The following is a 72,089-nucleotide window of genomic DNA, read 5'->3' on the forward strand; positions in this document are numbered from 1 at the left end:
CCAGTTCTACTAAAAATTCCGTTGGTACTTGGAACGGTCTATCTCGTTTGTCCAAAAAGATTGTCAATGTCTCTATGGCTTGGTCTTGGGGAATTTGGGTGTACAGTGAGACGACATCTAATGTGACCATAAGTTGATGGTTTTGGTCAAATTGTACAGTCTCAATCTTTCAGAGGAAGGCAGTTGTATCCTTCAGGTGGGCTGGCACTAGTTCGATAAATGGTTTTAAAAAGAAATCTATGTACTTAGCTATTGGTTCAAAGAGGGATTCGCATCCAGATACTATTGGACGTCCGGGTGGGTTGCTTTCATCTTTATGTATTTTAGGTAGTACATAAAATACTGGAATTCTGGGGGTTTTGTTTTGTAAAAATGCCAATTCCTTTGGTCCAACGAAACCTTGGTCGTGTCCTTTTTGTATGATTGGAAAGAGTTGGTTCTGGAATTCAATCGTGGGGTTTTTTGTGATACGCCTGTAGCAAGTGGTATCATTCAGTTGTCGGTGAACTTCCGTTTTGTATTTATTGACATCCCAGATTACCACTACGCCCCCCTTATCTGCTTGCTTTATGACGACTGATCTGTCATTTTTTAATGCAAGTAATGCGTCCTTTTCTATTTTTGCTAAATTGTATTTCACATAGCTTCTTTTTTTCTCTAAGGTGGAAATTCCTGATAGAATTGTGCGCTCGAAAGTAATGACTTCTTTTGGTATTTTTGACCCTGCTGGGCAAAAAGTAGATTTATTCTTTAGACCTGACACTTCTAGTTGGCGGTCCTCGATAGTGTCCAAGAAGAATGTTTTCAATCTGATCTTGCGACAGAATTCTAGAACCTCTAGTTTCATTCTGACATAGTCTGTTGGTCTGGATGGAACAAAGGCCAGACCTTTTGTTAGAATTGATGTTTCCGCTTCTGTTAAACTTTTTCCAGATAAATTGAATATTGGGGGAAGGTTTAACTCTTGTAGAATCGGGACCGTGTCCTCATTTCCCATGGTTGCACTGGTCGTGTGCGACCCCTCCCTTTCTGTGGGCCCTGGCCTAAAAAAGGAGAAACATAAGCACACATTAGTTTAAACGCAAAAAATTGAATGAAACCAATTTCTGGGGCTGCAATGTTGTGATGCATGTTGCAAAAAGGCTTCATATGGAAAAAGTACAGGCCATCTACTACAAAAAAGCTAGGCTTAGGAAACATACAGGACCATGCATGCCAACCCCCCAGATTCAGGTGAAAGACGACTGGTTTCATGGCTTATCTCCTGCCTCCCAATTCCTGCATACAAAAACTGGATTCCTCTGCGAGCTTCAGCGGACAGGGACAGGTCTTGTGTGACTGGGAGAATGCACTGCCAGTAACTTGCTCCTATAGGTCAGGGCACACCATTTTTACCACACTCTCTCTGCTTGCCATAGTCTTTCTCTGTGCTCACGAAAGGTGAGAAAAAAACCTTATATTTGCCTTTCTAATATCCGATCCTGCAGGGGCAGGTTTGCAAGTCACATACATGATAATAACCTGATAAGCAATCGGTAGAAGTCAATGGGGGAAATACATTCTCCTGATTAACCCTGGCCCCCTGATATACCTCCGTAAAAAATTGTTGTCCACAGATTTTCATTTTTGATTCGTGTTTTTAGATCATTAGAGAAGTAATTTAGCTTGGGTAGATATTGCTATTCCGGACCTAATTTTTCTGGACGACATTTTTAAAAATGGCAGATGTGTTGCTGTGCTGATGTCATTTTTCAGGAACTATGCCCTATTTACTTAATTTTGGTGTCAAAAACTAAGTTTTGGGAGTCAAGTAGTCTGATAGAGACAGAAAATAACTCCTCAGAGCAACCGTTCTGCCATTTTCCAAAATGGCGGCTATTATAGAGGAAGAAGAAACATTTATAGAAATTAAACAAATTATAATAATTCTGAATCCTTTTATGTATACACCAAACAATGTTTATGATCTGAATGCGAAAAAAAATTATGTTTATCATTCGTGTTTTAGACACATTTTCATAGTTCACTTTATTTGTTTGTTTCACCAATCGCTTGTGGTAGATTTACAGAATGTTGAACATTTGAGAAAACCATATCGACAGGGACATCTTTTTGTAGCACAAGTTTTGCAAGTACATGTAAATTCTGTGGGTAGAGGCTTTAGAAATTGTGTAGGTTTTAGCACGCCATGCAAAAACCACAGTTGATGGACAGAATGCAGAACAATGTCATAAATTCACCCCAGTACAGAGATCAGGGCCTAAATCCATCGTTTATTTGCACTCCACACCACCCCAGTTCAGACATGGCCATATGCACATCAGCCTTGACCCTGTGCCTCATGGGAACAGTCCAGCCCGAACTGCCAAGCCATGTCTTTTCTGGACCGGAATCAAGCATCCTAGGACCGGTTTCTGGCTATCAGCCGTCTTCATCCATTATAGCTTGTCTCCAGTGGTGTGGAGAGCATGGGATTCACGTCTGAGCATACCCATCCCACTCGGGGTGACAAATGCAAAAACCACAGTTGATGGACAGAATGCAGAACAATGTCATACATTCACCCCAGTACAGAGATCTGGGCCGAAATCCATCGTTTTTTTGCACTCCACACCACCCCAGTTCAGACATGGCCATATGCAAATCAGCCTTGACCCTGTGCCTCATGGGAACAGTCCAGCCCGAACTGCCAAGCCATGTCTTTCCTGGACCGGAATCAATCATCCTAGGAACGGTTTCTGGCTATTAGCTGTCTTCAGCCAGGATAGCTTGACTCCAGTGGTGTGTAGAGCATTGGACTCACGTCTGAGCATACCCATCCCACTTAGGGTGACAAAGCAAAAACCACAGTTGATGGACAGAATGCAGAACAATGTCATACATTCACCCCAGTACAGGGATCTGGGCCTAAATCCATCGTTTTTTTGCACTCCAACCCACCCCAGTTCAGACATGGCCATATGCAAATCAGCCTTGACCCTGTGCCTCATGGGAACAGTCCAGCCCGAACTGCCAACGTTTTAGCACCCCATCAATATCTTCCCAAGCAAATTCACACGGATCTTTCTCTACATATGCATGATCCAAAACATGTACACATCTTCTGATCAAGTATAACGCTCTTTTAATGTGTCCATGCACAGGATATGACATTGGTGCAAGGTAACTTAGCAGGACTGATCTCTTGAACTCACTGTACTGAAGATAGTCAAATGTGTGACAGTCAGAATTCGTTTTCCACACATGCACAAGTTATATTTCTATGACTTTAAAGTCATATTCTTTTTCAGTCTCAGCACATCCTTTTAGAGACTTTACATGTTCAGCAGTTAAAGCTCCAAACTTTGTTCCAGTTTTGCTCATAGTGTCATCACCTGTAAGAATATGAGCCTTGATAAGAACACTGGGTATTTCTCGGTCAAGGTTCTTGTATGCAATATGAAGCAGGATTATGTGTTTTTTCTCTCCTGTTCCATAATGTATCTATAACTCTGACAATCCTTGATTTATAAACATTGCAACAAATCTAAGTAGCCCAATACTAATATCTGAGTCATTTGACAGTACAATGACTCGATTGGATCCATTTCAAACAGCCCATTCAATATGTGGTGCGAAACGTAGGTCAGTTTCCTCCAAATTGCTGTTAAGTTCTTGAACAATATGGCCTGTACTTTTTGAATATGTCTCTGCAGGCACCAACTTCTCATTGACAATCATTCAACTTGCTAAAATTGGAAATTCAGTGTTCACTGAAGCATCAACAATGTTTTTGTGAGTTAACATGTCCAAGTTCATCATGTTTGATGTTGATGACCAGAATTGATCAAGTTGCACAGGTATAGGTGTTGGCTATTTGATGCAGGCAAGGTCAATTGTTCCACTTGTAGACATTTGTCTGATTATCTCACATTCTTTGACAGACAGTCCCAGATAACTTTCAAAGACAATGTGCAATTTTTGCAAGGTGCATAGCGACTTTGATATCTGTAGAACCGTCTGAATACCTCTCTGAAGTTTTGTATGGATGAACTCTTGACCGTTTGCAATTGTGACATATAGTTCACAACATTAATAAATACAACAGAGAGGGGAGTGGAGAGAAAAGTGGATTCGATCTCCCCAGACAGAGTTTATTAAGGAAGAGAAATCCACAGAGGTGTGGTATAGTATGGTCCCTGCAAAGGTGGGGAGCACACAGTGTTCTTTAAATACCCCTCACACACCAAAAGGGCCCTTGGAGTCATGCTTCATCATTGGGGTCTTCGCGCCCCTCTACGGGACGTGGCGTGCTACTGACCAACGATTACGCGGGCGCACTGATTTTAAATCTATGTGTGGTGCGTGAGGGTATTAAATGATAAGTGAGTGGTGGGATCAAAGTGAATTGTGTATGTTAGAAAATACCTGGCATGTGAGATCTAACAAAATTTTAATGGGCCTCCATGCTGGTATTGTTAAAGGGGGTGTGGTGGAGGTATTTTCTAATTAATGTACAATACCTCTCGTGTGCGTCGACATGTTTCGAAGCAGAGGCATCTTCTTCAAGACGGGGTGCACAGATCCCCACCTTACTCATGCCAGGCTGTAAATAAGCGTTACTTTACAAAACTGTATGTTTAATCAAAAGTAAGCAAGAAGACTAAATGTGCCTGCTTGTTTTATTCTTACTCATAAGTACCTAAAATGAGGACCTGCAAAAAGCGGGAAAAAGAACACAGGAAAAAACATACATGTGGCATTTTAGTTGCAATAACCAGCATGACGGTACAGTGACCTAGAAAAAAGTGGTAACGACACTCTCTGGACACAATATGTCATCCTATTCCAGTGTAATACCCTGTAAAAAGAAAGGACAAGTACAAGACAAACACACATATAACATTAAACACACGCTCTAGCAGCTGCCACCTAACAAAAAAGAGAAAACGCCTGAAATTCTGCAATGGAAGTGAATGGGAACAAAGGAAATTCACAAACTGCAACAGTAAAAATTTCCTATATATGATCACATGCCTGTGCAGCCTTAAATACATTGGCATGACGTCAACACCGGCTAATATCAGAATTGGAGAACACAAAAGCAATGTGAGGTGCAAGAAATGTACAACCAAAATGGCCTCCCACTTTCTAACGGCGACACTCACACACAGTGAATGACCTTAATTGCACGATAAAAGAACAGCTCGCTTCAGGAAATGGCCTTTTTGAGAAGGAACAATGCTGGGTGTTCTGCCTAGGGACCAATACTGATGGGCCTAATGATGACATCCCGTAGAGTCAGCTGAAGTAATTGGCCATAAGGGGCTGCTCTCATATTTTTTGGATTGCTGCAAATCCTTCTACAGACATTTACCTTTGCATGATACACCCCCGAGATCAGGTGTACATTTATACCAACAGCCAACTGGTATGGCCTTTTCCCCAATGAAGTTCACGTATGGGAGATCATACATGAGTCTGGAAACGCCTCTGACTTTGGTGATAGCCACCACGCTGTATACAGTATCGTGTGCACCCCCTTTTTTATGAAATGGCCTAAAAACAACTGTTTTCCACCTGTTAATGTGCTTTCTTTGCCATGTACATATTGGCTTATAATTTGTTTTTACCAAATGACATTGCCTATTATAACATACAGAGGCATGCCAACCATGTCAACTTTGGGCCAGGATATATATATATATATATATATATTTGTAGTCCAAAGTGCCCTGAAGCAGTAGAAGGTCACGCGACAGCGCCTCACCATGCGGTTCCTTAATGCAGCCTGCCTTTCCTGCTCATGTTTAAGCTGCCAACGCGTTTCGAGGAACAACCTCTTCTTCTCGGGCTGCCAGAAATGAAAGCACCTGAGCCTCGCACTTTTTTCTTTTTTGCAGCTTTATTTAAATTTACATCACTGCCCCCAGTGGGCGATATATTCTGTTAAAGTCTTTGATGTATGCTGGGACACAGAGTCCTAAGTGCGAGCATACAAATGTTCATTTCAAAATAATGGCACATTTAAGTCCTGTAGTAGGTTCTGAGCATTTTCGGCGGACAATCTTAGCATATAGGCACTGTGCTGGTCAGTCTTGATTAGTGCAAAAACCACAGCCTCACCTTGCTGGTAAACGGACTTCCCCTCCAGCTTTAACGGTGATGGTGCTCCTTCTCACGGCCAGGCTGCCGTGTTAAATGTTTGTAGTCCAAAGTGCCCTGAAGCAGTAGAAGGTCACGCGACAGCGCCTCACCATGCGGTTCCTTAATGCAGCCTGCCTTTCCTGCTCATGTTTAAGCTGCCAACGCGTTTCGAGGAACAACCTCTTCTTCTCGGGCTGCCAGAAATGAAAGCACCTGAGCCTCGCACTTTTTTCTTTTTTGCAGCTTTATTTAAATTTACATCACTGCCCCCAGTGGGCGTTATATTCTGTTAAAGTCTTTGGTGTATGCTGGGACACAGAGTCCTAAGTGCGAGCATACAAATGTTCATTTCAAAATAATGGCACATTTAAGTCCTGTAGTAGGTTCTGAGCATTTTCGGCGGACAATCATATCTGGCTCAATGATACCTGCGCCCCCTCTGTTGAATTGGCCGTTCCACGCGGTTTTAAAATTGTTAGATCTGACCGCCCTCTAGGTCGAGGCGGGGGGATAGCAGTTGTCTTTCGAGAACATTGGTCCTTTTCCTATGACTCCCAACAACAATTGCCTGAAGCCGAGATGCTCCATTTTTCCCTAATCTTTAACGCCCACTCTTCCATAGGCGGCACGCTGGTCTATCGCCCTCCTGGTCACGTTGGTAACTTTGTGCAGGCCCTAGAAGAATTGATAGTCCCTCGGATTTTATGCCATTCCCGGTATCTTCTCCTAGGGGATTTTAACATTCATGTTGATAGCCCGGACCTACCAGAGGTAGCTCGCCTTGTAGAAGCTCTCTCTATGGCCCAACTAAGGCAATGGGTAGCTGACCCTACCCATTTAGGAGGCCATATTCTCGATCTGGTATGCTCTAATTTTGATATTATTATGACTCATCCTGAGCCAGTAACCTGGTCGGACCACAAGCTTATCAGATTCTCTTGGCCTCTGATAACTGCTGCTGTGATCCACCCCCAAACTGCCCATACACAGAAGATTAATCTTAACACCCTTTCTGAGGGTCTTGCTGCTTCCCGCCCTTCGCTACCTTCTGATATTGAGGCCGCAGCCAACGCATTTAACTCAAGGGTGGAATGCGCAACTGCTGCATCAATTAATAGCAGTCGGGTCTGCAGACTCCGTTCTACTCCCTCCAAACCCTGGTTTTCCCCTGCCCTCCGAGACCCTAAATCAGACTGTAAAAAGCTGGAGAGGCTGTGGAGACAAACCTATCTTCCCGAGGCAAAAAAGGATCTGCGGGTTGCACAAAAAAAGTATTATGCAGCCATCAGATCGGCCAAACGCAGCTATTTTGCAGGACGCATTAATAAAGCAAACAACAATAGTAGGGAAATCTTTACGATTGTAAAAAGTTTTGTGTCCCCCTGTGCATCACAACCTTTGTTGCCTGCTTCGAAGGAATGGTGCGAAGAACTATCTGAGTTTTTTATTGAAAAAATCGCTAAAATTCAGGAGGACTTACAAAATGTTTGCAATGGCCCCACACCACCTCTAACCACTCTGCGTCCCTCAATGCCCACACGTACTGAGCAATTGGTTACGTTTACTCCCCAATCAAAATCTGACATCACTTCTATTGTGGCTGCTCTAAAATCAGGATCCCCCTCTGACCCCTGCCCGGCTAGAGTATTTGCGGGATTAGCGGAAACATTGGGAAATGAGGTCACTCAGCTGATCAACCTTTCGCTCCTTACAGCTACTGTCCCTGCATGCTGGAAGCAAGCCAAATTGCTTCCATTGCTAAAAAAAAATGGATTAGATCCGGCCACGCCGTCTAATTACCGGCCTATATCTTTGCTCCCAGCTCTTGCAAAGATTTGTGAAAAGACTGTCTTTAAGCAGCTGGATAAATTCGTTGAGTCAACTGAGGCCCTACATCCAGCTCAATCCGGATTCCGGGCCTCCTATAGCACCGAGACGGCCTTGGTCGAAATCTCAGAAGCTATTCGGGAGTGCCTTGACGGAGGTGGCAGAGCGGCTCTGATTTTATTGGACCTCTCTGCTGCCTTCGATACGGTGCCTCACTCCCTATTACTCGCCAGATTAGCAGATATTGGTGTCACTGGTCCAGCATTTGACTGGCTGACTTCTTATTTGAATAATCGTACTCAACAGATCTGGCTGCCCCCATTTGCCTCCACCCCTAAACAACTTTCCACAGGTGTTCCCCAGGGGTCCATTTTAAGCCCCTTGCTTTTTAATATTTATCTCACTCCGCTGATTTACCTCGCTGAACAACTAGGGGCAAAAATTATGGCATATGCCGACGATACGCAGCTTTTGTTCACCTGGTCTAAAGATAATTTAGATACGTCGGATGCCCAACTCTGTCTGTCCTCTGTTTTTCAATGGCTGGCACACGCACAATTAAAATGCAACGAGAGTAAATCCGAGGTTCTGCTGTACGGCTCTTTTCCTGAGGATTTTAGTGAGCGTCTTTGGCCTGCTGATCTCCCCCCCCCAAAAGCCACATCTGGCCCAGTGAAAAACCTGGGAGTCTGGTTTGGCAAGAACCTTAAGTTCGAGGACCATATAAAGAAACTCACTGGGGTTTGTTTTGCCACCCTAAAAACCCTACGTAGGTTCTTCCCTCTTCTACCACAAGAAGCAAAAGAGACAGTCATCCGTGCCTTAATTCTCTCTAGGCTTGACTACTCAAACGGTCTGTTCTGTGGATTGCCGGCATACCTGATTCACCGCCTTCAGGTCATTCAGAACGCCGCTGCCAGACTCCTGTTTAATGCACCTAGGCGCTCCAGTGCCCGTCCCCTGCTTTGTGCTCTCCACTGGCTTCCGGTCGCCCACAGGATTTTGTTCAAAATTCTAGTGCTGGCCTTCCGAGCCATCTATCAAACTGGCCCTGTCTATCTGAGAAAAAGGTTCTGTTTGTATGTACCTAACCGCCCTCTACGATCGGCCAACATGTGCCAGATGTCTGTCCCCAAATTTAAATATTGCAGACTTGGCGGCCAATCAATCTCGGTAAAAGCAGCAAAATCCTGGAATGCCCTTCCCTTCCACTTAAAAACTGCACCGTCTCTTAATATTTTTAAGAAAGGACTAAAAACTCACCTTTTTAATATTAAAGTCTAATTCTTTCTGCTATGTTTCTTAATATTTGTCCTTTCCCAGTCTGCTCCGCCTTTACCGCGCCAGGATACTACTTTTTAGTAATAGAGCGCGTTATAAAAGCCTTTAATAATAATAATAATAATATAGGCACTGTGCTGGTCAGTCTTGATTAGTGCAAAAACCACAGCCTCACCTTGCTGGTAAACGGACTTCCCCTCCAGCTTTAACGGTGATGGTGCTCCTTCTCACGGCCAGGCTGCCGTGTTAAATGTTTGTAGTCCAAAGTGCCCTGAAGCAGTAGAAGGTCACGCGACAGCGCCTCACCATGCGGTTCCTTAATGCAGCCTGCCTTTCCTGCTCATGTTTAAGCTGCCAACGCGTTTCGAGGAACAACCTCTTCTTCTCGGGCTGCCAGAAATGAAAGCACCTGAGCCTCGCACTTTTTTCTTTTTTGCAGCTTTATTTAAATTTACATCACTGCCCCCAGTGGGCGTTATATTCTGTTAAAGTCTTTGGTGTATGCTGGGACACAGAGTCCTAAGTGCGAGCATACAAATGTTCATTTCAAAATAATGGCACATTTAAGTCCTGTAGTAGGTTCTGAGCATTTTCGGCGGACAATCTTAGCATATAGGCACTGTGCTGGTCAGTCTTGATTAGTACAAAAACCACAGCCTCACCTTGCTGGTAAACGGACTTCCCCTCCAGCTTTAACGGTGATGGTGCTCCTTCTCACGGCCAGGCTGCCGTGTTAAATGTTTGTAGTCCAAAGTGCCCTGAAGCAGTAGAAGGTCACGCGACAGCGCCTCACCATGCGGTTCCTTAATGCAGCCTGCCTTTCCTGCTCATGTTTAAGCTGCCAACGCGTTTCGAGGAACAACCTCTTCTTCTCGGGCTGCCAGAAATGAAAGCACCTGAGCCTCGCACTTTTTTCCTTTTTGCAGCTTTATTTAAATTTACATCACTGCCCCCAGTGGGCGTTATATTCTGTTAAAGTCTTTGGTGTATGCTGGGACACAGAGTCCTAAGTGCGAGCATACAAATGTTCATTTCAAAATAATGGCACATTTAAGTCCTGTAGTAGGTTCTGAGCATTTTTGGCGGACAATCTTAGCATATAGGCACTGTGCTGGTCAGTCTTGATTAGTGCAAAAACCACAGCCTCACCTTGCTGGTAAACGGACTTCCCCTCCAGCTTTAACGGTGATGGTGCTCCTTCTCACGGCCAGGCTGCCGTGTTAAATGTTTGTAGTCCAAAGTGCCCTGAAGCAGTAGAAGGTCACGCGGCAGCGCCTCACCATGCGGTTCCTTAATGCAGCCTGCCTTTCCTGCTCATGTTTAAGCTGCCAACGCGTTTTGAGGAACAACCTCTTCTTCTCGGGCTGCCAGAAATCAAAGCACCTGAGCCTCGCACTTTTTTCTTTTTTGCAGCTTTATTTAAATTTACATCACTGCCCCCAGTGGGCGTTATATTCTGTTAAAGTCTTTGGTGTATGCTGGGACACAGAGTCCTAAGTGCGAGCATACAAATGTTCATTTCAAAATAATGGCACATTTAAGTCCTGTAGTAGGTTCTGAGCATTTTCGGCGGACAATCTTAGCATATAGGCACTGTGCTGGTCAGTCTTGATTAGTGCAAAAACCACAGCCTCACCTTGCTGGTAAACGGACTTCCCCTCCAGCTTTAACGGTGATGGTGCTCCTTCTCACGGCCAGGCTGCCGTGTTAAATGTTTGTAGTCCAAAGTGCCCTGAAGCAGTAGAAGGTCACGCGACAGCGCCTCACCATGCGGTTCCTTAATGCAGCCTGCCTTTCCTGCTCATGTTTAAGCTGCCAACGCGTTTCGAGGAACAACCTCTTCTTCTCGGGCTGCCAGAAATGAAAGCACCTGAGCCTCGCACTTTATATATATATATATATATATATATCACCAAAGTTCCGGTCCAGAACCAGTCGCGTTCACGGGTGGGTCGGCGTAGGGTTACCGGTCACCCAACACATCCACAAAGTACTTTTATCCGTCAGAATAAAACGTCGCCGACACTCTGGAGGTTGCTGTGCACGTAGAATTTTAATAAGGCAGGAAAACAACGCGTTTCGCTTTACAGCTTGATCACGTTTACAAAGTGAATCACCAAACAATTGTCCTTTTACACTTTCTAGTGATCTAGAAAGAGGAGAAACCACCAAGTGTGTATTTGTGATAGGTACCTACATGGCAGACATGTTTTAAGGAGCAGAATGATATATATGTATGTTGCGCTTAACCTTATAAGTTATACATATTTTTAAAGAAAGTTATGGTCACAAAAAGATATATGCGTGTATTGTTTAACAAACACAAAAATCAAGTATACCGATTTAGTGTGACAGTCACGTTTGCATTGCTCCTGAATGTTGTAAAAGGGGCATTATTCTTATTCTTGTTCGTATCGTATGCCAGCACTATACAAAACATATTACATTCATATCCATATCTTTACCCACAGCGAGCGAGTGTTGATACAAAGCCACGCCCAAGTGGGCAGGTGGCACAATCAGATCCAAATTTCCTTGTCTTATTTCATCATTATTTGATTGTATAAAGTCCAAGCCCAAGTGGGCGAAATTTGCTCAATGTTTACACGTGCAGATTATATATGTAGTTAATTCCATACAAAGTCCACGCCCCAGTGGGCAAGCCAATTTTACAGTAAGTTCATGGAAAGCATAGCTGTCAAGATGCTTTTCAAATCCTGCAATTTGTCAATTTTCCAAAACTTTCACAGTACATAATTAGATTTAGCGAGCTCCTTATTCTGTCACATCAGTTCATGAAGTACCTAAACAAAAAATGTTAAGAAAAGGATAGTTAAAAACCGATTTATCTAAATCAGACTGCAGACAGTACAGTAATTTTTTGTTTTTAAAACAATTATTCAGCAAGATGTACCGCTAATTCTTCATGTAAATTCAGACCATTAGGCATCATGCTCTCAAAGTCAATAATGTAACGCGACTCTAGTTGTGGTAAAGCAAGTTTTTTGTTTCCACCACGTGTGCCAAGGGCGATTTTATCTATGACTACCATCCTCACTTGATTTTCGTTCTGAAAGTGATGACTGGCAAAATGACGAGCCACTGGGTATTGCAAATTAAGATTTTTTATTGCCCTTAAGTGTTGCAGCACTCGTTCTTTGGCTTTTAGGATTGTGCTTCCCACGTACCAGAGGTTACAGGGACAAATGAGCACGTAAACACAGTAGGTTGTGTTACATGTCAAAGATTTTTTAATCATGAACACATTGCCTGTTGTGGGAACTGTGAGTTCTTTACAGTTCGTGCTATTACGACAGGCCTTACATGATCTACAGCATCTGAAACCTGGAGTATCTTTTGGCTCAATTCTGTCAACAACAACATTTTTGCTCAGCTCGTCCATCAAGGATCTGCATTTCCTGAAAGTGATCTGAGGGTTGTTGTTGAGATAGGGTTTCAGATGGTAGTCCGTCAAGAGAATGCTCCAGTGTCTATGCAAGATTTTTCTTAGATCCTGTGCCTGACCAGAGTATGTTGTAATGAACCTTACTTTCTCATCTTTTCTTTGATCTTATTAGGATTGAGAAGTTCATTTCTGGTACTGGCATCTACTCTTTTACAGGCCTGTGCAATTGTTTTGTTTTTATAACCTTGTTCGCGGAATCTGTTGCACATAACTTCTTTTTCCAATTGGTATGCTGTTACTGTGCTACAGTTCCTTTTCGCCCGTAGAAGCTCTCCATAAGGAATGCTATCTACTAGGCTCCGTGGATGGGCACTTCTGGCGTTCAACAAACTGTTGCCCGCCGTTGGTTTGCGAAAGAGGCTGGTAGTTATGGTGTCTCCTTGCACCTCAACACAGATATCTAGGAATTCAATGGAATCCCTCTGGATGTTTTCCATGAAAATAAGATTAAAGGTGTTTTTGTTTAGTGTTTTCACGAAATCTCTGGCTGAATCAATGCTTCCGTTCCAAATCATAAAAATATCATCGATGTACCTAAGCCACAGGGCCACTTCGTTGTTAAATTCGGCAAGTTCATTGAACACCTGCTCCTCCCACCAACCCATGAAAAGGTTGGCATAACTGGGGGCGAAGCAGGTGCCCATTGCCGTGCCCTGTGACTGTCGGTACATCTTGTCATCAAACATAAAAAAATTGTTGGTCAAACAAAATTCGATGAGAGTAAGTAACATTAGGGAATGACCTGTGTAAGAGAAGGATCTGGACTTCAAAAAGTGTTTAACAGCTTTGAAACCCAGGTCATGCCTGATACAGGTGTACAGGCTACTTACATCCAAAGTAACCAAAATAAAGGTAGGTTCCCAATGTATACCTTCAATGATTTTTAGGAAGTGTGTGGTGTCTTTCAAATAGGCGGGGAGAGCGACAACAAAAATTCGCAAATAGTGATCAATATATTGGGATGTGTTCTCCAACAGTGAACCCATAGCAGACACAATGGGTCTTCCAGGGGGGTCTGTAGCATTTTTATGGAGTTTGGGGAGCAAGTACAGAATAGGAGTTTTAGGGTGTTCACATCTCAAAAATTTGTACTCCTCCCATTCCAATAGTCCTCTGTCCTTAAAATCCTGTAAAAGGTCATCAAAGCAAATTTTAGCTAGTCTCAAGTCTGAATGGCTGCATAATTGATAGCAAGTTGTATCTCCCAATTGTCTGTGACCTTCAGCAAGATATTTACTTTTATCAAGGACGACAACATTGCCCCCTTTGTCTGCATTACGAATCACTATTGTGTTATCTGACTTGAGGTTGTCAATGGCATGTTTTTGTTCACAGGAAAGATTTTTCATGTTGTTAGGTATACGTTTCAGTCTCAATTTCTTAATGTCATTTAAAACACATTTTTCAAAAACCTCTACTGAATCACAAGCAATATGAGGAAGAAACCTAGATTCGACCTTAAAGTGACTTCCAGGGTTAACATTCGTGTCAGTCTCACCATCATTCAGAAACTGATCTGTAGCAATGTTTCCCGAGGAAATTACTCCCATCAATTCAACATCATTTAAGTTCAACTCATTCAAATTGTTTATGCCATTCTCTGAGGGAGGTCTAGTGGGATGCGTTCCAAACCATTTTTTAAGTTTTAATTTTCTTGAAAAATAAAACAAGTCTATCCTGGTTTGCACATAATTAAAGTTTGTAGAGGGGCAAAAAGATAGTCCTAAAGATAGTACCTCACTTTCATGCATAGTTAACGGTCGTTGGGAAAGATTTATTACCGTCATACTCGTGCTTTGCTGCCCCTTGTCATTACTCCCATGGGCTATTTTTCTGCGCTTTTGTCGAATTTTGGCTTGCTTGTTCCTCTGGGTCTTCCGCGGTTTCCTCTGCCTCTTCCTCGCTGGTTTTCCTGATCCTGTTGGGAATCCGCTCGTCCTTGATTCAGGACTTGGAATTGCAATAAAAAATTGTTCTTTTTCTTTTGTGCATCTTCAGAGATTTTTTGGTTCAACCCACCCGGGGAGATATCTGGAAGACTCCCATCAGATACATCACTTTCTATGACTTCTGTTGGACTTGATGTGACAAGATTGATAGTTTTAGATGGGTTCGGTTTGTCAAATAGATGGTCATATTTACGATGGAAGGTAAGTGTGCGACCAGATTGGTAGTCTTTGTAGTCACGCAAAGATTTGTGCTGCTTTTTCATCGTAATCTCCTCCTCCAGTTTAAGCATTTTGGTTTCTAGTTGTTTCAAACAGGCACTGGATATCTATTTGAAACAACTAGAAACCAAAATGCTTAAAGTGGAGGAGGAGATTACGATGAAAAAGCAGCGCAAATTTTTGCGTGACTACAAAGACTACCAATCTGGTCGCACACTTACCTTCCATCGTAAATATGACCATCTATTTCACAAACCAAACCCATCTAAAACTATCAATCTTGTCACATCAAGTCCAACAGAAGTCTTAGAAAGTGATGTATCTGATGGGAGTCTTCCAGATATCTCCCCGGCTGGGTTGAACCAAAAAATCTCTAAAGATGCACAAATTAAAAAGAACAATTTTTTATTGCAATTCCAAGTCCTGAATCAAGGACGAGCGGATTCCCAACAGGATCAGGGAAACCAGCGAGGAAGAGGCAGAGGAAACCCCGGAAGACCCAGAGGAACAAGCAAGCCAAAATTCGACAAAAGCGCAGAAAAATCACCCATGGGAGTAATGACAAGGGACAGCAAAGCACGAGTATGACGGTAATAAATCTTTCCCAACGACCGTTAACTATGCATGAAAGTGAGGTACTATCTTTAGGACTTTCTTTTTGCCCCTCTACAAACTTTAATTATGCGCAAACCAGGATAGACTTGTTTTATTTTTCAAGAAAATTAAAACTTAAAAAATGGTTTGAAACGCATCCCACTAGACCTCCCTCGGAGAATGGCATAAACATTTTGAATGAGTTGAACTTAAATGATGTTGAATTGATGGAAGTAATTTCCTCGGGAAACATTGCTACAGATCAGTTTCTGAATGATGGTGAGACTGACACGAATGTTAACCCTGGAAGTCACTTTAAGGTCAAATCTAGGTTTCTTCCTCATATTGCTTGTGATTCAGTGGAGGTTTTTGAAAAATGTGTTTTAAATGACATTAAGAAATTGAGACTGAAACGTATACCTAACAACATGAAAAATCTTTCCTGTGAACAAAAACATGTCATTGACAACCTCAAGTCAGATAACACAATAGTGATTTGTAATGCAGACAAAGGGGGCAATGTTGTTGTCCTTGATAAAAGTAAATATCTTGCTGAAGGTCACAGACAATTGGGAGATACAACTTGCTATCAATTATGCAGCCATTCAGACTTGAGACTAGCTAAAAATTGCTTTGATGACTGTTGGACCCGGCCCATTAGGCAGGTTCACCCCTAGACTTTTTGCGTTTTCCTAGCCTATTTATGGAACCTGGTGTTGGTGATTTTAGGCCTCTGCGCACTTTTTCACTGTGGTACAGTGTAAAGTGCATGAGCTCTCTGTATGTGTGGTGAATGACCTGCCCTCCCATAGGAATGAATGGGGAGTATGTATGCCCATGGTAGTTCCTGATGTGTGGGGAGTGCAGGGGCGAGTTTGGTATGTATCAACTCGTGAGAGTGAATGCTGCAAAATGATGTATGCGACATGGCTGTGTCTAGTCTAGAAGTCCTACTTTTGGAAGTTGGCATATTTGTGTAAGTTGGTGCTAGCGTGTGATTGGCTGGTGAGCCTGGCCCAGAGTGCATGGGCCTGCTTGTGGATTGACTGTCTGGTTTGAGGATGACAGGGGCTGGAGAGCCCAGGAGGTTGTCTGAGTCAGCCCATGGATGAAAGGCAGCATCTGCTGCCAGGGAAGTGGGAGGAGATGGCACCTGATAGTGAAGGGCTGTGCCTGCCTAACTACAAAGCTGGCTCCACCTCCCGCTGGGCGACTGACACCTCTGTCCCTGATACTGAAGGGGACTTCCCTCTAAACCAGTCCAGCTGGTTCTCACACTACCTGCTTCAAAGGACTTCAAAGAACTTCAAAGGTTTTGCACTGTATAAGAAGGGGTTGTATCCCCTTCCAAATTGTTCTTGTTTTCAACTTGAATCTGCCAGGGGCATGCTGCTGCTGGGGCTCAGGGGAATCCCTGGGCTCTGCCCAGCTCCTGGACATCTGATGGACTGCTGGGGGACTCTTCCTGGCTGTCCCCCTGTCTGGCTGCATCTTTAAGGACTTTTGCTGGACTTCTTGAGCTTTCTGTGGACCCTTCTTGCTGTAGGGGTCTGCTCTGGGGACCTTTGGCGCCTGGGAGCGCTGTGCTGGGATCCTAGCGCTTGAGAGCGCTCCTGGCTGCATTTCGAGCATTTCGGTGCACGCATTTTGCGTGAGGATTGGCGGGTGCCACCCCGCTTACTGGATTAATTACTTGCGAGTGCCCACCTCGCTTATTTGTACTTCTATTTTATTTCGGTATTACCGATATTTTAAATGCCTCCCCGCCTGCCTGCCTAAAGGAGAAGGGCCGCTGCGCTGCCCGCAGCGACCCGGAAGTGGATGGCCGGCCGGCCAATCCCAGCGCGGCCGGCCGGAAGTCCCGCCCCCGCAGCCCGGGTGCCGAGGAATGGCGACCGCGAGGCGAGGGGAGAGAGAGGAGAAGAGTGATGGCGGCCGGCTTACAGGGCTCCCGTGAGCGGAGGGAGCCCTGCAGCGAGACGAGAGCAGCCGAGAACGTCTGAGCGAGCCGGCGGGGCTCCGTGGTGGAAGAGGAGCCCCGCGCTGGCCAGAAGAAGGAGCCGCCGCCCGGATGAGCCCCGCAGAGGAGAGCCCGGTGAGTCTGGGCTGGGGCTGGGCAGAATGGAGCAGGGGAGGGGCGCCGGGACACATTGTCGGTGTCCGCCCCCCCCCCGCAGTAGCGCGAGTTCGCGCTGCTTGTTGTCTGAAGCCATGAGGGCTTCAAGGGCGGCCCCGGTTGGCAGTGGGTCGCCCCAACGCGAGTAGGAAGCCATGAAGGCTTCATGGGCGGCCCCGGTTGGCAGTGGGTCGCCCCAACGTGCACGGAGCCCGGAGAGGCTCCCCGCCCCATTTTTCGTATTTAGAGCCCTGAGAGGCTCTGGGGGCAGTTTGAGAAATTAGAGTCCCCCGTAGGGGACTCCAACGTGAACGGCGCAGAGTCAGGGCGGCCCCAGTTGGCAGCGGGTCGCCCCAACGTTGTCCAGAGCCAGGAGAAGGCTTGAAGGGGCATTGTTTGCAGAGCCTGAGGGCTCCAACGTTTGGCCACAGTGGTTGTTTTAGAGCCTGTGTGGCTCCAGCATGGCGCAGTTTGCGCCCAAGGGTCAGTGAGGACCCTGTCGCAGTTTATTTTATTGCGATGCCCAGGTGCCCAGCACTTTGTTGGCACCTGCCACGTTTAGGCTTTTTTTTGTACTTTGGACTGGCGCTGCATGGCAGCGCGCCCTGACATTGGACACAGGGCATCCTTGCCCCAACAAGGCCAGTTGGCCTAGGGACTGCCACAGGTAGTGGCTTATGTAGTGTAGGCGCAATGTGATTTCTATGCTTTTAAATAGTAATTGCCTACTGTGTGTTTTTGCGCTATTGACTTATGTTATGGCACCTCTGAATGTTATGCATTATGTGTCTTCCTTTCCATGCGCTGCACCTCTGAATGTTTAGTCATCATGTGTCTTCTTGCGCTGCACCCCTGAATGTGATTTTATTGCATCATGTGCTCTATCCTTAACACCTCTGAATGTTTAGTCATCATGTGTTTCTCCTTATTACTCCTCTGAATGTGTTCATGCATCATGGGTAAGGTGTTCTGGTTTATGCCCCTAAATGTGGTTATTCTTAGGTGGTTGTCTTTTCTACTCCTCTGAATGTAGGTTTATTGCATCATGAGTAATGTAGTCTTTCTTAGACCCCTAATGCTGTGTGATACTTAGGTGGTTCTTCTTTCTTAGTACAGGTGGTCCTAGTAAGGTCCTGGTTCCTGTTACCAGTGGTTACTGGTGGTTATCTTTGATTATTATTTTATGTTACATTTATTCTTTATCTAGAAGTGCTATATCTGAATATGACAGTGGCCCTTGTGGCCCTGTCTTGTGTACATAAACCCTGTGAATATTGCCCGTGCCAGTTGGCACCATGTATATGTGTGATTTTATCTGGTGTGTTTTTACAATACAAAAGTTATTTTTATAATAACCTTGTGTGGAGTCTCTTTTGTGGTGTGCCTAGTATGTTGTTGCTGTTGTGCGCTGCCGCAAATGCTTTACACATTGCCTCCGAGTTTAGCCTTACTGCTTGAGCCAAGCTACCAAGGGGGTGAGCAGAGGTTATCTTGGCGTGTGACTTCCTTGCCCTGACTAGAATGGTGGTTTCTGCCTGGCTTTGGCGTCAGTCTTAGCCTACCAGAAATAGCCAGTTCTAACAATGACCTTTTACAGGATTTTAAGGACAGAGGACTATTGGAATGGGAGGAGTGCAAATTTTTGAGTTGTGAACACCCTAAAACTCCTATTCTGTACTTGCTCCCCAAACTCCATAAAAATGCTACAGACCCCCCTGGAAGACCCATTGTGTCTGCTATGGGTTCGCTGTTGGAGAACACATCCCAATATATTGATCACTATTTGCGAACTTTTGTTGTTGCTCTCCCCGCCTATTTGAAAGACACCACACACTTCCTAAAAATCATTGAAGGTATACATTGGGAACCTACCTTTATTTTGGTTACTTTGGATGTAAGTAGCCTGTACACCTGTATCTGGCATGACCTGGGACTCAAAGCTGTTAAACACTTTTTGAAGTCCAGATCCATCTCTTACACAGGTCATTCCCTAATGTTACTTACTCTCATCGAATTTTGTTTGACCAACAATTTTTTTATGTTTGATGACAAGATGTACCGACAGTCACAGGGCATGGCAATGGGCACCTGCTTCGCCCCCAGTTATGCCAACCTTTTCATGGGTTGGTGGGAGGAGCAGGTGTTCAATGAACTTGCCGAATTTAACAACGAAGTGGCCCTGTTGCTTAGGTACATCGATGATATTTTTATGATTTGGAACGGAAGCATTGATTCAGCCAGAGATTTCGTGAAAACACTAAACAAAAACACCTTTAATCTTATTTTCACGGAAAACATCCAGAGGAATTCTATTGAATTCCTAGACATCTGTGTTGGGGTGCAAGGAGACACCATAACTACCAGCCTCTTTCGCAAACCAACGGCGAGCAACAGTTTGTTGAACGCCAGAAGTCCCCATCCACGGAGCCTAGTAGATAGCATTCCTTATGGAAAGCTTCTCCGGGCGAAAAGGAACTGTAGCACAGTAACAGCATACCAATTGGAAAAAGAAGTTATGTGCAACAGATTCCGCGAACAAGGTTATAAAAACAAAACAATTGCACAGGCCTGTAAAAGAGTAGATGCCATTACCAGAAATGAACTTCTCAATCCTAATAAGATCAAAGAAAAAGATGAGAAAGTAAGGTTCATTACAACATACTCTGGTCAGGCACAGGATCTAAGAAAAATCTTACATAGACACTGGAGCATTCTCTTGACGGACTACCATCTGAAACCCTATCTCAACAACAACCCTCAGATCACTTTCAGGAAATGCAGATGCTTGAAGGACGAGCTGAGCAAAAATGTTGTTGTTGACAGAATTGAGCCAAAAGATACTCCAGGTTTCAGATGCTGTAGATCATGTAAGGCCTGTTGTAATAGCACGAACTGTAAAGAACTCACAGTTCCCACAACAGGCAATGTGTTCTTGATAAAAAAATCTTTGACATGTAACACAACCTACTGTGTTTACGTGCTCATTTGTCCCTGTAACCTCTGGTACGTGGGAAGCACAATCCTAAAAGCCAAAGAACGAGTGCTACAACACTTAAGGGCAATAAAAAATCTTAATTTGCAATACCCAGTGGCTCGTCATTTTGCCAGTCATCACTTTCAGAACGAAAATCAAGTGAGGATGGTAGTCATAGATAAAATCGCCCTTGGCACACGTGGTGGAAACAAAAAACTTGCTTTACGACAACTAGAGTTGCGTTACATTATTGACTTTGAGAGCATGATGCCTAATGGTCTGAATTTACATGAAGAATTAGCGGTACATCTTGCTGAATAATTGTTTTAAAAACAAAAAATGACTGTACTGTCTGCAGTCCAATTTAGATAAATCGGTTTTTAACTATCCTTTTCTTAACATTTTTTGTTTAGGTACTTCATGAACTGATGTGACAGAATAAGGAGCTCGCTAAATCTAATTATGTACTGTGAAAGTTTTGGAAAATTGACAAATTGCAGGATTTGAAAAGCATCTTGACAGCTATGCTTTCCATGAACTTACTGTAAAATTGGCTTGCCCACTGGGGCATGGACTTTGTATGGAATTAACTACATATATAATCTGCACGTGTAAACATTGAGAAAATTTCGCCCACTTGGGCTTGGGCTTTATACAATCAAATAATGATGAAATAAGACAAGGAAATTTGGATCTGATTGTGCCACCTGCCCACTTGGGCGTGGCTTTGTATCAACACTCGCTCGCTGTGGGTAAAGATATGGATATGAATGTAATATGTTTTGTATAGTGCTGGCATACGATACGAACAAGAATAAGAATAATGCCCCATTTACAACATTCAGGAGCAATGCAAACGCGACTGTCACAATAAATCAGTATACTTGATTTTGGGATTTTTGTGTTTGTTAAACAATACACGCATATATCTTTTTGTGACCATAACTTTCTTTGAAAATATGTATAACTTATAAGGTTAAGCGCAACATACATATATATCATTCTGCTCCTTAAAACATGTCTGCCATGTAGGTACCTATCACAAATACACACTTGGTGGTTTGTCCTCTTTCTAGATCACTAGAAAGTGTAAAAGGGCAATTGTTTGGTGATTCACTTTGTAAACGTGATCAAGCTGTAAAGCGAAACGCGTTGTTTTCCTCCCTTATTAAAATTCTACGTGCACAGCAACCTCCAGAGTGTCGGCGACGTTTTATTCTGACGGATAAAAGTACTTTGTGGATTTATATATGGAGTTTCCAGAACGGGAAACTCCAGACCAGACTCCATAGAAAGCCTGCAGCAGGCAATTCTATTTTGCACGCTGGTAGTGCGCACCCAGGTCACCTCGTGAAAAGTATCCCGTATGGGGAATTCCTGCGTATTCGCAGGATTTGTAGCTCTGAGGATGACCTGATAAAGTGCCAAGCAGAAGCATTTAACAGATTTGTGGCTAGGGGCTATCAGACCACGGCCCTTAGGGAGGCAATGAAAAAAGCTAATGAGCTCAATCGAGCAGAATATCTTAAATCAACTACAGCGATCAGAACTAGACAGGAAGTAGCATCTGAGGTCCCTGAGAGATTGGGCTTGATCACCACTTTCAATAGTGAGGAGAAAAAATTGAGAGGCATCCTCAGAAAACATTGGCCCCTTTTGAAAACTGACATCACTATAGCACCCTTATTACCTGATGAGCCATTATTAACTTTCAGGAGGGCACCCTCGATGCGGGATGCCTTGGTAAGATCTAGCCCAGAGGTCATCCCCAAAAAGGAGGGTCTATTTGAAAAGTCAGGTTTTTATAGGTGCATATCTTGTAGGGCCTGCAAATTTGGAGTTTCCACCAAGGAATTCAACACTGCATTTGATGTATCCCCCATCTCCATCAGGGGGCATTTTACTTGCCGGTCTGAGTTTGTAGTTTATGTGCTCCAATGTACTTGTGGGCTCAAGTACGTTGGTAGCACTAAACTACAGGCCTTCAATCGAATACTCCAGCATCTCAGGGCCATAGTCAATGCAGATGACAAATATCCTGTGGCTCGTCATTTCGGCCTAGTACATCAGAAAAATGTAAATCATCTTAGCTATTACATTATCGATGGAGTCCCCAAAAGCATTAGAGGGGGTAATAGGGAGAAATCCCTCAGACAGTTGGAAAGTAGGTACATCTTACTATTGGATACAAGGATCCCAAATGGACTTAATACGGGGGAGGACCTTCACTGCTTTTTATAATATCTGGGTAGAACAATTGGCCTCGCCGACCATATTCCAAGTAGCATTTAGTCCCCCCTTATTTCCAATCACCAGCTACTTCTATATCTGGGGAGTAACATGTATTGATACTGTGTATCTCGAAGCTGAGATGATTTCATTGTCCATTATTTTCATTGTATATAATACCATTATCTGCGTATGTTATCGCTGTCTGAGTGTCTTGTCCCCTACCGATAGATCATTTCCCCTTTTTTCTGCACAGCTTCAGTTTTGGCACATCATTGATTGTAATTTGGATGTAAATATATGATTCAATCTCGAATTTGGTGTGTACCATCTAAATAGGAATTTCCAGGTCAATAAGTCATGGTATCCCTGTGGATGATATATTTATGGCACTATGTCCTAATGTTATCTCTTATGATTGAGATTGATCATACAATATGTTGTATATATTGGTGGGGTACCAATTTGCTAAGCACTAGAGTCACATTTAGTATTGTGGACCTGGGTGATTTTCTATTCTAACCCCCGTACATGTAAACCTCTTAATAGGGTATAACATGGTGGAGCATGAGCATTCCCCTTTTTTATATTTTTTGACCAGTGTGTTATTTTTATTAATAATCAAGTCACATATATATCACATTTTTGATTAATTATCTGAATCTCAGGTTGGTTCAGATTACACCTTGATTTTTTCTTTACCCTTTTTTACACTAGGTGGTCACGTTAGGGGTCTTTTATGCCAATCGGCATGGTCATGTGAGCGGGTTAAGTAAATAATTAACACGATTATGCATTATCATCTGATATTCAAACAGTCGGAATGGTGAATCTGTTCTGTGTTTGTACATATTAGGAAACGGCGATATTGATGGATTTACCTGTATATAATGTACATTAATGAGTACAAAATTGTATTGTAAATTGACACATTGTACATAGATTGTACATATTATTATTGTGATCAGTTTCTAGAATGTAAATAATTAGGTGTATTTGATTTTCATTTTGGTCTGTTTTCATTCTCGGATGATATGCATCTAGTGTTTTCTTAGTTTCTATCATTTTCCCGCCCTACATGTTGATTGGTAACCCTTTATAAGCATTATTATTGGTTTTGTTCGTCATGTGATCAAGGTCACCGTGTAGTGACCGAAACGCGTCATGCTGGCGAATTCGTGTGAATAAACCATCTTGAATTTCACCCTTGCGCTGTGGAGTGGTCTGTACCTGTGGTATCCGTTGTGGCAGATTGGATCATGGTCCTGGTTTGAGGCAGCGGAACAGGACTGTGAAGTGCATATATATATATATATATATATATATATATATATATATATATATATCTCTTTCAAGGACTATCACCTTAGTTTAATACTTATTCCACGCATAACCCTAAAGGACTATTTCTCACACTATAAAAACAACGCGCATGCGCGAGTCACTCGCTCTTACGCATGCGCGAACAAGCCCCTCCTTCACTCAGTGGTTAAGACACTAGACCAATGCGCATGGCTGTTCATGGTTAACGTCCCGACCATGGACATTGAGCAGGCACGCATGGTAAACAATACCCTGTCTCCCTATGGAGCAGTCGCGTTAGCCCTCCTTAACCGGAATCACCATATAAAGGCCTGGGAGCATTTCTGGATGACTGCTGGTTTTGCCAATTAAGACTAATTGAAGGGGGTATTTAAAATTTGACCCGCCCCGGTCCGCACACAATCCACGGAGCCAAGGTCGGGTCTATCAAGCGCTGGGAATTTCCTGGTATCGTAAGTACGGCATAGCTGAGTAAAGTCAACCAGAGTACAGACTCTGAATGTGAGTAAAACCACTGAATGGCACAGCCATGCCTGCATATTGTTTTACTCCACGTGCTACAGGGTGCTATTAAGCACGTGATCCCCCCATTTTGAAGGCTCATGATGCTAATCGACTACATGGCAGCAAGTATGCTTCATTTAAATCCCTTTTCTCCTCCATTACTTAATCCTGTCTAATAAATCACAGACTATAATGCCTAACAGTAAAAAATCCAAATAGAGCGTGTGTTTTATGTTACATGTGTTTTTGTCTTGTACTTGTCCTTTCTTTTTACAGGGCACTACACTGGAAAAGGATGACTTATTATGTCTAGAGAGTGTCGTTACCACTTTTTTCTAGGTCACTGTACCACCATGCTGGTTATTGCAACTAAAATACCATGTGTACGTTTTTTCCTGTGTTCTTTTCCCGCTTTTTTCAGGTCCTCATTTTAGGTACTTATGAGTAAGAATAAAACGAGTAGGCACATTTAGTCTTCTGTCTTACTTTTATTAAGCATACAGTTTTGTAAAGTAACGCTTATTGACAGCCTGACGTGAGTAAGGTGGGGATCTGTGCACCCTGTCCGGAAGAAGAAGCCTTTGATTCGAAACATGTCGACGCACATGAGAGGTATTGTACATTAAATACAAAATACTTCCACCACACTCCTTTTAACAATACCAGCATGGAGGCCCATTAAAATTTTATTAGACCTCACATGCCAGGTATTTTTTAACATACACACATTTATTCACTTTGATCCCCCCACTCACTTATCATTCAATACCCTCACGCACCACACTTAGATTTAAAATCAGTGCTCCCGAGTAATCGTTGGTCAGTAGCAGGCCGCGTCCCTTGGAGGGATGCGAAGACTCCAATGATGAAGCATGACACCAAGGGCCCTTTTGGTGTGTGAGGGATATTTAAAGAACACTGTGTGCTCCCCACCATTGTAGGGACCCTACTATACCACACCTCTGTGAATTCCTCTTGTTTAATAACATATAGTTCACAACAACAGCAGTTTCCAATGAGGACACCTTTTTTAATTGATATTCTTCAGGTGAAAGTTTTTTTTCAGACTCTTGTATGAGTTTGTGCTTCACTGGTTTGGTTGCAGCATCTCCATAAAGTAATGCATTTGTTGGAAGAAGATCATACGACAGAATGTCCTTGATAAATTCACCCCTTTCTTTTGCTACATCCATATCTTGCTATGTGCTTGGGAAAGTAATTTTGTTTGTAAATGTAACCTGTTTTGTAGTGACTGGTTGGACAAAAGCCTTACTATGGCAATTATCACGTGGAATTTTTTCTCTTTCAATTCAAATCTCTCCTGCTTCAGTTCTGCATATAGTTTCTATCCATGTTCCAGGACATCTAGTAAATGTGTCATATATATCGTCATCCAGATATTGCTTGGTCACAAAGTTGAGTAGTCACACAGGCTCAGTCATTTCATAGGTGTTTCCTTGCTTCTGCAGGAAATGAAGAAGGTTGTCAACATGTTTATTAAAATGTTCCCCTCTCTTTCCCACAAGTTCGAGGTGAGGAACAGTTTCACAATGGTCCTTTTATTTTGAATGTGTCATCTCTCTGAAAACATTGTGAATAGAAAGAACTTCATGGTAGACTAGCTGCCATTGAGCAACATATTCACCAACAATTCCCTTGGAGCTTTTCTGTGATCTCTGGATTTTCTGTTCCAGTTTCATATCTGGAGTTACAGCATTGAACCTTCCCTCTCTTTCATCACAAAATGTCTTTAGATTAATTTTCTCTACAGGTAGGGTTTTTCCACCTCTAGCTTCTTAACTCTTTCCAAATACCAGGGCCCATATCTTAGGTAGTTTATGCAATTGAATTTGTGAAACAGATTAATCAGTGATGCCACAGTCTTCACGTGCACTCCCAATCACCTTGCCGATAAGCATGTACCAAGATTTCACTAGAGCTATCACCTGTAAAACATTTCAACAGTACTTGCAAAGTTATGATTTTTCTTCATATTCTTTGACAAACTCTAAAAACTTGGTTTTCAGGTTTTCTGATTTTGAACTGAGTGCATTGAACATTGCCTGGTAATGCATTAAGGGCTAGATGTAGATAATTTCTATTTACCGATTCCTAAATACCGAATTTTACCGATTCGGTTTTTAAGAATCGGTAAATAGAATGTAGGTAAAAAATCGGTAAATTTTACAGATTCGGTAATATTCATTATTACTGATTCGGTATTCAGCGAATCGGTAATAAGGAACACCTTCCCATTCATGCCTATGGGCCTGGAGGCGCATAGGAATGAATGGGAAGCCATTCACTATTACCAATTCGGTAAATACCAAATTGGTAATAGGGGGAGCATATTCAAGGGTGGCAGGGTGTCACATTCACACCCTGTTGCACCCCTGAATCTTGCATGTGTGCACATATGGCGCACATACATGCCCTGAGGGCATGTATGTCTGCCACATGGCACTTTTAAAAAAGCACAACATTGCTTTTTTAAAGGTATTCGTTATTTACCACCAACTTGTAGTTGGTGGTAAATAACGAATCCTTAAACCAAAAATGCACTCACTTGAGTGCTCCCTACATAGAATTTAAGGATTCGGTAATTTACTGATTCCTTAAATTAAGGAATCGGTAAATTACTGAATCCTTAAATCCAGCCTCCTACATCGCAAAGGGCTAAATAACGGTCGGTAACGGGAAATTTACTGATTTTCGGCCGTTACCGACCGGTATTTGCCCACCTACATCTAGCCCTAAGTCTTTTGAAAGAAGTGCACCCTATGTCTTGTTCACTTCTCAGATAGGATATGAAAAACCTAATTTGTCATTCTTGTTCCAGAAAGCATCCCAATGCAATGTTTCTGAATCCTCAGGTATGATGAGCATACCTTGTAACAAACTAACATAATGAGTTCCGCTCAATACTGACTGGATATTTGCTTCCAAAGGTTTCAGCCTCAATAAATGTATCATCAATGCCACATCCACTGAGAATATTTCCTGCACATTGCAACCCAACTTTTGTCATGTGGAAAACGCCCATCATAGAATAAAGATCATTCAATTCCACTAGATTGGTAATAAAAATATCAGCTACAATACGGAAAACACCTTTATCACAAAAAGTTGGCAGGATGGGCTGATCTTCAAGCTAAGCATGCACATTTTGGATTTTTTTAGAACTGTGTTTACTGTTGCGTAGTTTATGACCAGGTACTGGTAAAAATCCAACCTTCTTCAGTGGGACGGTATTGTGGGAGATCAGAGCATGAATTCCAGCCTCGGATGAACTGGCTTTTCTTCATCCTTCAGTCCGCACTGAATAGGCGATATGGTAAATTCAGTTAAATCATCTTTGCACACTGCAGTATTAGGTAGAAGAAGATCCATGTCCTCATCCACCTTGACACTTTCTGGTAGACTGGGGTGAGTTATCATTTTGTAGTGATTTTGCGGACATTGGCAAGGCAGTTGGGTTATAAGTTTGCAGCTCTATTTAATTATGCCTACAGATGACACTGCTTCTTTTTCAGCAGCAACTGTATTGGTACAGTCTTGAGAAAAGCACCATAGAAGTATCATGTGTGCTGGACGTTCCAGGCAAAGAAGAGCTGTCTTCAAAATGTAAATTATCAAGAGCAGCAATTGTAAATCCTTTCCTGGTAAGGTGACTTGAAAGTGGTGTGGTGTCGGATTCTCAAGATATTACAGCAAGAGCTGCTAACATGTTCCTGCTCTGTACAATGTCATTATAACTTGTTGATAAACCAATCCTATTCATTGAAGTGATTAGGTGTCTTCTTGTGCACTTGTCAGAGATTGGGTGGGCAGCCATCATGTGTGACAGAGTTTTCTTTTTGCCGTTATGTAATTAATAAAACATGATTTGGAAAAGACAGTGCATTTGCACAGCATAAGCCTGTCGGTGCATGGGACTGTTTTACACTTCTTTGCTTATATCTTCAAAACCATCATTATGTTGCCAGCTTCTGTTCTGAACTCAAGAACTTTAGTTGCTTTACTGATATTAAACAATGATGTAAAAAATGTTAAGACAGCCCCAGGCATTCTTGTTGACTCCCATAATTTGCAGAGCTCTGGGGCATCACAAAATTTGTCATCAAGTCCAAAATCTATATCTTTCCGAATATTTCTTAAAACTGCTCCTGCTGATTTTACTGCATCCTGTGATCTTATTTTGGCAGCAAGAACTTTCAGGAGTCAAACCTGCCTCATTCTTTTTGTTAGACTGACAACAGTGAATTCTGTCATTGTACATTTTCACCAGAAAAATCTTAATTTTCTTTTTATGGATTGATACAGTTTCATCAATGTTGACCATTATTTATCTGATCTCACTGAGTATGAACCTGTAGCTAGCACTCAAGAGTGGCTTTAAAACTTTATTTGTCTTTTCAAAGAGAGCAAACTTAACTGAAGGCTGGCAGTTACGTTGCTGCTGGGAGCTCATTGTACATTCATAGTTTTGAATGTATGCAACCATGCTGTTCGGGTGGGCATACAAATCTGCTGCAAATACATTCACCGCTCTGTTTAGATCAGCTAATTGGCTGAAAACTTCATCTTAGAAGAAACCAGCTGCAGATAAAAACATGTTTGTCCTTTGAGACTCACATATTCTGTAGTTTGTTCTTTCATCAATCCATTTGGTCCTTGTTCTGGCTAAACCACAGATAACACGTTACATATTCTCTGCTTTCTGATCAGTTGTTGGAGGTGGACGAGGGATAGTCATTGATCTTCTAAGTGGATGGGCACTGGGCTTAGTATGTCGTTACTTTCTCAGAAGACTTGGATTCTTGTTGTGATTTCCTGATTTCTGTACATTTAAAAAAAAAAATTCAGGCTTTTTTCCAATGTATACGACTTGTAGCGCATGTTGTTACAATGATAAAATATTTGATCCTTTTCACCCATCAATTCCAATCTTTTGTGAACTTCGTCTAATCGTATTTCTGCAGCATCTCGAGCTCTCATTTGTCCAGCCGCAGTTGATGTTAGCTTTTCTTTAAGATTAATTTGGCATATGACACATTTTTCTTCATTGAAGGAGTACTCTAACTTTGTAGTTAGCAGCACTCTGTCAAGAGGTAACGATCCTCTGCTACCACCTGCCCTGCTCATGTTTACGAATTTGAATCAACGGTAAACCTGAAACAAAAACAATATTAAAAGTAATTCCAAATATGATGGCTAAAACACATCATTATAAAGCCGCCATTTTGGAAAATGGCAGAAGGGCTGCTCGTAAGGGTTGCACTAAAGAGTTATTTTCAGTCTCTATAAGACTACATGACCCCTAAAACCTATGCTTTGACACCAAACTGAAGTATATAGGTCTTATGGTTCCTGAAATATTACATCATCACTGCTACACATCAGCCATTTTTAAAAATGTCTTCCAGAAAACTTTGGCCTGGATGAGCAATGTCTACCCAAGCCAAATGACTTCTCTAATGATACAAAAACATAAAATCAAAAATGAAAGTTTCTGGACAACAATGTATTTGCGAACGTATATCAAGGGGCCAGGACTAGATTCTTTTTTAACTCTCTCATTTTTCTTTTCTGTAATGTTGAAAATTATGCAGGACAGCTCCGTTCAGAAACACACAAAAATTCAGACACTGCAGGAAAAGCATACTTGTGCTGGTGGAGACTAGGGCCTGGAACGGGGTTGCAAGGCAACTTAGCTCTTGTTTAAAGTGTCAAACCGTGCTCTGTGGCCAGCAGCTGACAAGAACTGCTATTGAGAGAAGATGAAATAGAAAATGCCTGTTTATCTACTTCTGTTGATTCCTTGGTAACCTCTGAGGCCAGGGTTCGCAGAGGAAGTGCCATGGGTCCTAACTGCAACCCCTGATTACCACTAAATGACTCAATGATTGACACCTGTCATACTGAGTACATATTCTGATATTTGTGCATATTAAATACCAACTTTCCACTATGAGAATGATTTTAAACATCAAGCCTTACTAAGCAATCAGCCATGTCCAAACTCTCCATATGCTAGATGGGTATTTAATGGACAGTGACTAAAATGGAGGGATGGTGTGCTATCTGGAAAACGTGATGCTATGTCAGTGATGAGACCTTACACACCACCTATAATTTATATACAAAGCCTGTTGACTTTTTACAATTTCAATAAATGCACTTACTTTCTGGGAGGGTGAGCAAATAAAAGTATGGGCTCTATCCACGCATACTACAACAGACTGCAACTTTTCAATCAGTGTAAGAATCACCCAAGGAATTTATATCCATAAATCTTCTCAGTTTGATCAATCAAGAACACCATCTGCCTACAATTTCTCTCCTTTTTCCTACTCCTCTTTCATGATCCTACAATGTTTATCCTCCTAAAAATAGTGTAGAGAATTTTGCCATTGTGAAAACGTAAAGTTGCATTTTGGGTAAGCCTTTATACTTTGCACCTGCTTCCACCTGATGGTAAATTGCATAGGCCATTTCCTATTTTGACACTATTTACAATTTGTGAATTCTTAGTACATATGGATAGCAAATTGATAATTCGAAATTACAATTTTGTAAATGCAAATTTAAATTGCAAAATACACTACACTGTGCAATTTAAAACAACCAAAGTTGTTGTTTTTTTTTTATAACTTTATTTCTCAAGTTTCAAAAGTTTTTCATCTCCAGCACAGTATATCCAACAAGGTACAATCTCACATTGCAATTGCTCTAGTCGTGAAAAAATTATCTCCACAATATTATCAACATTCAGTAGCAAAACAGTCATGACGATCATGAGGTCCCCAACCGCCCCTTGTAAGGTCACTGTGACGTTGCATGTCGCATGTCGCACAAACTTTCTTGAACGCAATTAAACTCCCTGGATTCCCCACCCATCCCCCCTCCCTAACCCGCGACTTCCCCTTTCCCTTCCCCCCCCCGCCGAGATTAGAAACCTTCCCGATGTGGTCTGTGTGCCTTACATTTTGATTCAACAGAAACAAGCAAAAACAGTGATATCGGGTTCGTGCAATCAGCTCCTCATATTGGGTCACCAGGTGTTATGATGTCTGGAGGTCTAATGCCTTCTTGACCCATTTCTACCAGTTCCGGGCTATTTTACGTCAGAGGGGTATCCAATCCCACCAACTCTTGGATCATAACCCTCCAGGCCTGGAGAACCTCAGGCAGCTTCCCATCCCTTCTAGTACGCCTTATATGGTCTTCTTCTGCCAGTGCCCATTCTCTCAGGTCAGACTTCCATTTCTGCAGCACCGGACCCTGTGGGGATAACCAGTGTATTGCAATGCGGCGTCGAGCCGTCACCAGGTCCAATACCAAAAATCGCCTGCTCATCTTTCGTTTGGGGTCTCGAGGGATTAGGCCTAAGAGGCAGGGGCGGGGGTCCAATTCTATTACCCATCCTGACACCTGTACCAAAACCTCCAGGACCGACACCCAGTATGTTTGGAGGACCGGACACACCCATACCATATGCACAAAGTCTGCCATTGGGTTGTGGCATCTTGGGCAGTGCGTGTCCCTATTGCTATCAATGGTCTGGAGACGCCTAGGGGAAAGGTAGGTCATATGTATAATGTTGTACTGAATTAATTTGAATCTGTTGCTAACTGACACTTTCCTCACACTTTCATGAATTTTTGCCCAGTCACGGGAGGTGATCTCCTGCGGACACGCCCGCTGCCATCTGTACTCAATCGTCAGGGGCCGCAACTTCTTATCCTCCTTCAAGGCCCTATAAAGGTGAGTCACAAAATTCCGACCCCCAGCCATCGCCAACATTGTGACCAGTGTACGGGTGTGCCCTGGAGCCTACGGGAATGTTGGCCACAGCTGCCGCGCAGTCGCCGCTATTTTCGCGTATTGGAGGAATTGTCCCGGGCCAAGCTCAAAGGAGGAAACCGCCTCCTGATAAGTTACAAATTGGTAATTCGGGTACAAGTCCGCTAACATCAGGCACCCTCCCTCCGTCCATTTATCTATAGTCATGACCCGTGCAATCCGGGCAAATGGCGGCATGAGCCACAGATCCAAGTCCGGGGCGAAGGGTTTGCTGTGGGGGAGGCGACGTGTCACCCGATCCCAGATCGTAGCCATTAACCGCGCCAGTGGGGGGTATATTCCGGTTGTCCCCCCAAACGCCAAAGCAATGTCCCCAGTTGCACGTTTCCACACGTCCCCTCCATTAGGGATCTTTCCCACGAGGGGTCCGTATCCAGCCATGCGACCGCGTGTTGTAGTTGTGAGGCAAAGTAGTACATCTCCAGGTCGGGAACTTCTAAACCACCAGCGCCCCATCTGAGCTTTAAGACCTCCAAACTCACCCTGCATCGCTTCCCATTCCATAACAGTTGGATGAGGAGTGAGTCCAGCTCTCGAAAAACCTGATGTGGTATCTCATAAAAGGACCCCTGCATAGTGTATAAACAACGCGGGAGGATCACCATTTTAATTAAGGCTATCTTTCCCATCAGGGAAAGCGCAAGGGTATTCCAAAAGGTGATGCTTCCCTTTAGACCTTGGATTATCCGTCCCATATTATGCTGGAAAAAGGTGTCTGAGTGCCGGCTTATCCACACCCCCAGGTACCGCAGTGTGTCAATCACCCATGGGAGTCCCATCTCTGGGAGTGGAACCCCTTCCAACTCTTCCTGCGTCCCAATCGCGTACAACTGGGATTTTGTTTTATTGACTGCCAGACCGGAAGCGGCTGTGAACTACGTTAATGCGGCCATCAGGATCGGCAGGGAGTGCATTGGCTGACGCAGGTAGATCAAGGCGTCATCTGCATATAAGGACACCACGTGTTCCATCGCCCCAATTCGAATGCCCTGGTCTCTAAGCACCGAACGAAGGTTGTGGTTCCGTGGTTTGCGAATTGGGTTCGACGGTTCCGAACCCGTTCAATAAAGATCGTCGGAAATGGACAATTTTGGTGTCGGCAGACCGTAAATGGCAAGTGTAGCATGTCTGAGTGTTTTCGTATGAATCGATATAGGAGAACACTCTGTATTCGAGGATTTAGTTTGAACCTTCGGGTTCCATTTTGTGTACGGCAGCCATTTTGTATGGTTGCCCTCACATAGGCCCTATGACTGTGGCCGAACGAGTCCTTAAGACACGTATGCCTTAGCTGACTTTTGGGTGACCTGGCCGAACTGACTCCTTGCCCGAGGCCGACCTCGCTGAGCCAGTTCCTTGTTCAGCAGCTGGTCTGATAAAGATCAAAGGGCAGGACGTGCCCGAGTTTACGGTACACTGCTCCCACCTTTCTATCTCATTTCCAATCTGTTTCTGCCTTTCCTTTACGACATAATCATTGATTTGGGTTGAAGGTTTTATGATGGGTTTGTCCGGCCTGATTGAACAGGAAACTTGGAATTTGCTTGGTCATTTCTGGTGGGCTGGACAACGGAAGATGGGATTGTCTGAGATTGTCGTCATACGCTACTTTCAAAATGTTACACTGTCATTGGTCAGTTTGTATGCACCTAATGCTAATTTGAAATGTTGCCTAAGGCTTGATTTTTGGCATAAAAGACCATGCTCCGCTCATTGAATTAGTGCAGTCTCTAGCGAACCACCCGTGTGTGCTTCGTAGATCTCTGTTCCTGGTTGCAGCCAATAAACTTTGGTCTTTGACGTCATCAAGAAGTATCCCGTGTCACTGTTTGCCAAGACAGGGGAACTCGAAGGTATCAGGCGTTCTCCCTGACGCCGCTGGGTTCTAAAACCAGGTCCTTCAGTTGGCGCCCAACGTGGGGCGACTTCAGCGGTACCAATCCAAGCCAGAGGTTTGTGAGAAGCTTCATGTGAAAATTCTGGAGGAAGGCCAGCCACTTCATCGACCCCTGTATGTCGTCGTGGTCCAAAAGTCTTTGCTGCGAGGTTTCCCGCTTTCCAACGGCTACGAAGGACTGCTGCCCTGACTGTCGCCCTGTTTTGGAGCCTTAGACATTTGTAGAGCGAGACGATTGACGGGTCTTCTGGTGACGCCATCGACATTTCAGTTAAGTATAAGCGGAGCGTCTCCCAGTCCTTAGTTTGTTTTGGTATCCTTTAGTGGATCGCTTTGATTTGGTACCTGCAGGCCCCAAAGCCAAGGGATTCGTGTATTCACGAAACTATCGTTTTGAGATTCCCCTTGTTGTTTGAAGCTAGACTAGTGAGCAAGATGCCTGGTTTTAGCAGTTTTAGAAACTTGTTTGGTTGTGGTTTATCGAGGGATTCCCGGTTAGAGGATTCGTGTCCGGTTCCTCCGATCGGAACTCCTACATATGACTTATATGTGAAATATGGTGTGGGCCCTATTAGTTATAATGAGATCTGGGTAAAATATACGAAGAATGACGGTGTCCTACAGTGGCCCCGTTACGGTAGTTTTGAAACTGAAATTCTAGATAATCTTGAAGTGAAATTGTTCAAGAAGAAAGCCCGGCCGGCGATGTTTGACTCTTTTCGGATATGGCGCAAAGAAGCCAAACAGAAAGAAATGAAATTAATGAAGAAGAATAAGCAAGAACGAGGTATGTCAATGGTGCAAGCTGCTATTGCACATAGAGATAATGAGGAAGAACAAGAACGTGAACAGATGCTTAGAGTGAGGAAGTTATCTGTAGATAGATGCTACCCAGTCTTGCCGCCTAAAGAGCAGAAAGACGAGAAAGATCTTGCGAAAGATCCTTTAATGTTGCATCTGTTAAGTTCGCCACCACCCTATGCACAGAATGCTACGGCACCACCGCCACCAGTGGTGGCTGTACAACCTCCGGTTATTGTGCCTCCTGCGATTCCTCTACAGCCAGCTCTTCCGTTGGCTACTGTTCCTTTGGCGCAGCCTCCTCAGGGGCCGCCAACTTTGCCTTCTTCTTCGACTGCTACTTCTATGCCTGTCCCTAATACTTCTTCAGCTCCGACTTTGGATTCTTCTACTACTGTTCCGTCTTCTCTTATTCTCCCGACTACTCCTTCTCCTAGACAACGGATGACTGCTGCCTTTTCTGGTTTCCTGACTCCTTGGTTGGGACAATTGGGTATGTCTCCTGTGAGCGAGCGTAGACAATTGCGTAGTCAATTGCCTGATGTGGATGAACGTGTGGTTTTGGATCACATGGCACGTAGATGGGTTACGTATACATCCCAGTACGATCTTGAGGGTATCATGGATGTTTTTCAGCAATGGAAAAAGCACCAAAGCAACAGTATGTTTTTGAAATGATGTGTGTGTTCCTCCATGAACAATGGATGGACGAAGTGGGTAGAGCTCCTGAAGAGTTGTCTTGACTGCGTTCCGAGTTTGCGAAAGGGACGATTGTGAGTCTCCTCGACATTGAGAGGGCGGTGTCGACGTTATTGTCGTTTCGAAATAATGCTTCTTCTGAACGGTTGCTCGAGCCTGATTCGTCAGTTAGGAGACAAGCGCGTCAGTATCCGATGCGAGAGGTTCCTCCGGTTTGGAGACCTGCTGATGCAAATGCTGTTCCACCGGTTGTTGCGCACTTTCAGCGAGTGTGGGTACATGTTCCTTGGAAGCGTGCTGAAGTCCTAGCACTTAAGCAGACTTTACCTGATCCACTGAAAAATCCCGCTGGATATTATAAAGAGCTTGCGCAAACTGTGAGTTTGTGCGTCATGAATTTGGCGGACATAGATATGTTGTTTGGAAATGTTGTTCCACAGCCCATCTGGAATGTCATTCGACATACGGATCATGATAATGAATTGGGTGATTCATGGGTTAATCTTGTTGCTGCGAATGACAGACAAGTTGGAGGTGCTAAGCCTGAAGATCTTATCACAGAACTTCCTGGTAGGATAATTAATTTTATGAAGACTTTGATGCCCGAAGTACGTGTTAATTGGGACAAGTTGTCTGCTTGTAAGCAGAAGAAAGGTGAGACTGTGTCGGATTTTTTCACGCGTTTCGAAGAAACTTTTGTCGATCATAGTGGTCATGATATGGCTACCGAGGGTGGCCAGAGATTGTTCGTTGACAGGTTTGCACATAATCTTCTTCCCGAGTTGTGCACTAAGTTGAAGGATTCTGAGAGTGCTTGGCCTGTTTCTACGTCAGCGCAGATTTTAGCTACGGCTCAGTACTATGAGAATAGACGTAAGGATGAGTTAGAGAAAGCGGATAAGAAGACTAAGGAATTGAAGACTAAAGTTCTTCTACAACAAGCTTATCCACCCCGTACTAATAGTCAGCGTGAGTATCAGCAACCTCAACAGTATTCGAGAAACTCGCAAAGGGACGAGACTTCTCAACAGCGTTTTCCGTATGGTCCTAATCAGTGTGCGTATTGTAAAGAAGAGGGTCACTATAAGAACAGTTGTCCAGTCTTGTTACAACGAACGAATGGTGCTTCTGGTGTGAGAGGTAGAGGTGCTCAACAAGCGCCTAGAGGTAGAGGTCGCGGACAGAACGTACGTTCTTTGCCTCCGCAGAATTCGATGAATAGTTTTGATCAACAGCAGAATTCGTCTGGTAGGTCAGCACAGTACTATGTTGATGATTATTATGTTGAAGGTGACGAAGTGAATGGTAATGATTGTTAGGACAGCCATAGACAAAGAGAGGGAGTTGTTTCAGTTCCAGTAGATCAGAGTGGACCTTATGTTGAAGTGATTGCATCAGGTGTGTCAGAGCCTTTTCTGCTAGATACTGGTGCTACAAAGAGTTCTATTATGCATTCTAAACTCCCTGGCGCACCTTTGTCTGGCTTTAATAATGTATCTGTAGGTGTTTCTGGCGCCCCCGTTACGAATCCGATTTCTGCTCCATTGTCTCTTTCTGTTGGTCCTCGTAAGTTTGAAGCACCTCTTCTTTTGACTACAGGTTGTAATGAGAATTTGTTGGGATTGGACTTGTTGAAGAGATTGTATGCGACGTTGTATTGTTCTCCGTCAGGAGTACATCTTACTTTGGGTGAGAGTGTGATCTCTCCGATGTATGTGTCGAAGGATTGTCTTCCATCTGAATTGTCTCTGTTACCGGATTCACTGTGGGCTACGGGTCCAAATGATGTGAGCCTATTAGACATTCCCCCATATGTTGTGACGCTGAAGGCGAATGCTAAGTTACCGCGCATTCCACAATATCATATCTCAAGTGATGGTGAGCGTGCACTTTTAGCGATTATTTATGATCTGATTGACAAGGGTGTCATTGAGGAAACGCGAGGTAATGTGTGCAATAGTCCTGTTTTGCCTGTTTTAAAGAGAACTGATCCTTCACAGCCTCCTGTATATAGATTTGTCAGCGATCTTCATGAAGTGAACAAGATTGTTGTTCCACAATTTCCTGTTGTGCCCGACATTACTGCATTATTGACTTTGATTCCGGCTTCTGCCACCTGGATTTCGGTGATCGACTTGAAGAATGCTTTCTTCAGCATCCCGATTGCCACAGAGAGTAGGGACATCTTTGGATTCTCTTTAGGAGGACGAAGTTTCCGCTTTAAGGGCGCTCCTCAAGGCTATTGTGAGAGTCCATCGATTTACAGTCAAGCTTTAAAGACACAACTTGATCTGTTGGTTTTACCTGAAGGTGCAGCCCTTATTCAATATGTTGACGATTTGCTAGTTGCTTCTGATAATGAGGAGATTTGCAAGGATGCCACTTTGTCGTTATTACGTCATTTGTCTGATTGTCATCACAAAGTTTCTCTCTCAAAGTTGCAATTTTGTCGACAAGAAGTAACCTACTTAGGTCACCTCTTATCGAAGGAGGGAAGGAAACTGACCCCAGAAAGAATTCAAGCTATTGCGAAAATGAGTGTGCCTACGACACAGAGAGAAGTACGTGCGTTTTGGGGTATTACGTCGTACTGTAGACAGTGGATTCCTAATTTTTCCTTGCTAGCGAAGCCTTTGATAGCTCTCACTGTTAAGGATACTCCAAATCCTATTCCTTGGACTGACGAATGTCAAGAGACCTTTTCTGAATTACGCAATGCGTTGTGTTCGGCTCCTGTGTTGGGTACTCCCGACTACAGTAAGCCTTTCACATTGTATGTCCACGAGAGAGAGGGATGTGCATTGTCAGTGTTGACTCAGCAGTTTGGCGATAAGCAACGCCCATGTGCGTACTTTTTGTCGACTTTAGATCCTGTAGCTAGAGCGTTGCCGAGTTGCTTGAGACCTACGGCGGCAGCCGCTGTTTCAATTCGACAGTCTGCTGGTTTGGTTATGGACAATACGTTAATTGTCATGGTTCCACATGCAGTGGATACCTTGTTGAATCGTACCAAGACACAGCATTTAACTAGTGCTCGGTTGTCAGGGTATGATCTGACATTGTTAGCGAGCCATGTGCACATAAAGAGGTGTAATACTCTAAATCCAGCCACATTGTTGCCGATTTCGCTTGAGACAGATGATGATAGTGAAGAACAACACGATTGTTTTCTAAGAACTGAAGAAGAGACGAAAAGGAGAGTAGATGTCCGAGATACTCCTCTTCCTGACTGTGATGATGCTTTGTGGGTTGATGGTTCGTGTTTTAAGGTGCCGAATGGTGATTTGACTGCAGCATATGCTGTGACGACTTTGCATACGATTGTTGAAGCTGCACGTATCTCACATAACTCAGCACAAGCAGCGGAATTGATTGCACTTACGAGAGCGTGTGTGTTGGCGAAAGGAAAACGAGTGAATGTGTACACTGACAGTCAGTATGCGTTTGGTGTGGCTCATAGCTTTGGACGATTGTGGCGTGAACGTGGATTCTTGACTTCGCATGGGACGAAAATCCAGCATGGACAATTGGTGAATGAACTTCTTGAATCTCTTACGTTACCATTACAAGTAGCGATCGTGAAATGCAGTGCCCATAAAAAGGTTTCGGATGATGTTGGTCGTGGTAATGCGTTTGCGGATGAAGTTGCGAAAGAAACTGCAAGGAACGTGATGAGTCGGATGTATGTTGCGGGTCCAGCGAGATGGGTTCCAGAGAAGAGTATGTGTGAAGATACGATCGAGAGTGTGAAATCCATTCAAGCTGAAGCCACAGAGAAAGAGTTGAATGAATGGAGAGAAAGCAAGGGTAGATAGGATTCGAATGGTTGTTGGACTGATTTGTCAGAACATCAGAGATGGTTGTTGCCTAACGCATATGTGCTTCCAGTTGTTACAATGGCTCATGGAATGGCACATATTAGTGTGAAAGGGATTTGCAAGTTGTTGGCTCCGGTTTGGCAGAATGTGAGTATTCCCAAATGTGCAGAGAATTTGGTCAAGAACTGCATGGTGTGTTTGATGCATAATCCTGGTAAGGGAACTCCAACACCAGCTGGTCATTTTGCTCCTCCTACGTATCCGTTCGAGGCTTTGCAGCTAGATTTTATCCACATGGAGAGATGCAACAACTTGAAATATGTTTTGGTGGTTGTTTGCTCTTTTTCTAGATGGGTAGAAGCTTACCCCCTTAAGGACAATACAGCCTTGTCCACAGCGAAGGCCTTGATCAAAGAGTTTTTCCCGAGATTTGGAATGCCGAGAATTATCTGGAGTGATAATGGGAGTGAATTTGTGGGTCAAGTCATGAAGAGAGTGTGTGAGGGTCTGGGAATTAGGCAGAAATTTCATGCTGCAAATCACCCCCAATCATCTGGTTTAGTTGAGTGCTATAATGGTACTCTTAAATTAAAATTGGCCAAAATCCAAGCGAGCACTGGTTTGCAATGGCCAGATGCCTTGCCTTTAGCACTTCTGTCTACAAGGATGACTTTGCATTCACGAATGGGTTTGAGTCCGTATGAGGTTGTGTTTAGTCGCCCGGCGAATATTTGGGGCGTACTAAGACCAACGAGGTTCAGTGATCTTGAGCATCCCGTGTTGCTTGATTACTTGCGTGAACTGACAACTAAAATGAGTGTTTTACGCCAACAGGTGCATGACAGCCTTCCACAAGCTTCAGAGGATCCAGGCCATTCTATTGAACCTGGTTTGTGGGTCTTTGTGCGAAATTTCCAGAGGACCAAGAACGAACAGCCCCGTTGGACGGGACCTTTTCAAGTGCTCCTGTCGACGAGATCTGCGGTCCGAGTGCGAGGCAAGCAAAACTGGATCCACGGAGTGCATTCTAAGGGGGCACCTTTGCCCTTAATTACGATAAGTGGGTCCGAGAGGGACTTGCAGACTCTGAGACAGAAGTTGTCCCACGGTTCATACCGTTCAGCGATGCTCGACTGATTGGAACAAACTCGGAGAGAGAAAGCGACGGGATTTTGGAAGAATCAGTACCTCCTGCAGATCGGTTGAACACTACAGAGCCTCACCTTTTATTCAGTGATCAAGAATTAGCTGGAAAATGCCGCTATAATTTGAGACCGAGAGTTATGGACAAATAAATAAAGACTAATAAAGTTTTATGATTTTTCTGTTTGCAGGTTAATTCTCCACCAAGGATCTACTCATTTTTGTTTTTCTTGAACTGCCATCCGGTTCTTGCTGCTAGGGTCGCGGTTGCCATCAGTCTTTGGAGTGCAAGCTTGAGACACTAGGTCGAGGGTTCTGTTGGCCCAAGGGAGTCTTCCTGGGTTGACAGAGGCATTCCTTAGCAGAATCAACCTACCACCGCGGGCAGCATATTTAGTTTAGGATGGATTTCTTTGAGTTGGAGAGACCTGTAGAAAACGGATATGTAAAATCATATTGAAGAAAAGTTTTTTGATACCATGTTTATTTTTACTATTAAGCTTGATGATACTTATAGTTGGTTATGTAACATTTTCTTTTAAAATGACGTTTAATCCCACTGTGCAACCTTCACCTCCACCTACTATTTCTTCTCATTCTTTTCATCCTTTGCCTGAGCATGAAGTAGTTAGATGACTGGAATTTGCTAACAATTCCTTCATCCAACTTTTGCACCAGCACCAGTTAGTGATGAACATTACAAACTGTTGGATTTGTGGTTTAATGCCCCATACGACCGATAAGGGTATTCCTTATTTAGTTTTGCCTTTTAGTTTAAATGGTTCGAATTGGGCTTATAGAACGATGTTTATCTATGCCCATAGTGTCTACCCCCAACGTTCACTGAAAGACAACCCGAAGAATAGTGCTCTAGTTAAAGGCATTGTCGACATGATTAGAGGGATTAGCTCGTATGAGACTATTCCGAGAGATGAGACACTAGCCTACATTGGTTGGAACGTTACTGGATATGGAGTTAGTCTGAGTGTTAACCAGCGAGCGAAGAGTTCTCCACCGATTTGGATAGTGTCCCATCAGGGCCACTATTGTCTGCAGGGTAATGGCAAGAATCCGAGAGCTCAGTTAGGGAAGAGTGTTTGCGCTGAGACTTATGTATTTGCGTCTCAGTCTTCCCCAGCGTTCTTAGCTGCTAAGGGTACCTACTTTGTCTGTTACGACAAAGCGTATACATGGTTGCCCCCTGACTTTTCAGGCACATGTTTTGTTTCTTTTCTGTTACCCCCCACTTTTACAGCTGCGGCAGATTACCATAAGACGAGAGTTGCTAGAGGTGTCTTTAGTCAAGAAGACACTGCAGGGCAAGAATTGGGAGATTTCTTTAAGGGTTTTCTGCCGTTCTGGGGACCAATGGCTAACAGTAGGAATATTCGCCAGTTGACGAGAGTGGTTGAGTCCACCATAGTCGAAACTGCCGGTGCCCTTGGTAACCTGACTGCTGAGCTCCAGTCCGATAGACTTATGACACTCCAAAATAGAGTTGCCCTTGATGTCATACTAGCAGATCAAGGTGGAGTTTGTAAGCTGATGCGTTTTCATTCCAGACAACGCTCCATCAGTCTTCCAGGCCAATGGACGATTTTGTTGTCGGCAGACCGCAAATGGCGAGTGTAGCGTGTCTGAGTGTTTTCGTATGAATCGATATCGGAGAACACTCTGTATTCGAGGATTTAGTTTGAACCTTCGGGTTCCATTTTGTGTACGGCAGCCATTTTGTATGGTTGCCCTCACATAGGCCCTATGACTGTGGCCGAACGAGTCCTTAAGACACGTATGCCTTAGCTGACTTTTGGGTGACCTGGCCGAACTGACTCCTTGCCCGAGGCCGACCTCGCTGAGCCAGTTCCTTGTTCAGCAGCTGGTCTGATAAAGATCAAAGGGCAGGACGTGCCCGAGTTTACGGTACACTGCTCCCACCTTTCTATCTCATTTCCAATCTGTTTCTGCCTTTCCTTTACGACATAATCATTGATTTGGGTTGAAGGTTTTATGATGGGTTTGTCTGGCCTGATCGAACAGGAAACTTGGAATTTGCTTGGTCATTTCTGGTGGGCTGGACAATGGAAGATGGGATTGTCTGAGATTGTCGTCATACGCTACTTTCAAAATGTTACACTGTCATTGGTCAGTTTGTATGCACCTAATGCTAATTTGAAATGTTGCCTGAGGCTTGATTTTTGGCATAAAAGACCATGCTCCGCTCATTGAATTTGTGCAGTCTCTAGCGAACCACCCGTGTGTGCTTCGTAGATCTCTGTTCCTGGTTGCAGCCAATAAACTTTGGTCTTTGACGTCATCAAGAAGTATCCTGTGTCTCTGTTTGCCAAGACAGGGGAACTCGAAGGTATCAGGTGTTCTTCCTGACACCGCTGGGTTCTAAAACCCGGTCCTTCAAGGTGACATGCCAGCAGCTCCATTGGCAGGGGAAAAAGCAGGGGGGAGAGAGAGCACCCCTGGCGAGTACTCCTCAAAATAGGTATCTCCTCCGAGACGCACCTGCCCGTACGGACTCTGGCCACCGGTCTGGTATAGAGCAGCCGAACCCATCTTACGAATCCTTCCCCCAGTCCTAGTTTTAAAAGTACCTTCCATAAATAGGGCAAGCGGACCGAATCGAATGCTTGTTCGATGTCTAGGAAAACCAGCGTGTTCTGTCCAGCCCGACCCTCTAAGGTCTGCATAACATGGACCAGGCGGCGGATATTCCGCAAGGTGTTTCGGCCCGGGATAAATCCCGATTGGTCATCATTGACCAGGCGTCGAAGATACGGAAGGAGTCTTGAGGCGAGGACTTGACTGATTATTTTTAAATCCACATTTAACATAGATATGGGTCTATAGGATCCTGGGAGAAGAGGATCCTTTCCCGGTTTGGGGAGCATAACTACAGTTGCTGCTTGCATGGAGTCCGGGGGCAAGCCCTGATCATATGCCTCCGAGGCCACTTCCAGGAGTTTCGGGACCAAAACGTCCTTGAAATCTTTGTAAAGTTCAGCTGCGAGGCCGTCCAACCCTGGGGATTTAGCCGTCTGTAGATGGGCTATCGCCGCTCTTATTTCCTCCTCTCGGAGTGGCCCACCCAAGTCCTCCTGACTCTCAGCCTCGATACCGGCATTTGTACCCCCTCCAGATATTGTTCCATGTCCTCTATGCCCGCTAGGGACTGTGAGTCTGAATACGTTTTAGATAGATGGGAGCGGAACACCTCAGTGATCGCCTGCTAGGTATATACTAACTGACCTAAGTCATCTCTCAATGCCAAAATTGGGTGAGGTTGAGTTTCTGCTCGAATCAGACGTGCCAGTAACCTCCCCGCCTTGTCACCCTCAGCGTACAACTTTTTCCTACTGGTTGTTCTGTTAAACTTGCCGAGGGAGGCCCAAGTGTCCCCCAGGTGTTGCCGTGTGGCCGTCCATTCCGGCTTTTGCTCCTTGTCAGTGGGGAAGTTCCTCTCTAGTTCTGCCAGAGTGTCCTCATGCTGTCTAAGTTCCTCTTCTAATACCCGCTTGACCCCTACTTCTGTGGAGAGGCAGACACCCCGCATAACCACCTTCATGGCGTCCCACTCAATTGCCCTGGTACTGGCCGACCCCCAGTTCACATCCAAATACGCCTCGAGGCCTTGCGAGATAGTCTCCCTATATACTGGATCAGCTAACACCTCAACATTAAGCCTCCAGAGCGGGACCTTGGGCCGGGGACCACCCACCAGGTATGTAAGCAAGAGCGGAGAGTGTTCCGACAAGTAGCGCGCCAAATAATGAATGTCCTCCACCCGATCAGTGACCCTGCCCTGTATGAAGAAATAGTCCAACCTACTGTGGGTGTTGGCAGCAGGCGTGTAGCACGAGTACACCCGCCTAACCGGGTTACGATGCCTCCAAACATCTATCAGGTCATAACTACAGAGCATCTGAGTTAGTGCTTCTCTCATTTTAGGCTTCGCATCTAATTTGGGGGGGCACCTATCTAAATCACCGTCCAATGCACAAATAAAATCTCCAGCTATAAGGAGCTCCATGTCAGGGTCAATATCCACCTGTCCCAACACTTGACTCAAAAACTCGCCATCATCCACATTCGGGGCATACACATTCACCAGGCATACAGCAGGACCATCCAAAGTGCCCACCACTATAACAATTCTGCCCTCTGGGTCTATCTTGGAGTGAACAGCCCTAAAAGGAACCCCCGGAGCTACCCAAATAAGGGCCCCTCTGGTGAACCCGGAGTAGGAAGTGGCAAAGAACTGACCCCGCCATCTACGCTGGACATGTTTAAGGCAGTCCCCCCAGAGGTGCGTTTCCTGAAGGAAGGCAATGTTGACATTATAACGACGAAGATAGGTCCTCTTGATCGTATTATTAAGCCCTCTGACATTCCATGTGATGAGCTTATATTTACATGCGTCCCCGCCATGGCAGCTGAGTGTTTGACATGACGACCCTCAGCAGGAGGTCCCCTGAGCCCTCACCATAATGTGACATGACCCCGTAGCCTTTAGACCTCGTAAGCAATTCTTTGCACTCGACCCTCTGTTATGTACACATCCCCAACAATGTAAAGCAGGAACATAAACACTCTCTGCAGCATCCCACCCTAACCCACAACATGGAACTTCAGCAACACCCACCCTCAGGCGGTAGCATCGCATCTCCTAATCTGGAACCTGTTGGGAGACCTCAAACCCCGCCCCAAAGAACTACCCCCCCTCAAATCCCCCCTTCAACTTAATTATCAAAGTAGTTACTACGATTGAGTACTTAGTAGTCCAGAAGTGTCCCTTCCCCTTGTAGTTGAATCTTCAGCCGACTGCCTGGTACCACGCAGCCCTGCCCAGCCGAGGCCGAGCTGGTCATCGTGGCACACTACAATCGGCCACAAGAGTGGAAGTTGGCACTTTAGTAAGAGTCACTGTGTCGGAACAGGTGCATCGCTCCCGTCCCCCCATCCCTGCCCACCTTTTATTACATAAAATCTCCTCAGCGCTACTCCGTCGAACTCCAGCGACCCCTTCAGAGTAAGATAGGAAAGTACTCACAGTGTTCAAGACCCCTTGCCTTACATATGGACCACCTGATGCACCAGTCACTCATTCTGCGCTTGTTCAGCTACTGGGTTCGATCCTTCCCCAGCGTCCGACTGATTTTCCTGTACCAGGCACAGTGGGGAAAATTGGTTCTGGGTTGGGACCGCCGGGAGTTCTCTCTGCAAGGTACCATCCGGTCCCACCGTGATGCGTCCACTTTCCACGGTGGCTCGTTCCCTCGGGGGTTGACTGTTCTCTCCACGTCGCCGGCTCCGCCTCCGTGCACTTCGACGTCTCTGTTCCTGCCCCCCCTGCGCGTGGTCGTGGCTCGCCAGTCCCTGTGCGTCCATCCACCCCTCCGAGGCTGAAGGGAGGTCGAAGTAGTGTGTCCTATCGTTGTGTTGCACTCTGAGCCGGGCTGGGAAAAGCAGACTGAACTTAACATTGGGTTCTAAACCCGTGCATGGTTGGTGGATTGTTGTTGTGACTTCACACGCCACATGGAGAGGGTTTGTTCGGTTGCCGCAGTTGGTGCACCTGGACCTGGGTCGGGACTGTGGACCGCGGGGCGGAGGGCTTTCCACCGGGCCGCACTTACCGTTTCCCGTTTCCCGAGGTCCGGTCCGGCACACCCGCCCGCCAGCCTGCCTGTTTGCCCGTGTCTCCCTGGTTGAGAGTCTGCAGGGAGTGTCAGGGGCGGTCTGTGAGCCGTGAGTCCGAGCCGCGGGTCCGAACGGCGGGCTCTCTCCAGCGCAGCGTTGCTCCGTCCTGATTCGCCCATCCAGCGTTTGCCAGGTGATTGCTGGGCGCCGCCCGACTCCTACGCCGTCTGTGCTGACTCCGGCGGTGGGGGCGAAAGCAAGAAGAGGCGACAGGCAGGAGAGAGCCGCAAGAGGGGCTGCAGTGCTGCAGCAAAACCGCGGAAAGGGAAGAGAGAGGTCAGGAGCCCGCGGACAAGGGGGGCGGAAATAAGGAGAGCAGCAGTTTGTCTAGAGGCACACTAAGTGGCGCATTAACAGATAATAATCAAGGTAAAAAAGTCACAAGACACTCGGATATGTGGGCTCAAGGGCAAGGATAAGGAAATAAAGACACAACATAATGAGGTCGGGGAGGCGAAGGGACAACACGGACAATGCTGCACCCCCAAACCCTCCGAACAGGGGAAGGCAGTCAAAAAGGAAGCTTAAGAAGGACCTGATGGACACGAGCGATGAAGGCAAGGGGAGCGGAGGGGGCAGGGGAAAGAAAGAAGGAGAGGAAGAACTTCCCCAGCCCTCCCCATTGCTCGCCTTGCTCTCCAGTCCCGGGAGTCCAAGAGGCTCGGAAGCACAAGAGCACCCACGAAACCAACCTATCAATAAATTCTGTGTTCAACCAAAAATTTACACAAAATTTGCATTCATCAAAGACCCCAGCACGCTCCTCTATTTAAACAATGACAACAAAATCAACCTTCCGAAGCCACTCAACCCTACCAAAACACATAGAGTAACCCCCACGGAGAAGGGGTTAGACCAAGTGGGGCCAGAGGAAAGGGGTCATGCCAACCCCCAAGAGCGGGCCTCACTGTGGGCCGGTGAAGAAAGCTCAGGAACCCAGGCGAGCCAACTGGAATCAGAGGACGGAGCAAGACATGAGAGGAGTGTCCCAGAAGCAACTGTAACTGTAACTGCAAGGGGCGACATGCACGATAACTCAAATAACATAAACAAAGGAGGACCTAATGGTGGACTCAATGGAGAGACCGACTGCAAATTATGTAATAACAGGACTCACGGGGAGGACCCGTCTAATCCTGACAAGCCCTGCAAGACAAATGGAAATAAACAAAGGGATGGACGATGCTAATGGCGAACCCCAAGCACCCCAGCTGAGAACCCAGGGACCACTAGGAACCATTGAGGCTCTTGCCGGTCGAGAAATGACACCAGAAACGACTCCGACTGCACAATAAAACGGGGTTCCATGGACGAACCTCTCTGGGCTGATACGAACAAACTTTCAATGAACAAAGCCCAAGTGGTACAAAAGGAACCAACACCCTGCAAATACACAAGGAAAATGTCACCGGAGACACAAGTAACTCTTGCTCTTGTTAATAACCATGATCCAAGTGAAGGGGCGGACCCCATCAAGGCCGGGCAAGCATCCGACAAAACAAAACAGGAGCAAAGGGAAAACAGCCAAAACTCACCCCACACAATTGATCACGAACACCTGAAACATGAAAAAACTGAGCTGCAAAAGGATGGTGGTGAGCAAGTACCACCACCACCAGGCACAAAGAACGGAGCTCAACCTGCCACGTCCAAAACATCACCCAGCACCGGACCTACAACACCCAGACCAAACGCCCCCGATAGCTCGTTCCTCACTCCGGAAGAGTGGGAAGTTCTGGCTGCATCTTACCCAGTGGAACTGGAGCAAGGAAAGAAAAGAGGCAGCATCTGTGACAGCCTGGGAAAAGAAAGAACTAAGAATAATGTAGACATCTGGGCATCCCTCTTGCAGACGATGCAACTATCAGTTAATGCTATCCAGTACCAATCTGACAAGATGGACTTGCAACTCTCTGTCCTCAATTCCTTGGCAACTTTCGTCTCGAATATAGATGGTAAGCTAGCAGACCTGAACGGACTGATAAAAAGGGTGCAAGCAGAGACCCAGATGATAGCATCAAACTGTTCCTGCATCACTATAGTGGACAAACTAGTAACTTTACCAACAGCCTTGGACAACCTTCTATCCGACATAAGGACGGCAGTTAAAAACAACAATCCTCATAATCAACCGGAGAGACCGCTTGGAACTATATCATCTGAGCAAGATGTTCCACAATCCACAAAGCAAGAGTCCCCAAAGACACCTACTAATTCACTCCCGCCAAGGTAAAAAACAATCAAGAAGAACACACCACTTATTAGCACACAACAATCCGAACAAGGGAAAAAAGCCACAGAGGCCACAGCGCACCCAGGCAAAACCAACCAAAAAGACGGAGTATTGCCCCCCCCCCCCCCCCACCCCCAAGGAAAAGCGGGAAGAATACAGAAAAGGAAGGGAAGAAACCAAAGGAATTTGACAGGGATCATAGTATGGTGCCAGGGCTGCAACAGTGATCATTCAGTAGCTAACTCCCCACCAGCAAGGATGGAAAAGAAGAATGAAGTACAAGTCGCCAAGAGGATCCCCAGTAAAAAGATCGACCAAGAGAATAAACCCGAGACAGATCAGGCTCCACAAAGCTGTTCTACCTACAGCACCTCGTCCAAAAGTCCGAAAGTCATGCTGAGCCTGACCCAAGCGGAAAAAAACATCGGCACAGACAAGAGGCATAATTCACAAACAACCTCAGAGTCAACTGATAGAGAAAAACAAGAACAAACACGACAGAGTAAGGCAAACCACGTTAAAAAGTTGCTGGAGAACAGGTATGAAAAACAAATCCCAGTAAGTCCCGAGATGACTGTAATGATGAAGTCAAACCCCCCGGGACTAGACCCACGGGATGTTAACACTATGAACGACCATCCTAAAACAGTAGTACCTATGGTACTCCCCACTCAAGGGGAAACCCACTCCACTGCCCGTGTCAACATGCATTCAAATGAGAGAAGACCAGAGGGTACATCAACAACAATAATATTCCATCCTGAGTACCACTCAAGAGGCTCAATGGACATTCTAAACAGGGGAAACATCCTGCGGCTACTGAAAACAATAGAAAGCCTCAAAACAATTACATCGCAGTCTTGGAATTCGTAGAATTTATTGAATCTCTAAGGTATCCAGGCGTTAAATCAACAAAAACAACTTGGACCACAGGAGAATTCCCATAGAGAATAATCAAAGAAAAGACAAAGTTCGACTCTTGGGGAATAAAACTAGAATTCCTGTCGCATTCTAGATACCCTGAGCCCTTACTAAATGACAGTCATAAAAAGAAGGCCAAGGAGCCGTCTCTCAAAGGAACTGTCTTAAGAAGAGCACGAAGCAAAATGCCAGAGAGACAACAGAACTTAGACCAGGCTGAAACCAGATCATCGGCCAACGACACAAGGCCCACACCCAACTGGAGTTGGCGTGCAAAGTCTTTAAATGCAAAAGAGGTAAGCCAATTACAAACAAAAACAAAAACAGCCAACACCACCAACATCCTAACATATGCTCATGGAATATTAACGGCACAGGAGATAAGTTCACAGACACTGACCTAGACAGCTACCTGAGAAAATGTACCATCATTTCTTTACAAGAAACCTGGTCCGAATCACCTCCTGCACTGTCTGGGTATACCTTGAACTTCCTACCGCCTACTCAGAGCTCTCTGTTTGGCCACAAGAAAGGTGGCCTTGCCATATACAGCGCGCTTACAGTGATATCAAAAGCAGTCCAATTAGACTATAACATAGCTGCCCCAAATGCAATACAAGCACTATGACTGTCACTTCGCGCCAAAGACCCAAACGAGGACATCATTCTAATAAATCTCTACCTGCACCCCAGGGAGAAAAAGAAGGGATCACAGCAACTGAAGGAAGAACTCATGAAACTAGTGAAAATTGAGTCCACAAATAATTTAATCATCACAGGGGACTTTAACCTAAATATGCTCAACCACACGGACACGGATACTAATTACGACGACGATCCATTCGCCTGGGAATTCAATCTCCAAGACCGCACTTCGGGAAGCAAAAGCACAAAAATCACAAGGACCCTGTTGGACAAATTAGAGGAGCTGGGCCTCAGGGCACTCAACTGAAGATTCTCAGGAGACCAACCACAGTCAGCAACATATCACAGCACTCAGGCAAGCTCCACGATTAACTTTACTTTTGTCTCTCGCAGTCTTTTCTACAGAGTCAAAGACTTCTGTATTGGCTCAATGGACTACAGCGACCACCTGCCCAGGAAACAACGATGAACATCTTGGCAACACCAAACCCACCTAGATGCAACAACTTAGGAACAGACTTTACAATAAACGAAAGAAGGGTAAAATGTAAAGTCTCCAACCCACAAAACCTACTAGAGTTAGCGAAACGCTCTCTTACTGAAGCGCAATCTATGACACAAAATCCTATAATAAGTTGGGAAGCGTTCACAAAAAAAAATGAGAGACTCAGCCGAAAGAAAAGAGCACGTAACACGATCTAGGAAAAACTGCAACACGACACAGAAGAGGCACCACAACTTCAGTAATAACAGCAGGCTAAAAACATTGAAGACGCTGATTAACCAGACCCTACGAAGAGTAAAAATAGATCCCTCTTCCTACCAAGCTCTCAGACAACTAAAAGGCGAACGTAGGAAATTAATATGGCAGCTAAAAAAGGACGCCAAAGAGGCATTTTGGGCAAAACTCCTATACGACGCCAAAACAAACCACAGCGCACAGTTCTGGCAAAAGATCAATGGCATGATCAATGATCAAAACCAAGGGATTGAATCACACGAGACAGAAGAGGACTGGATAACCCACTTTAACACTCACTTCAGCGCCCCCAACGAAACACGGAAAGAAACAGGCAAAGCTAATGCAAAGATCAAGGAATACCCATCCCCACTTCAAGAACTTTTGACCGCTAATGAAGCAGTACTAATTACGACCGCACAAATAATTAACAGGATCACGAAAGGGAGAAGAGATGGAGCACCCGGTCCAAATGGAATACCTCTAATATTATTCAAACAAGAGCCAAAATACTGGGCGACCACTCTTAAACCTATTTTTGAAAAAGTTGCCAAACTCTGAAAATCCCACAGTCATGGAGGGGGGCAATAATATCACCAATATACAAAAAAGGGGATAGAAAAGATCCAAGAAGCTATTGGCTAATAGCCCTACTAGACAACGAGGCTAAGTACTTTGCGGGCCTCCTACTTCAGGAACTGACACTGTGGGCAGACGAAACTTCAGTAATCCCGTTTAATCAAACTGGCTTCAGAAAAAATAAGGGGACGTCCACCAACATCCTAGCCTTGTCACTATTGATCGACTCAGCGCTAGAGGGAAATTATCCCTTGTATCTGTGTTTCATAGACTGCAGCGCTGCATTCGACCGTGTAAATAGAAAATTGCTGCGGCAATAACTGAAGAGAATGAAAATTCCAGCAGCCCTATTGAATCAACTTATCCTCCTGCATACCGACACGTGGGTCCAGGTCAAATTAGGTTCTGGAGATTTCCTAACCAGGAAAATTCCGACCAGCACAGGAGTAAAACAAGGGTGCGTGTAAGCACCAACTTTATTCAATCTTTTTATGGCTGAAATATCAACTACATTAAATGACAATAACTCACATGCTCCAAAATTAGGGGCACACAGCTGTCCAACCTATTTTACGCCGATAATCTGGTGCTAATCAGTCGGACTCAGATCGGCCTACAGTGGCTTCTCGACATCACCGCGGATTACTCCAAAGCAAACAAACTGAGCATCAAATACAGCAAAACAAAAGTTATGCGTCCCAATTATCGCAAGAAGAATCCATCATTCAGTTGGTACTTGGACACAAACAAACTGGAAATCACAAATAAATACTGTTACTTGGGAGTGATTATTGACGATAGGGGTAGCTTCAAATCACAAGCGGAGGAAATAAGGAGAGTCCTAATGATAGCAGTATCTCTAAGGAACCTTAAAAATAAGATCACTGGCCCAAACCTCATCCCACTCCTCCAAGTGATCCAAGCAAAACTGATTCCATCTATCACATACGGAAGTGAAGCAATGAGAGGCAGGGACATTGGAACTCTGAACGGAGTAGTCACAAGAGCAATGGGGATAATGTTCGGTCTTCCGAAATAAACTTCTCCGGCGCAGATCCGACTTGAACTTGGGTTGGCTAAGGAAGAGCTTGCATGCAAGGGAACATACCTCAAGACCTGGTACAAAATAAGCAGAGGAGCGGCAAACACTCTTAATGCACTCCTCTGGAAAGATCTACAAAATAAAAACGTCAGTCCAGCAAGACTCTTTCTGGAGGATGCCATCAACCAACTGGGGGCAAGGCAGCTATGGGAACTGCAAGGGAATCTGGCAGGTTTTAAAAAAACTGTAAATAAAATCGTTAAGAAAGAATCCCTTCTTCAAGACAAAGCTTCATTAGCTAAGCGAGCACATGGCTGGCTGACCGTACAAACTTATAACAAACTTACTCCACAGGCGTAAGTTTTTTGTCGACCAGTTTTTCCAAAACAACAAAAGAATCATTTCTAAAACTACGACTGGGAGTACTACCATCAGCGGACCACTTGGCCCCGTGGCTGCGTCCCCCAAAATCAGCATTATGCCGTCTGTGCGGCACGCAGAGGAAAACATCACACACCTTATTACCATCTGCAAAGAGCTGCAGCAAGTCCGGCTGAACTTACTGAGACCCCTATTTACAAAAAATGGAAACAGGACCTGCAGAGAAGCAACACTGGCCTGCTTTAGAGGCGATGACGTGCAAATGGCCTGCCGATTGGTAAAATATCTCGGAGTGGTAGAATCCAGGCTCAAAACATCGAAAGAACAAGCACATACTGACACCACTCCCTTAACACTGTCAGCCTCCAATCATCAGGACGGCCTAGAGACTTAAACTAAACCGGAACACTGAAGCACCACCGCAATGAGGTACGATTACTTAGGGAGAGGGCCACCCCATCCCCTACAAAACAAAATAGGGGAAAGGAGCTGATAGAACGTATCGTCCGTTGGGAATAAGATCTAGGATAGACAAACAAAATCCTCTTTGAAGAAATGCAAGTGTATCTAGTGGTGGACGGACACTCCTTCAATTACTTTCATATTTGACTTTTCTTTTTTTTTACTAACTGTTTTTAACTGTCTTTTATAATCTACTTTCTTTTATTGCCGATGGCATTTTGTAATGGTTTTTATTAACTGCACAATAAAGCACTACTACTACTTAACATGGTGGGATTGCAAACGCCGCTTGACCTGCAAGAAGTCATTTCTGAGGTCCTGTACCTTCCTAGTATAGTCTGGGAAGATGTGCATGTCATGGTTTTCGAACCTGGGCGGGCCAGTCTTGCGGATATGTTGAAGAATCAGGTCACGGTCCCTGAAGTTAAAGAAACAGGCTATTATGGCCCTAGGTGGAGAGTCCGGATTCGGGGGCGGTCCCAGGGTTCTGTGGGCCCTCTCGATGGCAAATAGCTTAGATAAGCGCAATTTTGGGAAGACTTTGCCTATCCAGTCCTCAAGGAACAGGTCCGTCGCCGGGTGCTCTACTCGTTCCGAGAAGCCTAAGAAGCGGAGGTTGTTCCTCCGGGACCGCCCTTCTGCATCCTCTGCCCGTTCCTCTAACCGGGCCGCTTGGTCCTGGAGAGCCACGATCGTGTCTTTCATCTGTTGGACCTCAGATTGTAGTACCGATAAACCTCCCTCCGTGGTGTTGACCCTGTCCGCCACCTTTCTAAGGTCCAGACGCAGGTGGTTAATGTCCATAGCCATTCCATCCATCTTATTCTCCAGTGCTACCCTGTAGTCACGGATATTGTTGGCCTACGCTCCCCTCGTCGTCGGTCAGTCCTTTCCCATACTACTGCGTTTTCCTATGGCAGTCTGTCAGGCTTCCCCCTAGGCAACCCGGTTCTCTCCACCGCCGAGGCTCCAGCAGCGCTCTTGGGCCCCAATCAAGACAGGTGCGGGGGAGGGAAAGTCAGGGTTGCCCCTAGCTAGCCCGGTCACAGTAGTCGCCCCCTCCGCCGGCCGTCCACACAGCGGGTCCGAGCCCCACGACTGTTATGGGAGGTCTCACCTTCGCGACCGCCCTCTCTTCGCGCTTCCGTGCCCGAGTAGAGTCTTCCCTCCACCAGGCGTCCTTTCCGCTATTGTTCAAACCGAGCCTGTGGGCCCTAATCAGTAAGTGGGGGAGGTGGGGGGAGACAACACCCCCAGACTCCTCAAGTGGCACACCGCTGGGCCTGTTGGTGAGTATGGGGGGCCTCGCCACCACTGCCGCTCCTATTTTATAGGTCCCTCGCCGCCAGCCCTGCTTCGTCCGTTGTGCGCCCCCTGGGATCCGGAGAATCACGGCAGGCCCCTCTGCACCCCCACGAGGCCTAGGGCCGCTCCTGGTAGGCCGGTGCACCCCTCTCGCTCTCACCGCCTGTTGCAAACAATTTTGGAAATTATTTGTAACTTGCAAAACATTTGTATGGAAGGTGCAGTAATATTTTTATTGCTCTTTCAGTGCAAGTCTGATAAGGCATCTCGCGCCTCAGCTGCAGCACTCCAGACTATGGCAAACACAACAAGATGATGGATGGAGTGCTGAAACTTTTCAACCACTCACCCCCTGTCACAGATCTGGGTTTAATCCATCATTTCTTTTGTTCACTATGCCAGCCCAGTTTGGACACAGCCGTATGCGAATCAGTCTTGACCCTGTTCCTCATAGGAACAGTCCAGCCCAAACTGCTAGGCCAGGTCCTCCTTGGACTGGGAACAAACATCCTGGGACTGGTTTCTGATATGCAGACTATAACATTACCAGGAAGGGCCCACTTACAGCTTTGCCACTGCAATGTGTGACCTGCAGAACCCTTGCAACAGAAGTACTGGTACTTAAATTCAGCTATAGGAATACCTCAGTAACAGATGTGCCCTCATATTCCATCACTGACATCTTCACTCACCTCTTAGAATCAAACTCCAAACTCATCTGCAATACCACATGCTGCTCCATCTCTGGATCCATACATAGCACTGCCAATACACTTTACTTCCAAGTGCACTCTGATATTCCAGTACTGAAACTTTTAGATCTAATGAAACTCAATTCTGACCTACAGGATTCAATTCTATTCCATTACTAAGACCCCCACAAAGCCATGACATTGCATCTAACTCTACCCTAGCACCTAATGATATTGATATAGAGAAATAGAGAGAGATGAAACAATACACCTCAGACATGAATACAAAAACAAAGTCACTACCTAGAACTTGACCTTCACTGCTTCGAACTCCAACTTGCACTGATTGCCAAATCACTTTGATTCACTCTGGACACCAGGCTCTCCCTCAAGGCTTACATTGGCAAGAATCAAAAACTGGTACCAGCTCTCTCTTCTAAAGAAAGTCAAACCTTTTCTTCCAGAAAGCGACTTCAGAACTACTGTTCAAATCCTTGTACTCTTGCATCTCGATGGTGGTAATGCCCAATTCCAGAGCCTCCCAGACTCCACACTGGTCCTCCTTTTGGAGGCATCCTACATGCAGGGCCTGAAGAAATATGATAACATCACCCCCACTCTGACAGAACTCCATTGTTTGTCCTTAACAACCCACACCATCTGCAAAACCAGCAGCGTCAATTACAAAGCCATCACAACCAGCACCTCGCTTATCTTGCAGACTAGCTAACTATTTCTGAGAAGTGTAAAAAATAAATCATAAGACAACAGGCCTGTTACATTTATGCATCTGGCCTCTGGAACAGCATCCACATATCTATCAGGACCGGCCCTACACTGCTCCTATTTATGAAAGAGTAAAGACTCGCCACTCTAAAGAATACTACATTACAATAAATTAACCGACCACAGTTCAACTTCCTCACCTATTAATCCCCAATTTTTAGATAGCTTCTGACAATGCACAGAGCTCCACGGCCTTTTGCCTAGGTTTGCACTATAGAAATCCCATATACATGCATGTGAACACAAGTGAAAGCACACCAGGAAAAACCAATGAGATTAACATTTTTCCATGTTCAATGGATGGCTTTATTATGTTTAATCCAAAATGAGGTACTTAAAAGTCTGATAGCGTGACATGGTGCTTTTTCTTTTCTGTACTGCGACATCACTAAATCACTAATATTCCCTTGAGAAAGCATGTTTTTCAAAGAGTTCGAGCAAAAAACATACCTCTTTTACTGTTTGTAAACATACAGACCACCTTACTTTTCAGTACAACGTTGACGATTAAGCACAAACAATACATGGATTGAACACAAAAAACATAATTCTTAACTGTTTGAATTAGTGTGGTTCAACTCCTCATGACAAGTCTGGCTGCCAGCAAGTCCTGCTATCTCTGCCCCAGGTTCAATCCTAGGTCCTCTCCGGCCCAAACTTGTGTACAATAATACACCTCAAGAAAGTAAGATTCTCAGCATCTCAGGAATGCACAAAGTGGTGCTGCTCAAAGAGATGAGAGTTTCAACTCTTCTTCAAAAGACATGACGTCTCATCACAGAGCTGAGCGATCTGTTCTTCTTTAGGAAATGAAAGGCCCTCAACCATAACAAATGCCAAGATTCACAGATATGTGCATGCCTAGCTACCCCAATCCAGGTTTTGTATTCCAAGATCTACTGACTTTTCCAATGTGTTTTAGCCATGTTGTACACCAGCATGGCTGCTGTTCAGCATGGCTAAATGTTAGTGCCATAGAGGAGAGTAGCATGGATTCAAGTGTTGTGGCATTGTGTGTTGGAGTAGTGTAGCATAGAGTGGAGTTGCGTACATTGGCGTACAGTGGAGTGGCATTGAGTAGAGTGGACTGGTGTAGTGTGCATTGGCGTAGAGTGTTGCAGAGTTCAGAGTGCAGCAGCATACAATTCTGTGGTGTACAATGCAGCATTGTAGAATGCAGTAGCATAGAATAAAGTGTTGCATGGTAGAGTGCAGTGGCATAGAGTGAATTGTTCATGGTGGAGTGGTGCAGGTGGAGTGGTGCAGAGTAGTGTGTGTGTAGAGTACAATGGCAAAGACTGCATTGGTGCACAATAGAGTGGCACAGAGTGCAGTGTCATAGAGTGGTGGAGAGTAGAATGGTGTAGGGTCATGCAGAGTAGAATATTGCTCTGTAGAGTGAAGTGGCACAAAGTACAGTGGCATATAGTAGAGTAATGCAGAGTACAGTGGAGTGATGCAGAGTAAAGTGGCCAAAGTAGAGTTTTGTAAAGTGCACTGGCATAGAATGCAGTAGTGCAGATTAGAGTGGCATATAGTGCAGTGCTGCGGAGCAGAGTGTCCTAGAGTGCAGTGGCATCAGTGCATACACATTAGAGTACAGTAGTGCAAAGTAGAGCGGTGTAGAGCTCAGTGGTGGAGAGTGCTGTGTTGCTGAGTAGAGTGTCATACTGTGCAGCGGTGCAGAGTGGGATAGAGTGCATTGGTGGAGAATGCAGTGGCATAGAGTAGAGTGGCGCAGAGTACAGTGGTGGAGAGTAGAGTGCAGTGATTAGAATGCAGTTGTGTAGAGTACATTGGCATACAGTGCAGTTGTGGAAAGTCCAGTGGTGTAGGGTATATAGGTGGAGAGTTCAGTAGCATAGTGGATTGTTTCAGAGTAGAGTGACGTGGCGTGGAGTGGAGTGGTGCAGGGTAGAGTGAAATGGTGTAGAGTAATGTGGTTTAGAGTGCAGTGGCATAGAGTGAAGTGAGGCAGAGTAGAATATAGTAGCATACAGTGGATTGGTGTAGAGTGCAGGAGCGTAGAGTTGAATGTTACAGAGTAAAGTACATTGGCATAGAGTGTATTAGCATAGAGTGCAGTGACATAGAGTTCAGTGTTGCAGAGTGTTGTGGAGTGGCATAGAGTGGAATTGTGCAGAGTAGATTGGAGTGGCCTAGACTGGAGTGGTGTAGAGTGCTGTGAAAAAGAGTGCAGTGGTGTAGAGTAGAGTGGCATATAGTGCACAGGCATATGTAGAGTGGTAAAGAGTAAAGGAGAGAGGCGTAGAATAAAGTGGCTTAGAGTGGAGTGGTGCAGAGTGGAGTAGAGCGCAATAGTGTGGAGTGGTGCAGAGCAGATTTGGGTGGCGCAGAGTGGAGTATGCATGGTGTCGTAGTACACTGCCATTGCAGACAATACATGTTCAATTTAATGACCATTACATTTGCACAGACTTTCAGTTTTCCTAATAAAAATATACCTTGCTTAAACGATAATGTGTGGAAATGGTATCACCTAATGTATGGATTTTTTTTTATCCTATTAAAGTGTTTGTTTCCAACACACGTCAAAATTAATAAAAATGTTCTTCATATGTGTGTTCCTAATTCGGATATATTCTGAAATACTTGCACAGTTCATTTAAATGTTGTTGTGAGATAGAAAAAATCCCTTTCCTACGTCCGATATCTGGCAAAATTGTCACACAAATCCCCGCAGTTTGAAGTCAGAGAAGGAAATGTAAACTCCAAGCTCCTTTGGAAGATAGAGCCTTACATTTGACTTCTTTTTCTGATTGCACAACAGCTGTGAAAAGATAAGAACAAGATTTACAGGCCTGTTTACAGAAAGGAGCACTACTAAAAGAATACAAGGGGATTTGGTGTGAAAAAGATTTGCTCCTTGAGGGGGATGAAAGAGGCGGGCCCAAAAGCTCTGGACTTGTTCAAGAGATACAATCCATTGGTTCTTTTTAGTAGCATGAAAGCGTGTAGCGTAGTTCCTATATTCCCAATAGGCTCTGCGCATTGGAATAGTGTATCCTGTAGTTTAGACGTAGGACTGAAGTCGACTAGGTCTCTACCGAATATACTAGACTTAATTGTGTGTGTGCCAGCTAGCTCAGAGGTCACTAGAAACTTTCTCGAATGAACAAGAAGAGATTAGTTTCTGACAACCACTTTAAACATGACAACTTTTTTTTCCCAAGAATAAGAAATCAATCTCTAGAGTCACGGGAACAATAGATAGTTATTTCACTCAGTCAATCGTGACATCTTCGTTTCACCAGAGGTGCAGAGAAATAGAGACACGGGTGTTTTCAATAAAAGGGATTTTATTGAACAGTCTTCTTTCTCAAGCATAAGAAATGAACTGCTGCAATCGTAATACTTGCGGTAAAGTACAGGGGGTACAGTACGAAGAGTATATATAAAATAATATTGTAAAAGCATGATATGGTTTCTAAGCCATAGAATACCTAAAATGCATAAAATACATGCAGTGACAAATAATGACTAAAAGTACTCAACTGGTGCTTCTAAAATACGCCTACCCCGGTGTATACCTAACCTAGGTCTAGTACAAGGGAAGAAGTAAGTGAGGTGTAGCTTAAGTTTAGTATTCTTTTGCCAAGAATCTATTCCAAGAATTCTGTTAGGGTCTAATCAGCTCCGTACCTTGGTTTAGAATGTAGGAGGTCTTGTATCTCTCTCAGGACTCGATTTCTCAGCAATCTGCAAGTGTAGCCTGGAAACACTGGAGCTGGATTTCTCAGCTGGAGAAAGTACAGCGTCTCTCAGTGAGTCAGCTGGAAGGTCGGCTTCCTTCGGCACTTGCAGCAGCAGGGCGTCGGGAAGTAGATAGTCGAACTGCTCCAAACCACTGTGTGTTTGTTTGGACAAGTGTGGGCATATTTATACCTTGAAGGTGCCGAGTTTGACGTAAGATTAGACATAATAAAGTCATCAGAGACTTAATTCTCTGAAAATTCCATGAGTTCTTGGATAAATGAATATTCATGCAGGGGAAGTCCATGACTTCTGAAGGCGGGTTTTTCCAAGAAATCGTTGTAGATTTTCGGAACTAGTGGAAGTAGCCAAGCCGTATTAGGACTACTTGAGCTATGTCTTAATATTGTTCTGATTTCTATGCCTATATCAGGATACAGTATTTTATACCTATATAAGGGCATGAATCAGGAAAATTACAATAGGGTCCTAAAACGCTATACAACAAGCGTAAAGGGGATAAAATTAGTTATCAATTTAACAAGAATTCTCTTGGACACATGGTAACCACAAACAACAACGTAAAGTTAGTTTAATTTATTACAAAGTTAAAAATAATTGAACAAAAAGGCACCTCAAGACGAGAGTGTAAAAATACATCGGAATTGGCATGAAGCCAATTCTGTGTATCCAATTAAGACAATGCAACGTGAATAATACAATTCATTTAAAAAGCAGATTACAGAGGATCAGAAAGCAGGAGTCCAAGTTTTCCTGCATTGTGGATTGATGAGTAAAAGCATTAATCTATCCCTAAACTAACACTTAAATGACATCCCTACTCAAGCATTTTCAGGAAGGATAAAAAGGTGTCAGCATGTGGAGTCTTCTTAAGAAGCCTCTCCACCATTGATGGGTTGGCAGCGTTAAGCTATCGAGACGGAGCTTGTTTTCAGATGCTCTCTCTATAAACGCAGAAGAGGAAGAAGTGCGCACTTTCCCTATTCCCATCACCACATTATTCGCAGATAACTTTCTCAAGTTTCATTGCGGATCACGCCATCTGCTCTGGGTATAATCCTAAAGGTGTTTTTAAATGGGACATGGGTGTTCTTTTCTTGCAACATTTTGTCCTTGGTTCCCAGGCCTTCTCCTGTGTGAAGCACAACAACCTTCCTTTATCAACTCGAGCCACATGATTGTAACTTCTTCTCTCCTTTCCTTACTAGAAAAACAAAGACATTATTCTAGCTAACAAAAAGTTTCTTTCACCTGCAACACAAATGTGAGAAAGAACAAATTCTACAGCACTAGTGAAATTCAACAGTTACTTCTAAAGCCAGAGTTTCCAGGGAACTGCATTGTAGGCCTACAAATTCAGCTAACATAAGAAAGCATTATAGGAACTTTATGAAATTGCCTAGGAAATTAGACACATTCAATTAATGCTTTTATCTACATATAAATGACATGCCTATTAAACGCATTTAGCACACAAATAATTGTCAGTTTCACAACACGAGTTCTTCACGTTAATGTTTCATAGTAGTTACATTCACCTTCTATTATGTTAATTCTCCATGTTACTTTTCCAATGGCCTAAAATACATCATGTTTCAGGTTAATACATTTCAAATTCTAACACTTCATGTTAATATGACAAAGAATTACATGCGGGTGCACTCCTCTATACGTGTAATTATATGCACCCCTACAAATAAAATTTGACTTCTGCTACATCAGGGACGAACTCATCACCTGGATAGCCTAAAACAAATTAAGCCAGCAAATAGAACGCCATAAATTGTGAGTTACAAACCACAAAGCCAATGTTAAGCAACTGGCAGAATGCATTCCAAATGAAGCTTTCTGAATGTCCCTAAGATGTCTTTAGCAAAGCAGACCGCTGGGATGTCTGGTAGGCTTCAAGCTAAAAAAAATTAAACACCCATCCACCACACAGCAAAGAAGTGCCTGCCGCAAATATTTCCCTCCCCTCTTTTATGTTCTTTTACAATAATTGATCATTTGTAATTTTGTGAACTATTTTTTTCAATGCATTCTAAGAATTTTATACGTAATAGATTCATTTTAGTTTAAACATTATTGCCCGAGGCTGAACTAGTCGCACGTGGAACCATATTTAAAATCAATCAAATGCAAACAGTTTTAGACTAGCTTTTCTCTAAAGTAAAGTCAGGTGGGAAATTAGTCTGAGTCCTTCTTGTGTGCCCTCTAATTAAAATGAAGGTCGCTGGCTTCAGTTTGCTCCTTTGAAAGCGATGGGCGATTAAGATAAGCCGGAATGTTGTTTCACTAGTTACTGCAGCTCACCTGATCAGATCCGTGCCTCTTAAATACTTGCACAAGAGCCCATTACCGGATAAAAAAACATTTTGACTGGCTCTATTGCATGTCCTTGGTGCAAACACCATTCGTCACTGTATTATAAACGCAGAAATGTGGAGGCGGTTGTCATTGCAAGAGTATTTGTGCGTTTATTGTGTTGTATTTTGTTGTACTAGTGAGACTTTTGGCATTATGTTGGTACTGTGCTGTACAGCATTCTCTTTTGTCTGTTTTGCAGCCATTTAGGTTTTGTTTTGTTTTGCTGTGTATCATGTGATTGTGTTTTTTTTCTTTTGAGCTATGTAACTACTTTAAAGATGTCAATAATGCTGCTTCATTTGCAGCCCAAAGTCCCACATTCTTTTGCATACCTAGTGACAAGTAAACGTTTACGCCTATATAGTACAGTAAAATATAATTTCTCTAGCTCTTCAACTATTTAAGACCCCAGTTAGCCCAAAACTGTGGCAGAGATCTGTGTTAAATTAGCTGTTGCAGTGCTCACGTTATGTGTTATGGCCACCTTTGCTTTAAAGTGCAGCACAAGGATATTCTATCTGTTCCATGTGACTAGGCTGTCACCCCATGAGACTGCTTACCTGTCCCCACCAAAGGAGGGCAGGACTTCAGAAGGGTAATGTTTTATAGATATTTGTAAAGACATTTTATATCTTCTCCCCTCACACCTAAGAGTCAAAAGGATTAGTCATGGCCACCTGTTCAGTATTTCACACCACTGTAGATAGGTTTTTAAGCACCTCCCAGTTTATTCATTTTAAAGGGACCAGTGTTTTTATTAAAAACTCCCAGTATCAGAGTGAATGTCAGTTGGAGAGCAAACGCTGTCACAAAAAATGTTACTCCATCTTTACTCCGTCAACTTCAGTCCTAAAATGTCCACTCTTTTTACCAAAGAGATGACAGAAAATATGTAGAACAACTGGAAAATGGTTATTAAAAATGCATACCGTATTGAATTAAGTATGTCTAACCAGGATCAGGGATTGTTGGATGGTGGGATGCCAAATTATCAGCAATTTTACCTGTCTTTTACTTTATAGGCTCAATCGCGTTTTCTGATGACTAGATTAAGACTAGGCACATTGCACTTTTTAGTGGCCTATCCTAAACAAGCTGGTTGGTGTGAGAGACTAACCCCCTGTCCGTGTAATAATTTGACCAAACAGAGCACAATGCACTATATGTTGTTTTGTCCATTGTATGAAGTCCCCAGAACACGCTTTATTAAGACCCTATTGAAGGCCATTCAGCCTTGCTTCTATATGGAGGGCTTTGATCATTTGAGATCATTATCTATGGATGCAATTTGTAGTGCAGCACTTAGTTTTATTAGAATAGCACTTTTTAATACGAAAACACTATGAAGTATGAAAGGAATCAAATGTTATATTTATTGTAGGTCCTTTTACGAATTAATTAAATGTCCAAATTTGTGCTGTCGAAGGTTGGGAGAATTTTAAAATTGATTGAGTTTTGATGGTATATCAATAATTATTGCAGAGAATTTGTTTATTCCTCATAAATGTTTTTTAATTGTATTTTTATATTTATAAATATCGAATAAAGTTATTTGGACTGAACTGACAGGTGAAGGACGGGTTGGTATTGCCTTTAGAAAATAGTTGATTGAATACCACTGGCCCATGTCTTGAACCTCCAGCAAGTTCCAGCTGCTCTGAAAGGAGAACCACCTGAGATTAGACAATTAGACATCGGCTAAAATCGAATTCAAGTAAAAGCCAAGATGGCACCTTAAATAGCAAAGATGTAGTTGGCCCTTGTTAATGTGTTAACATCTCATTGGAAACAAGCTTTGTAAAATACAAAAGTTTTACTTTTTGGCATGGCCAGTTTTTTTGCAGAGGCTCCTCAGGTTTGGCAAAATTAAAAAAACTGTTATTACTAATACTGAACTGGATTGGCTAAATAAAAACAATGTAAAAAGGCCCAGCAAGATGAAGTATTGATGTATATACACACACACACATCACCAGGCATATATAAATATTTATATAGCATGATGGCGTGGAAGAAATGTCTTTCTTTTTCATTTATCACTCCAAGATGCCGGATGTCCATGTTATGTGTATTTTTTTTAAATGATTTTTATTGGTTTTTACAGCAATAATTAGCACCCGTACCCCCACCCACCCCTGTCAGACAGGTACACATGTACACATAGCATTTTGTCTTTTCCCATAGCAAAACCACAAATGTATTTTAAGGCATAATTCATTTAAAACTAACATGTGAGACTAGAGCATCTTTAAAGAATGTAACAGAAAAAAAAGCAGAAGCACCAAATATAATTAAACAAGCAAACGCTAGAGACGTCAAGATTGAGCTATGCTCTGGGCAGAACCCTGAGCCAACCTCCATTGTATCAAAGGTGACCAAATGCTTAGACCCCTTGACCACCGTTGTTAGAATTGGGGGTCTCTGGTTGGCACAGGTAGGTACTTGTGACAAGCAGGGACCCTCTCCTCTAGTCAGGGCAAGGGAATTACTCCCTCAAAATAACCCCTGATCACCCTCTAGGTGGCGTGGCGCGAGCAGTCAAGGCTTATTTCAGAGGCGTTGTAAGTTAAGCAGGTGTGACCACATACAGTAACCCAGTGACAACACTACAAATGGACATCACACAGGTTTTATAAAAAAATTAGTATACTTTATATAGAGTTATCACAAGACCCATAAACGACAAAAAATAATCCACAGTACTATTAAGTTTCAAGAGTTCAGGTTAAAAAGGCTTAATTCAAGGTTCTGTGTGAGTCGTTAGCATTGTCGGGCTACAGCGTTGCTGAAAAGAACACAGAGTCTAATAAATCCAGTGGACCGCGGTGGTTCGGTCCCACTCAAATGTCGACAGACTCAGTCACAGTACCTTTTCCTTCAGGCGTCCGGCACGGATGAGGGAGCCGGTTCCGGGGTTCGTCGCGGTGTAGAAAAAGAAATTGTTGCAGGTCACGGTGTCCTTCCAGTCTCGGTGCAGGCTACGGCTCGTTGACGGAGACGGTGAGCTCAGAGCTGTGTTGTTTGAGGGGAACGTTGCTCGTTGCGGTGCTTCCAGCTTTACGGTGCGGCGGACGAGCCGGAGTTCGGGAGCTGGCGTTGATCAGTCCGGACAGTGGTGCGAGTCGGGCGAAGCGTCGCAAAGCATGTGAGGCAGTGCCCAACTCCGGTGCGGTCACAGGACTCGAAGTCAGAAGCAGTGACCGCGTCGGGCAGACCAGTTTGATTCGGTGAAGCGAGGCGTTGCACTTCGCGGTGTCCTTCCAGTCACAGTGCAGGCTACGGCTCGTTGATGGCATCAGGACGGAGTCGGTGAGCGCAGAGCTCGCGTTGTTCGAGGCGGACGTTGCTTGGTGCGGTGCCTACAGGACACCTGGCCGGTCGTGAGAGTCAGTTACAGCTCCCTGCCTCTGTAGCCACTTGTTTCCCGCAGCAATTCACTAAGGCTGATGAAGTCCACTGGTCCTGGGACTTCGGTCAGGGGGCAAGCCCTCTTCCAAGCTCTTGGAGTTCTTTGCACAAGTGAAAGAAAAAGTCCAAAGTTCTTTCTCCTCTCTTTGGCAGTCAGGCAACCACTGCAGGCCATTCCCCCAAGCAGCACTTCAGCTTGGGAATAGTCTCTCCTCAGTTTCTTCAGGTTCCTTCTCCTCAGCAGAGGTTTCGTCTTGTCAGTTCCAGGAGTGATCTAATTTCATGGGATCAAGGTCCCAATGCTTATACCCCAAAATCCTTTGTTCTCTGAGGGAAGAGGGGCCTGTGCCCAGTTCAAGCCAGTTCTGAAGCACTCTGTTTACCAGACCTCTCCTTCCCTTTTACAGCACAGGGCAGGTACATCAGACGCCCCAAAGGAGGTGGAACCAGAATTGTGGAAGGCAAGTACAGTCCAGTAGCACTTTGTTAACAGTCTTCCTTCTCTTCTTTCAGTGTGCAGGGCAGAGACATCAGACACACCACAGGGGGTGGAGCCAGCATTGTAGAGGGAAGGCCCAGCCATATTCAGGTCCCAGGTGCAACTCCTCCCTCCCATCTAGATGCAGATCTCCCTATTCACCACCGGGCTGCCCCAGCCTGTCTCCTGGAATTCCCCAGTCCTGTCACTCACAAACCCAGTCAAGGAATACACAATTTCGCAGATGCGGGCTCAAATGGTTAGGCAAGCAAATACCTACTTTCTAAAAGTGGTATTTACAACCACAGAATATTAAAATAAACGTTACTAAAAGATGTATTTTATTATTCTAAGTCCAGGCATACTAATCTCGAATTTCTACCATGTTCTCTGAGTCTGTTAGGATTATAAAGTGTAATAATTCTATCAGCCCATTCTGGCCTATGGAGAACAGGTAGCCTTGCAATAGTGAAAACCAAAAATGGCTGTAATTCACTATTAGGACATGCCACACACATCAGGGCTTGTCCTACCTTATACTTACAATGCACCCTGCCCTTGGGCCTACCATAGGGGTGACTAATATGAAGAAAAGGGAAGGTTTAGGGACTGGCAAGTGGCTGCACTTGCCCAGTCAGCATGACAGTACCAGACTGCACGCAGGCTCTGCAATGGCAGACCTTAGACACATTTTACAAGGCTGCTTCTGTGGTTGGCACAACCAGTGCTGCAAGCCCACTGGCAGCATTTGGATTTACACACCCTGGGCACACTCAGTGCACTGTACTAGGGTCTGACAGTAAACCAAACATCCAATCATGGAACCACTAATTAATACATCAATGTATAGTAGGGAGCACTCGCATTGTGGCACTTGTTGAAAGGTTGGTGCCATTGGGTCTAGCCATGCAGAGGCAATGCATAAACGTAAAATAGCCATTGCAATAAATATTAACTCATGGCCTTTGCCCAAGTGATCCACATCGGCGGCCCCTAGCAAAATTACTTCACTAGATAGGATTATATTTCTTTGTAAAACAGTGGTCAGAAATGACTCTATGTCTCGTATTAGTTTTGTTAACCCATTACATAAGGCAAAGATATGAACCGAGTCAGCTTTAAAGGCAATGCATCTAGGACAACATGTTCCCTTACCAGTACCCCATTTGGCAATTTTGTCTGGCGTGTAATATAGAAAAAAGCAGGTTTTATAAAACTGGGTCTGTAATTTGGTAGACATGAGGATGGATTGATAGAGAGAGTAGGCATGATTAAATCCCTCAACGGATATATCTATTGTATCCTGCCATTTCTTGGAAATTTTCTCTAGATCATAAGGAAGCATTGCTACCAGAGAGGAGTAAACTCCTCCAATAGTGTGGGCCCTAGAGTGAATGATAACTCAATAAAATCAGTCTTTATACTACAATCTTTCCCACCTAATTTTCGTGTAAAAAATCCCTTAATTGTAAGTATTTTAAAAAGTCTCGCCAATCTAGGTGGTACTCTCCTTTTAGTATTTTGAAAGATTTAATCCCAGCTGAGGTGAAAAAGCAACCTAATTGTGATAATCAGACCCTACTCCATTTAAGCAGGCAGAGGTCTTTGAAGATGTCTCCTGGAAGTAAGGGGTTGTCTACTAGGGGTGTGTAGTATGAAAATTGACCTAGGTTCAGCATCTTCCTCACCGCCTTCCATACTTTAAACCTGCTGTATAAAGTCTTAAATGTAACTCTTTTATGGGTATGTCTCCAAAGATAACCTCTACTTTTGCTGCCAAGCAGTAATTGAAATATTGTAGGTGAATTGAACCCCACCGGGTCCTCTTCCCCAAGGTTTGTATGAGCTCACTGCTATAAAGTACTACGGATACCCACTAATACATTCTTAAGTTGGGGAGAGCTAAGCCCCCCTCTATCTTTGGGGAGGGTAAGGAATTTGTAAGTGCGCAGGGGTTGCACATAGACCCAAACAAAGCTACCAAACGTACGTTCTATTGCCTTCAGCCAATGGTTAGTAAATTCTAAACAGATTGATCTAAATAGGTACAGGATCTTTGGAAAGTAAACCATCTTGACAGCGTTCACCTTGCCAATGATGGACAGATGGAGATTGTCAAGGCGGCGTAGGTCTTTCTGGATTGCACCTAGCATTGGTTTTATGTTTACCAGATTTTCCAAATTGGAACAGATGGCCACCCCCAAATAAGTAGCTGAGTCCACCACCCGGGGATCATTCCTCCTGCTTGTTTTGTTTAGAATAATTTGCGTCTTCCCTTGGTTGAGAGCATACCCAGAAGCTAACCCAAATTAAGTTGCTTCCTCCTCAATATAGGTGTGTTAGGGTCAGCAGTGGTGATGGCTACATCATCAGCGTACGCCAGAGTTTTAGTTGGAAAATGTTGAAGTAGAATTGGTGGCATGTTCTCATTTCTCTCAAGTCTCCGAATGAAAGGGGTCAATATATATGGCAAATAGGAGTGGCGAGCACGGACACCCCTGTCGAGTTCCGCAGGATATTGCGAATTCTTTGGTGAGGCTTCCATTCACAGATACCACTTCTCTAGGAATAATATATAATTTCTGTACTGCTTTAATAAAGCACTCCTCAAACCCGACCTTAGCCATGGAAGCCCATAAAAATGGCCAGGAGACCCTATCGAACGCCTTCTCGACGTCTAGAAGAATTTGTGGCATAGGATCTCCTGCCACCTCTGAACCATCAAATAAGATAATCACTCTATGTATATGCATGATGGTAGATTTGCCCGGGACAAAGCCGTGTTGACATCGCATAATCACCTTATGCACCAAGGGGGCAACCCTATTTGCCAGCAACTTGGAATATATTTTTGAGTCCGCATTAATGAGCGTGATAGGGCGGTACGATCCTAGCTGTTCCAGGGGTTTATTCTTTTTAGGGAATATTATTATTTTAGCTCTGGACCAGGAGCTAGGAGGCCCCCTTCAAAAATATGAATAAGTAGTTCTAATATAATATCCTTGATTTGCTCTAGAAAAACTAAATAGAACTCAGAAGAAATATTATCCAATCCGGTGGCCTTCCCTTTCAGGAGATTTTGAATAATAGTTACAAGTTCTTCCACATTGGGGGATTGTCCCAATAAATGCTGGTCTACTTCATCTAGTTTGTCATAGTCACCGCTCTCTAGGTATTTTTCTATCTCCGTTATATCCCCTCGTCCTTCCTCCATATACAAAGTCAGGTAAAATCTCCAAAAGGCTTCTCTGATAATCTCCGGGTCCGATAAAGAACCTTCCACAGAATTGTGTATTTCACGAATCAGATTAGAAGTGGCTTGTTGGCTCATGAGCACGGCTAGCTGATGACCCACTACTTTATTGACTTCATAAACCAACTCTTTCCTAGCAGCAGCTTTCCTCACAGCTTTCTCAGTAAAAATATTGGTAATAGCCCCCTTGGCAATTGCAATCTGACTTTGTATTTTGGAGATTTTGTCAACCGTATTGGCCCGCCTAGTAACGCCTGATAATTCTTCTGCCTGCCAAAGACTATCTTGCAGCCCACCCATTGTCTCCCTCTCAACCTTGTTGGCTCTCCTAGAATACTGCATGGTCTCACCACGAATCCCAGCTTTCAGGGTGTCCCAAACTATATCAATCAGAGCGCTGCTGGAGTTATAAGCTAAGAAGTTGGGGATCCATTCTTTCATATAGGCCCGGTATTTATCATCCTCTAGAAGGATTTTTTCTAAGGTCCAAGAAGTGAACTCAGATTTAGCTGGCATTACATTTAATGAGAAAACTAGGGGATTATGATTGTAGAGTATACAGGGCAGCTTCTCCATTTGGCATTTGGTCTTAAGGGAGTTAGACATAAACACAAAATCAATTCTAGCGTGGGAAGAGTGTGGGTTAGAGAAAAAAGTATACCCTGTATCATTGGGATTAGATATCTGCCAGCCATCAACTAATCCATGTGTGAGGCAAAGATGTTTTAAGGATTTGAATTCTTGCGGCTTATGGCCTCTGTATACCCATTCATCTTTGATCAACCAATTATTAGGAAGATTAATATTAAAATCAACACATACCAACATCGGTAAAGGCCAGTGTGCAAGTTCATTGGAGACTACATCAAAAACAGCTGGGTCGTCACTATTACTCCCATAGATCGTACATAATGTAAATTAAAAACCCTTGTTGTACTGGCATTCGGTAATAGCCCATATCCCAAAATTGTTGGTTTTAGATTTTCAGGTGCCCACGATATCCACAGGAGCTGACTATGGCCCCATTGCCCCACCACCTCAACCGCCACCTGAATAATATATATATCCAAGGTAACGTCTAAGGCGGGGGGAAAGGGGAAGTGGAAGGAAAAGAGAGACAGCCTCAGTTCAGAAGAGTTGACGTCTTCTTCACCTGTCGGTTGTGAGAGAGCGCAAACTGAACAAAATGTATGAGTGCACCCGAATTGCAAGTAGTATGCACAATTCATAAAGAGAAATGCTATGAGTGCTGAAAAATATATTCACCTATACCTTGAAATGTGTAGCTAGCCTAGAGATTTCATATAGAAGTAGAACCAATGTAGAAATGTGTGAAAAATGTATAACTTTATTAGACGTGATTAATCAGGATCCATGTTATGTAGCTGCTAATGGAAGAAATTACGCTGTAAGGCATAGAAGGGAACGGGCCTCATGGCTAGGCCAGAAGGGTTCAGAAACGAAGATTGCTTTTTCATATACATGGATTGCACTAATGTTACACTGATTTGTTTATTCATTGAATTTATATTCCATAGATGTGTTTTCTTATTATGCTAAGAGAAAGAAGCTAACATGTTATTTTAGTTAACTTGCGAAAGAGTTGTAGGCCTGAAATAATGAAAGGTCTTTGATTTGCACGTACTGGTACAGGCCGAACTGTGTCAGGGGAAAATGTTGCAAGCTTCTGTTAGAAGTTTATGAGAAATGGAGATTCAGCTACGGATGTCTGTCTGCAAATGTGAGGGGGATCCAATTAATAATTGGATGAATAGAACGTTGTTCAAGAGATTGATGTAGACGTGGAGGAGGGTTCAGGAATGTTTTAGGGGGTATCGGCGGGCCAGAGAAGAGTCTGAGAAGCAAGGTCAACGCTAACGCACGAGGGCCAAGAGAAGAACCGCATGGAAAAAGCCAGAAGAGATATCACGTGAGGGGCGTCTCGAATGTTGTTGTGTTTTTGTATTAGGGTCAGCACCCCGGGGTGGAGTTAGAGCAGATGCCTGAGGACCCTTGAGAGAGCGGATGGGTAGGCAGAGAGGGGTCATGACTGGCGATCATAGGTTTTCATCTAGAGACTAAGTGTGGGTGATCTCCCTAGGGAGCCATTCACAGCTGACACCTTTGGTAGGTTGGGGTTCTGTTAAGTAGGGATACCATCCAGAGCAGGGTAGGGACAGCCTAACCTGAACCTTTCACTCCTGCTGTATATGACGGAGAGATCACAATACGTGTCTATGCTTGCAGCCCTTTTGATTTTAGAACTGGTACTCGTAGTGTTCTTTGCTCGCTTAAGGGCTTTTCGAGAGCACATGTATGTAGTGGTGCCTGTATATCTTTTGAATCTCATTCTGAGATGCCTGTACTTGCAGTTAACCTTAACCTTATAATAAATCTTTAAAAGCTAGAAGTAGTTTGTGGTTTTTCCGAGCGAGTCCAATATTGATTGAGTTAACCTGGTATTGGATGCACTTTCTTTCCTCAAAGACAGGCAATAAAGGTTCAGTTGACCAGAACGGGGT

This window comes from Lissotriton vulgaris, chromosome 1_1 (assembly GCF_964263255.1).
Source record: "Lissotriton vulgaris chromosome 1_1, aLisVul1.2, whole genome shotgun sequence".
Classification (NCBI taxonomy): domain Eukaryota; kingdom Metazoa; phylum Chordata; class Amphibia; order Caudata; family Salamandridae; genus Lissotriton; species Lissotriton vulgaris.